General features: G+C 40.3%; 3 protein-coding genes across 4 annotated transcripts in view; all 3 read right to left on the reverse strand.

Moving 5' to 3' along the window:
• Nucleotides 1–21072, reverse strand: part of epyc (epiphycan) — a 25113-nt gene extending 4041 nt beyond the window's left edge. The window contains exons 1-8 of the mRNA XM_034163437.1: nucleotides 20830–21072; nucleotides 15479–15677; nucleotides 3289–3457; nucleotides 2549–2926; nucleotides 1979–2245; nucleotides 1537–1674; nucleotides 1211–1369; nucleotides 901–1103 (exon numbers count right to left, since the gene is read on the reverse strand). Coding sequence (XP_034019328.1) covers nucleotides 901–1103; nucleotides 1211–1369; nucleotides 1537–1674; nucleotides 1979–2245; nucleotides 2549–2926; nucleotides 3289–3457; nucleotides 15479–15677; nucleotides 20830–20915 — 1599 coding nt within the window. The 5' untranslated portion in view covers nucleotides 20916–21072. The remainder of the gene's footprint in view (nucleotides 1–900; nucleotides 1104–1210; nucleotides 1370–1536; nucleotides 1675–1978; nucleotides 2246–2548; nucleotides 2927–3288; nucleotides 3458–15478; nucleotides 15678–20829) is intronic.
• Nucleotides 21073–27104: 6032 nt separating this feature from the next.
• Nucleotides 27105–32812, reverse strand: kera (keratocan). 2 transcript variants are annotated; one of them, XM_034163459.1, is made up of 3 exons: nucleotides 32590–32812; nucleotides 29076–29950; nucleotides 27105–27446 (listed from the first exon to the last, which is right to left on the reverse strand). In XM_034163459.1, the coding sequence occupies exons 2-3, from the start codon at nucleotides 29935–29937 to the stop codon at nucleotides 27277–27279; spliced, it is 1032 nt and encodes a 343-aa protein (XP_034019350.1). In that variant the 5' UTR covers nucleotides 29938–29950; nucleotides 32590–32812; the 3' UTR covers nucleotides 27105–27276. The 2 variants fall into 2 exon arrangements, with proteins under 2 accessions (XP_034019350.1, XP_034019351.1); XM_034163460.1 differs by lacking the exon at nucleotides 32590–32812 and adding an exon at nucleotides 30662–30697.
• Nucleotides 32813–44161: 11349 nt separating this feature from the next.
• Nucleotides 44162–50707, reverse strand: lum (lumican). Its single transcript, XM_034163427.1, has 3 exons — nucleotides 50505–50707; nucleotides 48252–49130; nucleotides 44162–45458 (listed from the first exon to the last, which is right to left on the reverse strand). Exons 2-3 carry the CDS (start codon nucleotides 49123–49125, stop codon nucleotides 45304–45306), a joined length of 1029 nt encoding a protein of 342 aa, XP_034019318.1. The 5' UTR covers nucleotides 49126–49130; nucleotides 50505–50707; the 3' UTR covers nucleotides 44162–45303.
• Between the last annotated feature and the right edge of the window lie 21382 nt (nucleotides 50708–72089).

The following is a 72089-nucleotide window of genomic DNA, read 5'->3' on the forward strand; positions in this document are numbered from 1 at the left end:
CCCGACAACATCCCCAGTCAGGGTCAACAGCTCCCCACCCGCACCATAAACAGTGCTGGTGGAGAGCTGCTTCCGCCTCCTGAGGCGCTGGACGGTTTGCCAGAATCTCTTCGAGGCCGACCGATAGTCCTCCTCCATAGCCTTCCCAAACTCCTCCCAGACCCGAGTTTTTGCCTCTGCGACTGCACAGGCTGCGGCACGCTTGGCCTGCCGGTACCTGTCAGCTGCCTCTGGGGTCCCACCTACCAACAAAGATAAGTAGGACTCCTTCTTCAGCTTTTTGGCATCCCTTACTTCCGGTGTCCACCACCGGGTTCGGGGATTGCCACCGCGACAGGCACCAGAGACCTTGCGACCACAGCTACGAGCGGTCGCATCGACAATGGAGGTGGAGAACATGGTCCACTCGGACTCCATGTCTTCAACCTCCCCCGGGATCTGGGAGAAGCTCTCCCGGAGGTGGGAGTTGAAGACCTCGCTGACAGAGGGTTCCGCTAGTCGTTCTCAGCAGACCCTCACTATACGTTTGGGCCTGCCAGGTCTGACCGGCTTCCTCCCCTCCCAGCGGATCCAACTCACCACCAGGTGGTGATCGGTCGACAGCTCTGCCCCTCTCTTCACTTGAGTGTCCGAGACACGTGGCAGAAGGTCAGATGATACGACTACAAAGTCGACTACTGTAGTAGTAGTCGACTTTGTAGTAGTAGTCGACTTTGTAGTCGAGGCTTGATTCCCAACTATTTATATACGATTAAAGGTATAAAAAGTGAATTTATCCTTTCAGGGCTACCGTATGCTTTTTTGCTCATCATGTCGTCTTTTATGACGCCAGCATGTTCGATTTTATGAAATGTCTTTAAATCCAGTATTGTTAAGCATCAGAACATAGAGAGCACTTACTTTGAATGCCTCTTTGTGAATTCCCCTGGAACCAATGTTGTTGTGGCTGGCATCAATCAGGGTCATAGTCTCGGGGAGAGCAGGCAGCTGTGAGATGTGATTTTCACGGATCACGAGCTCCTCCAGCTCAGGCAGGGCCAAAAATGATTTTTCGTCAATGTATGCTATCTGGTTGGCTGTCAAGTCAATCCTCTTCAGCTTGTCTAGAAAGAGGAAAGGAAAGACTCAGGTGCCAGCTTCAGTGCTCACTGACAGCTCACTCCAACTTCAGTTGAAATAAACCCGGAAGTCATTCAAACTGCAAACATACTCAAGGAGGCGAAGTCGGACTTGTTGATCTTTGTGATTTTGTTGTACCGGGCGTAGAAGTGAGTGGTGTCTTTGGGAAGAGGTGGAACACTATCCAACTTCAAGTCATCGCAGTAAACCGAACCAACCAGGCAGGTGCACAACAAACAAGTGGGCATACCTAGATCATATGGATAGAAGATCAATCATCAAGTGGTTCTAATGCACACAGGGAATCAGTGCCCTATTAAATTTATGCATGCTGTCTCTTTGTAGTTCCACATTCCTTAAAAGGAACCAAACATTTCTTGGGCTTCTGTTTCAGTACATCTTTAGTTCAGTACTGACCTCGCCTGTCAACCTCAGGTTCATCAGGCTTGTCAGGCTCATCGGGTTCTTCAGGCTCTGGCACTTCAGAGCTCACTGACCCTTCTGTACCACCAGCACCCTCTTCAGGAGCTTGTATAGTCGGAAGCAGCTCCTCCTCTTGTTAGAGACAACATTAGGTGTTAAAGAAACAGGTTAGACAAGCGTTGGACGTAGTCTGGCAACCAGTTGCACAGTTTGCCTCAGTGGTAAGTTACATGTATTAGCAATGTTAATCAGGTATTTAATGTGGTATTTTTATTGATCAGTCAAGGTTAAATGAAAATGGATTGTTGATTTGAATTTGAATAAATGAAAGCCTTTCTGAGTTAAGTATTGACTTTGTGGCCATTATTTCTTTGGTTTGTGAGGTATGTACTTTAGTTTTGAACAAACCTCATACAAGTCCAACTTAGATACTGACCTTCATCAGCGTCAGGGAGCAGAGTAACACCAGGGAGCTTGATGTCTCCAGAGACTGAGGTCTCAATCTCTCCAGAGACCTCCACCTCTTTAGAGACTTCCAAGTCTCCAGAGATGCCCAAGTCCCCAGAGATCCCCAAGTCTCCAGAGATCCCCAAGTCCCCAGAGGCTCCAAGATCCCCTGAGATTCCTGAAGTTCCACTGTACTCCCCAGAAGCACCTGATACCTCATGTGGGATAGACTCAGGAATGAGGGTCAGCTCCTCCTCTTGTTAGAGCCAAGGGGTGCAATTAGGAGACATGAGGTTAGAAAGGTGGGGTGGACAGTTAAGTAACCTATTACCCAATCAATCTCACTCATTTCGAATGACAGAAGATTAGCAAGGCAATGATTTTGAGTAGCAGAAATATAAATTACAAGAAAGCATTAACATTTAACTACATTTAAGAACAACACAGTTAAATGTCATTTATAACATACAGGATAAAGTCATGAAGAGGTTATTTACAAAAAAGAAACACTGAAAGTCACAGAGTTAACAACCTGCACCTGCTGTTTAAAAGTACTAACCTTCAGGTAACAATGTTATCCCTGAGATCTCTGAGTCACCGGAGTCCCCAGAGCTTCCTGAGATAAGGAGATCTCCAGAGAATCCAGAATCAGATGGATCCCCGGAGCTCGTGGGGTGCTCAACAGGAATCCCAGAGCCTCCAGAGAAAAGATCCCCAGAAGCTCCAGAACCTGCAGATCCCACAACATCCCCAGATCCCAAGAGATCCCCAGAGCTGAGGAGGTCCCCTGAACCTCCAGAAGCACTGGTGACCATTAGCTTTCCTGAGGCTCCAGATTCAGAAGCCCCAGAAGCTCCTGAGGCTCCAGACCACACTGAGCCTCCAAAATCCCCGGAGACATGAAGAATGTCAGTGGGCGTCAGACGAAGCTCCTCCTCTTGTTAGAGACGAGATTAGGCATTAATGAAAAGACAGATTGGACTGACAATGATCATGAATCAGGTTCACAGTGACAGACAGCTTGGACAAAGAGCAGGAGACAAATGGACACAGTGATTGGACAGAACACATTTAACCATTTCCAGCTAGTTAAATGGAAAACATGCACGGGATACACAAAATTACAGAAGATGCAGAAGATAAGGGATTAGTGCGACTTTTTGTGTCTCCTGATGTGGTTCATTATGGGCAGTGCTGCTTTTGCCAAATTCCACAAGGACTAGCAACGTGCGCTCTCAAACCGAGAGTGTTTGATGTTTGCGAGTGTGCAGACAAGAATGTATGTGCTTTTTTTCAGACCTTTCTGTGTATCTGGACCCATGAGCAGCCCAGATCCCCCTGAACCCTGAGGGATGAGCTGCGGTTTTAGGGGCAACTCCTCCTCGTCCTCCTCCCCTGCTTCTTCCTCCAGCGAGGCCTTTGGTACGGGGTAGTGATAGTCCGCCGGAGCCAGTGTTCCAATCTCTATCTGAGGGGAAGATGGCAGCAGTGAGACAGCACCATACGAGAGAGTTTGACGCACATAACAGCAGCTGTAAATCTTGCGGAGATCCACTTTCACAATTTCTAAACACAAAGGAAACCCTGTCATTAGAAGATGCTGTACTGCACTTGAATAATTATGGAGGAGTGTCCCTTTTGCACCAATGATTAGCAGCAGCTGGTCCATTCTTTCACATATTTTCAATTCATAATTACATTTTAGCCTGTTGTTAATGTATCCAGGGATTAGAGAGAAATAAGCAACCAGTCAGAGCTGGAAGGTTGGTTTATCTTAGAAGCTGGACATTCCAAATGCTGGAAATATGCAGAATAATATGTTTTCCTTAGTAAGTTGTCGAGGTTTTACCTATCTGTATGTTAAAAGATGAGGGAATAGTGATTGGTTCAGGTGTAATTCCACCAAACTGCTATATAGTGGTGCAAGCTACTGGGTCAGATGGACATACTGATCAATAAGCACACGTTTAGTGAGCCGTCAATGTCTTAATAAAACTTGTAGGAGGCAGTCGCTGCATTCACCACTCAATGGAACCACCTTGCATCCAAGGTTGCAACCAACTGTCCATCACAATTCCTGAAAGTAGCCATCTAGTTGTTGCATACATGGGTGCCCTGTTAGCCTTTTCCAGGTACTGTGGCCTTCAAATCTCAGGCAGCTGTTCTGGATCAGGCCCAGAGACATGGCCAAAACTTTGTAACTGATGGTCTAGAAACAATGCAGGTCTCCTTAAGCAAATGTTTGTTTGATATAAAGTCATTCCAGTGGTACCCAAGGATCCTACAAGATTACCATACATCCAGTCATCTGCTTAGGTCGTCGCATCCAAGTCTCACAACCATACAGTAAGACAGGATGCACGAAAAATCATAAAGATTTGGACCTTTGCTTTCCTGCAAAGGTATCAGAATCACCCAACACATTTGTCTAGTGATGCTTAGGGTGAGTGGCCGGCGATCACCTTAGTATTTCTTCTGTTTTTCTTGTTGCTTAATGTTGACAAATTATACTGTATTTGTTGTCTTTCTGCCGCCTGATTCTGTTTTTTCTCTCTGTTTGAGGTGTGGCTCCATCCAGAGATGGGAGTGGGTGTCTGTCAACAACAGAATACAGATAACTCCAATTTGTGCTCCTTGTTACTATACAAAGCCAAACAATGGTGCACCCCCCCCCCCCAAAAAAAAAAAATCCAAATATGTTCTACTTCTGAAAACAGTACTACCTATACTACCCCCTGTACTATTCTATACTACCACAAGGGTAGCATACAATAAAAAGTATGTAAACAACATTTGTGCACACTCTCTACACATTTGACCCAGTTTAAGTTTAATTTATTCCACATGCTGCCATTATTTGGAACAATGTGATGAGACATACAAAAGTGTGTGAGTTAAGATGTTTGATATCATTGCTCTGCAAGCAACCCATAAAATCACATGTAAGTTATATATTACTGGGCCTCAACAATCATTGGAACCTTCTTTTTGAATTTTCAGATTAGACCGTAGAAATACTCCACGGTGGGGCAGCACGGTGGCTTAGTGGTTAGCACTGTTGCCTCACAGCGAGAAGGTCATGGGTTCAATTCCCGTGGCCTTTCTGTGTGGAGTTTGCATGTTCTCCCAGTGTTTGCGTGGGTTTCCTCCGGGTGCTCCGGTTTCCTCCCACATCCAAAGACATGCGGGTTAGGTGGATTGGAATCTTTAAATTGTCCGTAGGTGTGTGTGTGGGTGTGTTTGTGTTTGTTTGTCTGTTTGTGGCCCTGCGACAGACTGGTGTCCTGTCCTGGGTGTACCCCGCCTCGCGCTCTATGGCTGCTGGGATAGGCTCCAGCACCCCGCGACCCTTAAATGGACTAAGCGGTAGAAGATGAATGAATGAAAATACTCCACGGCGACCGCTGAGGTGAAGCTCGACACAGTCGTTTTAACATATTTCCATCACCAGATGGCAGCAAAGTCTCCAGTATGTGGAACAAAAAAGGTAGAACCAAAACTAGACCATATGGGGTGAATTCAAGATCTGGTTCTGTTTGTGCATCAATCAACTTCAAGCAAAAACATTGTCGTGGTGCAACAGTTTGTGTTCAGTCGGTCTTCAGTACTGCAGCAGTTCTGCCCTCGTGGAGGTTCCTGTTGGTCCCTGTGAGTGTTGGACAGGTACCATTGAGTAAAGCTCAAACTGGAATGGGACAATTGCCGAATGGAACATTCACACATCCTGTTTGTAAAAAATAGTCCCAAATAGTTTTGGTGCAGTCAGGGTAGAAAACGGTGTTACAGGTAGACAGGAAATCCACAGAGGACGGTTGTGGTGTCGAGACGTAAACTAATGACCTCAGTGACATTAGTAATACGCCTTCAAACCATCGTTTTCTTTGAGGCAATCACAAAGACTAAACAAACTTGAAATGCAAAAATAGAAAAAGCTTTCCAGGTTATTTCCCGTTTATGTTAAAAGCTTCAATTCTACTCTCTGGTATTATTGTTGCAAAAACAGTAAGTGAAGTTGCAATTTGATGGATTTATGCACTTCTAGCACTCTCCAGATGAGGGCGATGAGCCTCCACATACGGTCACAGGTAGTACCTGACAGCTCTCACCCTGGCTCAGGCCTCTGCAAAACGGAATGGTCCTTGTGGAACCAAGACACACACGGTAAAAGCTTGAATTCACATTTTAGCCTCTTCTTCGACAATGAAGCACGTAATGACACGTGCATTGGCTGTAAGTTACAAAAATTAATACAAGAAATGATGCAATGAAGAGGAACTGAGCGTACTGGGCCAAAATGACTCTGCAGGGGCTTTAAATGTGACATCCAAAAGTCTGTTTTTAGTATTATTATTATTACAGCTACATCACTGTGTGGTAATGGTTGGCTCTGTGTCTATGCGAACAACATCCCTCCAATCAGTTTATTTCTACAGCATCCCAACAAAAGTCAGGCCAAGGCACTACACAAATGTGAGGTCTAACCTTACTCACCACCTGAGCAACCACAATGGCAACATGGGAAGGAAAAATAACCTTAGCGGTTTTTTGATTGTAGGAAGAAGCCTCAAGCAGACCAAACTCAGAGTGGTGACCATCTGCTGTGGCCATACTACCAATAATAAAATACAACAAAGAATTGTCAAACATGTAAGACAGAGAAGATACAACTAAGCATCTAGTTACTCAAACTATAGAGTTTATATGAACCAATTGTCCAAACAATCAAGCAGTAAAGATCAAGGACTCATGGGCACAAATCCATCAAAGAGTTTTGATCCAATTTGAACCAATCTTGATGGAATGGCAGAAGGTCAGCCAATGAAAATGTGATATAATTTTTGAGAAAAAAATCAATTAAAGCTCAAGGTCATAGAGTGAGGTCAAAATCCTGGCCTAATGCTGTTATATGAAGGGTGATTGAGAAGTTTTGATCCAAAAAAGTATGGTGTGGTTCTCAATCTTTTGCATTCTGAAAAACTAACATTTCTCAACATTGCACCCAGTGAGTCAAAACATCACACATTCGAGAAATGTCAGTTTGTTTGTCTGCGTGCAACGACATTCCCACATGAAACAAACCCACGCACAGGCGTCTCTAGATCGTCGACCCTGGGTGTACTGTCCAGAACTCAATCAAGATACTAGTTTCCTTGCCACCAAGGGATTGCTATGACAATCACGATGAGGTGTTGGCTACTTTGGGTGTCCCTTCCTTTTATTATTATGATGATGTATTTGCGTGATCCTGCTAATAGACAAGATCCTCCAAAGAGCCCCCAGTCAACCCAGTACAGACAGAAGGGACGTCTGTGATGTCTTGTAGATGTCTGTGAGTTGCATGATGGGAATGTAAGTCTGGTTTGTCTCTTTGAATCATTGTGATGACACTGAGCGCAACATCTTTAATTTGGGTTCTTCTTTATGATGCTTAGCGAGAACATTTGGGTTGTTTGGGATTTGATAGGAGAGTTCAACATCAAACTTTCAAGGGTTCCTGTGTGGGCCATACACCACCCCACAAACAGATAAATAATAACACATACTTGCTAGAGGTAACTAGAGTAGAATACCCTAATGAAGGAATGATAAACTGCTGTCACGTGGGCTGAGTATCGCCTACAAGGCAGAGTCTTGTGGTTCTGACTCTGCTGCTGGGCTATGTGTGCGTGTCCATTATTGATATTGTTTCATTGTGTTGCTGTGGGATTTTGATTTCTGTGGTCTTCACTGAAGTAAAAGTCTCCTGAAGTCAGACTAAACAAAAAAGGAAACCATTGTTTTTGCTGCCTTGTTAAAAATGTTGAGTTTGCAAATCCTCCTCTTTCTTCCCGTAGATGGAAATACACACATATGCTCCTGGTTACCGAGAAGTATCACGTAGCAGTGATACATATCAACTGTGAAATCATTCCTTCAGTTTGTGTTTGTACCACAAATCCAAGATTTTTTTTTTTGTGGCCGGACTAAACCAACTTTGTCACTTTGGTTCCCATTCAAGTGTGTCTGTTGGCTGCTTTTTAATTCCATGGTGCTGCACGTCCACGTGGTTAATGGTCAACGTAAAAGAGATGATTAAGGACAATCAAAACACATAGGGGCTCTGCTGTATGACAGTCTTCTCCCGCAAGAAAATGACACAATTCAACAAGAAATATGTCAATGCCTTCTGATGATGGGCTTCTCCTACGTAGGACTGCCCCTAGTGATGAAATATAAAGATGCGCCAACACCTGGGCAACAAGGGGTGGACATCTGTGCTCCAAAAGAGTGCAGTAAGGGGGAAAAAAACCCACAAAAACAACACAGTAGTAAAAACATGCTGTTCAGGTCACGGTCAACCATAACTCCATGCAAATTGTTCCCTAGTAAGATCGAAGTGGATCCAACTGGTGCATCACACGTCAGAATCTCTTGGAAACACTCATAAGTAGACATGGGAATTCTGTTCGCATATGCATCCAATAAGGTCAAACAATTCCCAGATTTATCAACAATAAACATTATTGCACGTTTGTAGTAACTTCATTAACCTCCGTTGTATATTTGTCAGTGTATGTTTCAACGGAACAGATCCAGATCCTGACATAACGGATTGGAAAGAGAAGACAATGCGACAGCGAAGCTAATGTGAGGTCACATTGGCTCCGTCGCTCCTTTGTGGCTGGTTTTAATAAAAAGAAGTCGTCTTTAAAGAGAGTGGCCCCTGTGGTGAACCAGTCGATGTAACATGTGAATATTGCATCGTATAAATAGCGAACAAGTGACGCACGGTATTTTCCGACTATAAATAGCATCAGTCTACAAGTCGGTTCTGTCAAAAAACACCGGAGTATAAGTCACATTTATTTCTGAAACACATATTTCACAAGAATTCAAGGAAAAACAATCTGAAAAGACTATTCAGTCACACACTAACCTACATAACGTAGGTTAAATATCTTTGATATTGTGTTTTTTGTTTCCACTGTAATGAAAACAGAGTACCATGATTTTTGTGTATTGTTACACCCCTGTTTTTTGAGATATAAGTCTCAGTGGAGTATACTCGTAAGTTGGAGGAACTGCCAAACTAGTAAAAAAAATGCAACTTATTGTGTGGAAAATAAGGTACTTCTGTGTTTGCCATAGGTGTTAGTAACACATAAAAGCATGCACATCATTAAAGTCTCTAAATGTTGTGCATGCCAACAAGGGTTTGACCGTGACCTACTTTTTACTAGGCAACAAGAGTCACAGAGGTCACAAGTATTACAGAGCGCTCACTGATCAGTTATTGTGCTGACAAGGAATATGACGAATGAATGGTTGGACCCAATGTCCACCTTGTGGAGGGAACGAAAGATTTTTGTTGGTCTATGGTGCCATCCCTTTCTGCTGCCTCATGATAGCAATGCACCAGCACTGTGCCTGAAAACACCACATTTAAAGTCCAACACACACCCAGGCACATAGGTGAGCAGAAGTACACTCGGTACTTACACAACATGCCCGATGTATGTGAAAATGGCAACTATGGTTATTGGAAAGAAGCAATAACAGATATTCCTTCTGCATCTTTCGTCTATTAGACTAGTGTCTCTTGACGGGCCCAGCGACATGGCTCTGAAGCATAAACTGATGTGGTTATTAATATGTTCTTGCATTCTATGATTAGTTACTCCCTATACTGCTGGCAATATGGGAAGTTTATGTAGTAATTTGCGAGCCGTGAACATGCCATATAACAGTACCCTAAAGCAGATGCTTGGAGTCTGCGGAACCATGGGCAATGATATTGTTTACCTTGAGGCAAGAGTGAGTGACACCAGAAGCATGATCACTGACAAACAGAGAACTTTTCTAAACAAACTGACGTCTCAAAATCAACCGCATTTTAACCAGGTTCTTGAACTAGCCACATATACCAAAAGCCATATGGGAAAAAGAATGCGCCAGATTATCCAGATGACATCTTCCCAATTTACTGCTTTTATTGAGAACCTTCATCAAACTGTGTTCACCTCAAGCAGCAGTAGATATATAATGTACCAAACAATGAACCCGACCTTAATGCTGAACTCACTCCTCACTATGAGCCACCCTGAGGTACAGAAGCACGACTGTATTGCCACCACTCACCTCCGACTCGGAGCGCACTATCGCCGAATAGAGAAGGGATGGTGGTCACATATTCCACGTTAAAACTGGCTGTGCCAGTGTAACCAGGCAAGCTCGAGTGTCCCTTTACAGAACCACTCCGAAATATTCATTTCGGTACTGAACATTCAAGTCAAAACAATCTTGTGGCTTTTTAAAATGAAAATCTTTATTCATGGACTGATATTACTAGATATTGCGCATCTGTCTTAAATCGATATAGGACATTATAACCTCATTTTTTACTCCTTGCCCAGTTTTACCTTGTATATTTTTTTAATATATGTTTTTAGAAAATGTCAGTAAAGTACTACTACTAGGGACGATTTACCTTGCACCACATCGGCCATAAACTGGCGAGACCTAATCAAAACCTGACGCAATGTTATATAAACTAGCATATTTGTTGTGAGAGTGTAGTGACACGGACCCACAACAGGGGGCGCAAATGAACGGTCAATAGATGAGCCAAAAAGTAACAATTTAATGTTGTGAAATGTGCACAACGAATATACAGACAATCTCAGAATATGATTACAGTCAAATTACAAAGGTGACGTGTGGGCAGGCTCGAGGATAGAAGACGTCTGTCCTGAGAAGAGCCGGAACCACACGATTTCTGCCACCACCGAACCTGGTGAATACTGGAGCCGCCAAGTCCCGAATTCCCAGGTGATCACCGTCTCCGACTGTCGGATCTGGTACTGCTGGCGAGAACAAAGACAGTCAAGTGTGGGTGTGTGTACACCCAGTAACAACAACGGTGGGAATGCCACCTCCACCTCTCACTCAGTATGTGACGAGTACCGCAGTGATTCCTCAGGGGAAAAGAGTGCCGTCCTGCACTCACTCAGCTTCCACAGAAAGAAGAACCGGTACTCCTGCAAACACTCACAATATACAGATATATTGTAACACAAAACGGCTGAAGATATTACCTTCAATGAAGTACGATATCTCGGCGATGAGGTGGAGATGACGTCTGGGTTTTATGGAGTGAGGTGATGAAGAATGAGTGACAGCTGTCAGGAAGTAATGAGTAACAGCTGTCACTCCCGGCTGTGTCCGTGGCGGCAGCGCCCTCTCGTGCCTGAAGCCCGCACTTCAGGCAGGGCGCCCTCTGGTGGTGGGCCAGCAGTACCTCCTCTTCTGGCGGCCCACACAACAATATTAGAAAAAAATACACCTAGCTGGTGGTATTCTTTAGATGTTTTATACAGATATAACATACTGATGATTACAAAGTTTGTGGACTCCCACTGTTGACTGTCATTCAATCATTCATTTGCAATTTAAATTTGAAAGAAAAAACAAAAGAACTTCCTACAAACAAAGCAACAATGTTTAATGTGGAGACTCACAAAAAAAGCCAATTCATGCTTTAAAGAAATGTTAGGATTGGAGCATTTTGAGATTTCAAATGTGATTTTTCCATTAATAACAGCAGGTAGAACAGTAGGTTCAGGAGTTGGGCTACCAATAGTACCTGGGTTCGATTCCCAGTCGTGCTACCCATGTGTGTTCCTTGGACAAGAAACTTCTTTTGCAGTCTGATCCCACTCAACTGAATTGTACCTGCCTTGGCTGAAGGAAGTAACCTGTGTTGGACTGACGTCCAGCCCGACAAAGACCTCAAGGCCTGTGTAGGACTAAAACATTCAACTCTGAATGGCTCCCAAAATTCTCAGCGGATTGGTGAAAATGTTATTTTGTTCATACTCTGTATGTGAATTCTGGCTCACAGCTTGAAACAGATAATCCAAGTTATTTCTGAAGATGTAATTTGACTCGTGGGGAAGCTAAGATGATAATTAATGCGTTTGCAAAGCAGCAGAACGAAGATTTGCTTGGATAACACTGCAGATGAGCCTTTGCTCCTCCCAGAAGAGACAAACCCTGAAGGAGAAAGAGAAGAAATTCCGAAAGAGAGCTGGATGTGGAAAGTTAAGACGCAGCATTCCCGAGGCATGGATCTCATCACCACTTCAGTTCCTCGTGTCCAGTTTTTGTCTGCTAGTGTGTGTCAAAGTCCATTTAGTCCACACTGTCTTAAGCCATGAGCATATTTAAGGCGTATCAGCTAAATTCCACATATTAATCACTAAGCAAAAGATTCCAGTAAAACATCTCTTGTTGTTCCAGCAAAACCCCGTGTAATGTGCTGTGTCACATTGTTAACCAGCCCGACATGCAACTCGTCGTCTCAAACACACTGTGCACACAAGACTTTCATTAGTTTGATTGTTTGCAGCTCTACTCAGATAATTTGGCGCTGTAGTTTAGTTTTAAGATATCTACTCATATCTGAAATGGATTGTGAGAAAAAGGCAACAACGGCAGGAACGTGAGCCGAGTCAGCATCAGGATCAGTTTCATTTGTTGAGACTCGGGTGGTCCTATGTCCACTTTTTGTTGTTTGGGTGGTCACATATCCACCAGCCATATATTCAGCATGGAATGATTGTGATATATGAAAAGTAGACATTATGTTTTATAGTATTCATTCAGAGATCTTAGTATCAAAATATAGTGAGAGAACGTCTTCATTCTGAAAACAATTATACAGTGTTAAAGGTTCTTATGTCCAATCTGTTCCCTAATTTTTTTTTCCACTTTATCTTAGTTGTCTTTAGAATCACCAAGTTCCATCTCCATCATAATTCTTTTAAAAAATAAAGGTGTCCAAAATGTGTTTAACGCAGCTCAAGCTCAGGTAGGCTCGCTCTGTGGTCGGCATGAAGCTGGACTTTCTGGTGACGGTGGCAGAGAAGAGGACACTGGACAAACTGATGGACATTATGGACGATGCCAGTCACCCTCTGCACACCGTCATCAGCAACCAGAGGAGCCTCTTCAGCCACAGACTGCTCCTTCCCAAGTGCAGGACCAACAGACTGAAAAACTCCTTTGTCCCTCAGGTCATCAGACTGAACAACTCCTCACTCAGAGGGAGGAGGAGTAACAGGAAGACAGGGGATGGGAAGGAGAGGAACAGTTGTAGCCAGTTGCGGTATTTCTAGTATTTACGTTTGCTAATTTTTTTTACTTTCACTTTTGATACTCTGGGTGCTTCTTACCCTGTGTGCTGCTATAAAATGCTGCTGGAACCTCAATTTTCTTGAGGGTGTCTTCCCAAGGAATTAATAAAAGTATATCTAATCAAATAACTGCCATATCTGAAACATTTTATTTCAAATTCACCATTCTGCAAACAGTGTTGGTTTTGTACAAACAAGACATTTTTAAAAATAACAAAGTCACGGGTTGGTCTATCTAATACTTGAAACACCGGCTGTACTAAAATGCTTATCCAGCACAAGATCCAAAAAATACAAAAGGAATCAATTTATAATGAAAACAGTGTGAATAAAAAAAACATACAACCCTCTGAGACATCAGGTTTCTGTGTGTATATGTGAAATCGGTAATACATACATTTATGTTTGGACTGGCAACATAGAACTACTGTATATCATTTTATAATGTACTGACATGACTAACTCTACTTTTGGCAACAGTGAACATAGAACTGATTAATTCTCAGACAACAATTTAACTGTCTGGCTTGAAAATCCATTGTAGCCAATTTGTCTCAGGCGGTCAATGCTTTCAAAGAATTTCTGTGCTCCAGAGAAATACAAATCAGAGCAGAATTTTTGCGTAAAGATTTCCTTTGCAATGTGCCTTGTAGATTTTCCACATCACATTCAGCTTGGACTGATTTATGGCCACTCATGGAATTCATTTTTCACGGTTTTCTACCTCAAGGCTGTCTTGCAGGGTAGATTTGAGTAGAATGAAAAGAACCCAACCCCTGAAAAGTGCAGAGATGTTCTACTTTCATCCAGTTTTACACCACAGCAGGTCATTAACTTATTAACCAACATAACATGGAGGCATTTACAAGCATCAGCTGGAAACAATAGTTTGACTGGGAAGAAAAACTGCCAAATCTGAGAAATCGAAGGGTGCTTTCGACAACTAGTTGTATCATTACATCTGCACACGGCAGCACCTGTGGGTGTAGTATGTTGGACCCTGTGTGTCTTTTCATCTGCCCTACCTTGCATGAGCAAAATAAGTCAGTTTTGATACAAGTTGGACTCTGAGGGTCAGCCAAGGGCAAAGTGAACCAATTATGAGAAAAAAAACTGTTTAAACTTTGTGTACGTGAGTAATACTTATAAATAATTGAGTGGATTTGTAGAAAGCCTGTTCTATTCATTATTAAAATTAGAGATACACCTATAGCCACTATTAAACACCAACATACTGTAAATTTCTATATAATCTCTATGTTGGTCACATGACAGTTGATCTTGGGTGACTTTAATAGGAGAAACTCAAGGTCATAACTGTTTAAGTCATATCATATAAGGCCAATATGGACTGAACATGGTGGAAGAGTTGCGTGTTAGTCAAGGATAAGCTGGATCAAATATCAAGGCCACACAGAGGTAAGTAAGTAGCACCTTTCAAGATAAAATCTCTTTAGAGTGACAAAAAAACAAAACAACAAACAAACAAACACAGAAATTAAAACAGCAATAACAAACAAACAAAAGTAGTTAAAAGCAAGTAATCTTAGGTGCTGGTGTTGCATTCTCTGAATGCCTCTTCTTGTTAATTATTTATATTGAAGCTTACTTGGGAGTAATCGCAGTGTTACAAATTTGAGTTGTCACCAAGAACAGCAGAAGAGTTTAACTCCGAGACACACTGATTCCACCAGACTGGTTACAACAATATGAGATGATGCTCTGGACTGGTCAAGAGTGCAAAAATAGAATTTAACTGAATTTAATTGGGGAGGAAGAGGCTCTAAAATGACCCAAGGTTTTGACTATTTGCATTTGTCACCACCAACAAAAATACTGGTTACGAGATGTTGAGAACATTCATTTAATTTAAATTATAGCGCCAAATCACAGCAATGCTGCCACAAGGTTTAACCTTACTAACACCTAGATCAAGCACACAGGCAATAGTGGTAAGGAAAAACTCCCTCTGATAATTCTGAGGAAGAAACCTCAAGCAGTCCAGACTCAAAGGGGTGACCCCCTGCTTAGATCAAACAAGCTGCATTCCCATATCTTCATGCTGTGGCTAATCAGAGCTCTAGGCCTCACCCTTAATCTTTAAATATTGTTACCAAGATGCTTCTCCTTATCCCACAAGAGCATCATGGGTAGCCTATGAACCGTTTATTGACTCTCAAAACAAATTTTGGATCCGGCTACATGTTCACTGACAGAATCGCTGCTAATTCCCTCGAACCTCAGATACTGCATTACTGGAAAGAGAAATCAGCTTACACAATGAAAGATACCAAATGATGGCGACTTTGTCTTACCTGAGGGTGGTCAATTGTCAGCCCATGTTCATAGTCATAGATATCCTGGTTCTCCAAATTGAAATTGTCTAGATCCTCATCGTAATTGGGGCTGTCGTATGTGTCCAATTCCGTTTGTCGGGAAAATCTGGGGTTGCACACCACCGCCTCGAGGACGTAGAGTCCCAACAGGAGCTGCACAAACATCCTCATATTCCACCTTAAGGCAAACAAAGAAATGCATCAGTAAAAGAGGAAACCATCTGTGCGATTATCCCAAAATAAATGGAAAAATAAAACCCCTACGGTTTGCAAAGCACTAGAAAACATTTACTGTGACAGATAAGATTAAAAACTCAGGAAGCAATGCATTATTTGCCTTCCAAGCAGTCAGATTTTTACACAAAGGGGGTTTTTAAGAAACTGTAAGTGAAGCAGAATTGTTTGACAATTTCAACAAATCAGAATTTGAAATTAAATTCCTACGCTTGCGCTTTCAGCAGGCAAACCCTTACAGACGGCTTTGTTGCACAATTTGTCTTTGCCAAGCCAATTTGTCAAGCTTAAAATGCAAATTTACAGTTTCTCACATAATGAGCTCCAAATGGTAAATGGACAGCATTTATATAGCGCTTTTCCATCTGCATCAGACGCTCAAAGCGCTTTACAATTATGCCTCACATTCACCCCGATGTCAGGGTGCTGCCATACAAGGCGTTCACTACACACCGGGAGCAATAGGGGATTAAAGACCTTGCCCAAGGGCCCTTAGTGATTTTCCAGTCAGGTGGGGATTTGAACCCAGGATCTTCTGGTCTCAAGCTCAACACCTTAACCACTAGACCATCACCTCCCCTCCCTCCAAGAAAAGCATTTGTTAGCATTGAGGGCATGTCAGATGGTGGATTCAGTAAAACGTGATATCTGCACCACATCACGGCATTGACATTGGTTCACGTGACGAAGGTCAGTGAATTCATTACTGAGCTGCAGACAGCCTGGGGGATGAAAACATGAAGGCAGCTTGCCTCAGTCTTCCTCAGATCAGACATCTTGGCTCAAATCAGCGCTCGCCTGCAGGTCAAAGATCATAAGTCAGAATTGTTCTGATAAGGAACATGGGAATGCCTTCAAGAAATCTGTTTTTGGAATACACGCCGCAAATAAGAGTGCAGACGAGACGGTCCTTTTCTGCTTTTCTGCTTGGAGCTAAAACTATTTCTAATGCTTTCTACTGCCTTGACCTACATAGCTACTGTTATTAATCATGCCCATTTCATTAGCAGCTCAGACACAATAAGCTCAGCCAGGATAAGTTCAGAACTCTGAATCTGACATAGAAAATGATACTAACCCTCAAGAGACTGAGTGGGGTCATTTACGACCCCGGGCATATATGTCCAGTTCAAATGGGATAAAGGTTTCCTCCAATGAATTTGTCAATCTGTTTGTCCTGCATGTTCCCATAGAGTTTTGCAAGGACTGGTCAATCCGTGTAGAAACTATAATCCAAACTTGTGCAGGGTCACTTATGACCTGAGAGAGATCTATGAGATTTTCGACATTATAGCTTCAGATGGTATAATAATTTGCCAACTCTAATCCTTATATTTTACTGTTTTGCAGGGAAGCCAACAGACCTAGAACAGTAAGAGTTTCAGCTGCACAAACATTGAGACTGATTCTTGATTCCCAGAGTGAGGATGAAAATAGCTCCATTGATGGAGATGAGTCAGCATCAGGCAGTGAAGATCGTACCTCTGAGATGTCAGACCACTGCGAGATAGAATCGTTATGGAATAATGCGATGCTATACCTATCTTACCACATTGTAACAAATATTGTACTCAATGAAACTTTATTTTTTATCATGTATTGTTTTCATTTGATGCAAAGAAATAAAGGTAACATGCATTTTATATGATGTAAAAAGACAAGGTTTTTTGCCTACTTTTTGGTAAAATAAATGTCAAATTCCATACCTTTCTAGATTATAGACAACTATATTAGAGACCCTAAAACAATCATCTATATAGATGTATTCCAATATAAACTCAATGGGGTCATAAATGACCCCACTTGGTATTAGCAGCTAAAATAGCTTGGTCATTTGAGGGTTAAGATTAACATTATGCTAATAGCTGACGCCAATGTTTTTAAGGCCAGTGGTTTTGTGTATGTATGTGTGCATAGGGTAGCATAAATCTTTTCACAATTCAACCTCAATAAGTCCAGTTTCTATCCAGCTACATGCTAACTAGGCAAGCTAGATAGCTTGGTCAGCTATGCTAGCTTGCTCCATTGGAAGCTTAGCTTATGATCCCATTTTTACTTCTCTGTTACAGTAGAATATTGTTTTTCTTTAAATTCTTAATAGAAGAAGAATTCCAAACAGCTAATCTAACAAAAATAATGATAATTTTCCTGTTCTCTCTCCCTTCCCAAAAGTACATGTGGTCTTTGGACCATGGAATAAAATAAAATCTAGATTTTGTTGTCATTAATGGATAACATATTATAGTTGTATTTGTGTTTTCTCTAGAAGGTTTAGGCTCTGGGCTTTGTAAAGCACCTTGAGATGATTTCAGCTGTTTTGGTGCTGTAGAACTGAAATTAAATTGAGTATAAGTTGTGAGGAAAACCAGTAAATTGGGTAAAAAAAACAAACAAACTTTTTATTTTATATATTTTTTATATAATTTTGTATTATATATATATATATATATATATATATATATATATATATATATATATATATATATATATATATATATATATATATATACTTGTGTTTAATGCTGAATTAAGAAAATTATCATATTTGACCCCACATGCAAAATGCGTACAATCGTACAATCTCGAAATTGAGGACCTCGGAGGCACAGGATGTTTGTTTTATTCCAGTTATCTGCCATATAAATGTGGGGAACCAAGGACTCTGGCAACATGGGACCCTGGGAACATGGCCAGCTAGAACGGAGGAACATTAGATCCTGGGAGTGTAGAACCCTTTATCATGTTCCTGTCATGTGCTACACAAATCTGTGGAACATAGTACTCTGGGACCATGGGACCATGGAAATAAAGGTATGAACCTGTTCAGGTCCTAGCTGAACAATGTGAAATAAGAAATTAAGCACCAAAAAGAAACTGTTTTTCAAGAGTTTCTACTTCAGTACACTCAAAAAAAAAAAAAAAAGAACCTGACTCTTTGGATTGGATTTCTATCTAATAAATGTATGTAGTCCCAACTAAATTCAATTATCTTGCATGGATGTGCTTTTTTTTGAGTTGGGCCTATATATATTAATTAGATGTAAATCCATCCAAAGTTCATCCAATGAGTTGTTTTTTTGACATGATATTTAACAGGATACACAGGGGTGGTGGCCAAGGGGTGAGTGCGCTTTCAGTGCAGAAGGTTCCTGGTTCAAACCCCACCCCTGCTACATTTCTCCATGTAATGTTGAGTTGCATCAGGAAAGGCATCAGGCGCAAAACTTGTGCCAATTCGACATGCAGAGCCGCCTCTGATCTGCTGTGGCGATTGAGTGAAAAACAAAGAAGCAGGTCTTACTTTATCTAACGTGCCGTTTTTGACACTTTACATTCAGCTCATAGGTCCGTAGTGTTCAGACAGCTTTGATTGGGCATTGATGCTAATTCATGTGTCAAACCTCACGAAAAAACGAAGTTGATGTCAACCATTTGCACGCAACAAGAATTTCACTTCCTTGGTTTTATCAGTAGGACATACACTCAGTAAATGACATTGAAACTAAATGGAAATTGCGGCAAAATTTTATAATGGCAAGCGAAGAGGCATTTTATCAGACCCGAGACATTCGTCAAGGCCCTGAAATAACAGAAGAGTTTTGGGAGTCCTTTAGGCCGGGTCAGAGAAATGGAGCGCAAGGGAAGGAAAGAAGAGCAAAGCAGTGAGATAGAGAGAGATGCAGACAAGATGTTGGCCCTCAGGGTTAGATGGAGAGAGCGAGGAAAGGACCGAGTGTGTGTGTGTGACAGAGAGAACGAGAGAGAGAGAGAGAGAGAGAGAGAGAGAGAGAGAGAGAGAGAGAGAGAGAGAGAGAGAGAGAGAGAGAGAGAGAGAGAGCCAATTCGACCCCTCGCCCTTTACAGAGGTCCTTTATGAGACCTGCTCGCTGCCTGTCTCAGCACTCAAACTCCAAATTCCATCGAGGTTTGTGGACAGTGAGCTACAGCTGCAAGGAAAAGCTTCATTCAGCAGTGAGGCGGCGCACACACACGCCTGTGCACACACACACTTGGAAAGACTGTCAGAGGCTAAACACACATATCTTTCAGAGAGAGAAAACTGAGAAACCTCAGCTGCTATTTTTGGGATGAGGACAGGTATATATATTAACACACACACACACACACACACACACACACACACACACACACACACACACACACACACACACACACACACACACACACACACACACACACACACACACACACACACCAGGTTGATTGAGTTAATATATGATAACATTACAGGTATAGATTATGTATGCAAATCAGTTACATTTGGACGTGACTACTATGTTTTAATTAATCTTGATTGAGAAAGGTAGCTGGGTTTGCATCCACGCTGAAATAGACGATGCTTCCATCATGAAGCTAAGATCTCCGTCATGGCTACGCTGAAAGGTGGACTGTACTAAAGACAGAGGTGTGCTTTTATACAGGCCATCATAGGGCACAGTGTGGCAAATCTGCATGTGTTTATGAGCCTAGTCTCCATACTACCTACGTGTTATGCTTGGCTCCGTGTTGGGCATTCCTGATAGCCACCGATTCTCCCATCAAAAACCACAAGTAAACTTGACAGGCTTCCCGATTTGCTGCGAGCTTGTTGCCCTGGCAAAATTCAAAGCAATATGTCCCCGCGCGCTTAGTTCTGATATCGTGTATCTGAATTGGAAATGGAATCTGACTTGCAGGTATAGCGGGAAATCAGGATGTAATATGTTACAAGCAGCAGCAAGAAGGCACAAAAATAATTTTGCACAGAACCTTCAGAAGGCACAAGGCCTTGAAAAAGGTCAAAACTCCTTTGGCTTAAAAATGGATCTGAAAAGAGATCACATTGGTTGCTACTATTCCAAAAAAACCTGCTGGAATCAAATGTATCAAAACCTCTACAGTTCATTGAGCAAAGGTCCACAAGGACATTCCACATTTCAGCACGTGCAGAAACCCTTCAGTGAAAAATGGAAGTAATTAGCCAATCTACTCTTGGTGCAAAAACCCTGCACCTGCTTGCTTTTTAATCTGCTCGCCTAATCCTCTGCGCCCAAGAGCCACCGATCCAGCATGAAGATAGCACCAAGAATGCTTACCTGTGTCTCCTGCTTTCCCGAATGGTCCCTTCAGCAGTGGTGGAGATGCTGAGGGTTCCGGGACTTGGCCAATGGTGAGAGGTCATGCAGGGTGCCTTGCAGAAGGGAGGGTGTGTGTGTGTGTGCGTGCGTATGTGTAAGTCCGTGTGCTCTGGCAGACTTGAGTGCCCTGACGCTCCTGTGTGAAGGTCGGCACTGAGACCGATTGGACTAGAGCAGGTTGCTTTTGGTCACTTACAGTGCACCCACCCCACACTACACTCCCACGTGCACAATCACTGTGCACGCAGAGGGCCCCCAATGGTGACATGCCTTTTAATCCCTGACAAGAGTATCCTTTATTTTTCAAAGAATGTGACTCAAATCGGACGAAATATTCATCTGCCTTTTCCTGAGGTGAAGCTCTTGCATGTGTTACTTTCATGTCTGGGGGGGGGGGGGTGTCCAAGTGGCCCCTGTACACAATGGGACCTCTGTGACGAACCCTTGTTAGTGTGGTGCTGAGAGGAAGACCTCTACCCTCCCTTTGCTCAAAGGAACATTCTCTTTGTCCCATCGCTAGTTAGAATTCTCTCTTATTCTGAAATCAGGATGTGGTTGTGGAATCCAAATTGTTACAAAAAAACAAAAAAAAAACAAAAAAAAAACTGAAACCGAAACTTTTTTAACTAGTAGGAAGATGATCTAATCTGGATTCAGAGTGCAATGTTCCAAGATATACAGTAGGTGTAACTAGGGGTCTGGATTTGGAGTTTGTTGGCAGAATTTAGACTTTTTGAAACATCAACCAAATGAACCAATTTGAAACACAAAAAATAACAAATTCAACAATTGTTTTAGAATACAATTGAGTTTAATTAATGCAATTATTTTAGAAAATTGTTTCAAAATGAACTTGAACAATTCTGTTTTAAAATAAATGATTCAATTCAATTGATTCAATTCAATTTTTTGAAATGCTAGAAACAATAAAAGAAGAACTAACTCAGAAATTTTTCAGTTTTGATATGTTCACAACAATAAATGAAACCGTTGTTTCAGAAAATGAGTGGTGAGGTTTGTTAAAAGCTCAAAATACTAAATGAAACAACTGCCTCAAAAAATGACTCCCTGTTTTGAAATGCTCGAAGTACTATACTGGTGATATATCTACTTGGTAGTGGGGACTCTGAGGTTCAGAAAAAGACAAAACAAAATTCAGAATTTGAAATGAAAAATTCTATTTCAAAACAATTCAGAAATCTTTTTTAATGCTCAAAACAAGATGGCGCAGTAGCTTCAGAATGCTGTGGATTATTCTCATCATTATGATGGTAACATCCAATAGATTGGGGATTTCCTTTAAAGCTTAAAAAAAAAAAACCTACCAGTTTGGAAAACAACACACTGTCTGGAAATGCTTCAAAAATTGAATGCACCAGTTGCTTCAGAAAATGGTTCCATTTCAAGACACTAAATTAAATGCCTGCCTCCGGAACCGATTCATTGTTTGAATACACTTGAAACACTAAATGACCCAATTATTTCAAAATACGTGCATTGAAACAATATCATCATAAAGAAAATGACTGTATTTACAAATCCCCAAATCACCAAGTTAAACAGCTATATTAGAAAATAGTCAGTTGTATTGAAATACTTGAACCATTAAATGAACCAGTTGTTTTAAAAAGGTTCTCTATTTTGAAACACTTAAAACAGTGAATTAAGCAACTGCTTTGGAAAACGAATAATTGTCTTCAAGCATCTGAAACACAAAATGAACCAAGAAAAAATGTTTCATTGTTTCAAAAATTCATAAGGTCATTGTGGCAAAAGCCTAGTGAATGATTGGGACCTCCCCTCCCCAAATAAATTCCTGGGTATGCAACTGTTCCAAGGCGAGTCATGCTTTTGAGGTTCAGTTCTTGTGGATTCAACGATAACTCTCTCGGACACCACGGAACGTGAAGACACGCCCTTTTTTGTATCATTGAAACAACTGGTCTAACCTGTTTACTGGCTAGAATTTGGTCTCAAACTGACGCCCACTGCCCTGCTCCATCTCTGAAACTCTAGAGTTGTGATGAATGAGGGATAAAGGAAATCTTTCTACACCTGCCATAAATCTGGATTTATATATTCAGGTTTTCCTCTGACAAAAACTGTGAAAGGACAAAGGACTGAACTTTGCCCAAAGACGCCAGCCAGAATGATTATCTGCAGTATATGAATGGACAGAAGAGTCCATTGTAAGGAGCCTGAGAAGTAATTGTACAGTGAGATGGAAATTTTAATCCAACAGACACAAGAGTAATCTGGAGCCTTTGGGGTCATCAGGTATTTTTGGCAGGAACAAATATGTACAAGAGTCACTAAACTGCTCAGACATCCTACAATTTCCAAAAATAAAGACTCTGCCACTTTGGCAAGAAATGCCAGATCAAACCTAAATAGACTCATACACAATAGAGAGCATACATGTACAGATAGGACCATGTATAGTAAAACACTGATGAATCTTTTATTGTTTTCACTGTCGATCTTAACATATTGGAGTTAAATTCCCTTCATGAATATGAGATGAAAGATATTCAGTTTACTGCAAGAAAGTAGTTGTGGCAAACCCTTGGTGGCAAGGAAGATTGTCTCTTGATCTTGGGGTTGGACACCCAAAGAAATCAGTAAAATATTGACTTTTAAAGTAGCTGAGAAGCTGATATCAGAGAATTTGGATATTTATGAAAATTACACAAAACAACGAATTTAATAGTTGTTGATTAATCATTGCAACTCTCTTGTGAATAACACTCTGAGAGCATTATAATGTTAAACTGTTGTTTAACCCATTCAAGACGTCTTTCTTTTTTGACTTGCTGTTCTGTTAAATAATTGACTTTGGACTAACAATTTCATGTATTCTCCACTTAGGCACAATGTCCCAGATTAGTGACTTAATATATTGTATTTTGTGTATTCTAAAATTTTGGTGAGGATACAATACCTTTTTTCCTACCAATAAACCAACTTTAAATGTTTTACACATTTTAATAGCTCGTCTGATTATCGATCAACCATCAGGAGGCGTGCTTTTGAACTGGTTGATTGATTCAAGTTGTACATTATACCAAATATGTATTTCGATGATCATTTCATTTGAACAAATTGTCTAATAGATTACAATTTGTTCATGTAAATGGGGAATCTTCTTCACAGACTAAAGTTAATTATGGAGTTCCACAAGGTTCTGTGCTAGGACCAATTTTATTCACTTTATATATGCTTCCCTTAGGCAGTATTATTAGACGGTATTGCTTAAATTTTCATTGTTACGCAGATGATACCCAGCTTTATCTATCCATGAAGCCAGAGGACACACACCAATTAGCTAAACTGCAGGATTGTCTTACAGACATAAATACATGGATGACCTCTAATTTCCTGCTTTTAAACTCAGATAAAACTAAAGTTATTGTACTTGGCCCCACAAATCTTAGAAACATGGTGTCTAACCAGATCCTTACTCTGGATGGCATTACCCTGACCTCTAGTAATACTGTGAGAAATCTTGGAGTCATTTTTGATCAGGATATGTCATTCAAAGCGCATATTAAACAAATATGTAGGACTGCTTTTTTGCATTTACGCAATATCTCTAAAATCAGAAAGGTCTTGTCTCAGAGTGATGCTGAAAAACTAATTCATGCATTTATTTCCTCTAGGCTGGACTATTGTAATTCATTATTATCAGGTTGTCCTAAAAGTTCCCTAAAAAGCCTTCAGTTAATTCAAAATGCTGCAGCTAGAGTGCTGACGGGGACTAGAAGGAGAGAGCATATCTCACCCATATTGGCCTCTCTTCATTGGCTTCCTGTTAATTCTAGAATAGAATTTAAAATTCTTCTTCTTACTTATAAGGTTTTGAATAATCAGGTCCCATCTTATCTTAGGGACCTCGTAGTACCATATCACCCCAATAGAGCGCTTCGCTCTCAGACTGCAGGCTTACTTGTAGTTCCTAGGGTTTGTAAGAGTAGAATGGGAGGCAGAGCCTTCAGCTTTCAGGCTCCTCTCCTGTGGAACCAGCTCCCAATTCAGATCAGGGAGACAGACACCCTCTCTACTTTTAAGATTAGGCTTAAAACTTTCCTTTTTGCTAAAGCTTATAGTTAGGGCTGGATCAGGTGACCCTGAACCATCCCTTAGTTATGCTGCTATAGACGTAGACTGCTGGGGGGTTCCCATGATGCACTGTTTCGTTCTCTTTTTGCTCTGTATGCACCACTCTGCATTTAATCATTAGTGATCGATCTCTGCTCCCCTCCACAGCATGTCTTTTTCCTGGTTCTCTCCCTCAGCCCCAACCAGTCCCAGCAGAAGACTGCCCCTCCCTGAGCCTGGTTCTGCTGGAGGTTTCTTCCTGTTAAAAGGGAGTTTTTCCTTCCCACTGTAGCCAAGTGCTTGCTCACAGGGGGTCGTTTTGACCGTTGGGGTTTTACATCATTATTGTATGGCCTTGCCTTACAATATAAAGCGCCTTGGGGCAACTGTTTGTTGTGATTTGGCGCTATATAAAAAAAAAATTGATTGATTGATTGATTTCTACGTGAGGTTTGCATGACAATCTGTGTGTATCACAAACGTGTATTTTTTAAATTGCCTGTGTTCAAACCGTTATTCCATGTCCACAAATAATTATGTCTATGTGCCGCATTACTTCATATTCAGTTTATTTAGTGTTAGAAATCATATCAAATTTTTCAAGTTTTTGTTCAAATTGGCAACATAGTGCAGCAGATAAATGAATATTTACTGAGGGATCCTTCAAATGGTGATGCAAGCACCAAATTTGGCACATGTATTCCTTAGACATTACTCTTTTAAAAATGCAGAGTGGCCACATGAGCTTTCAATAGGCAGCCAAGAAGGGGACAATTGAAGAATTACACAGGGGTCAAAATAAAAAAATGCTCCAATCACATTAAAAGGTATTCCATATTATTTGTCTGATCATAAAGATTCTAAAAAGGTATAGTTTGGACTATCTGTGAATGAATGTTATGGAGTTATGGGGTAAAAACAGCAAAAACACTGAGAAAGGTCAATTTCAGTTTGTACAGGGGTCAAAAGTTAAAGTTGCTCCAGTTTTGGTAAAAAGTGGTGCAAATTACTGGTTGAGCTAATAGGATTAATAAATGGAATAGTTTTGACTGTGTTGCGTGCTTGGTTTGCAAAGTGAAGGATAAACAATGTCGGCATCCACTGGATTCTATGACATGTGACATATGCTACTCTGTAACATGATAACTAAGCATGATACATGATGCAAACTATTCCTTTTTAAAACCATATTCACTCAACTAATAATTTGCATCACCTTTTACAAAAATTTGAGCAACTTTAAGTTTTGACCCCTGTACAAATTGAAATTGACCTTCATCACCATTCTTGCTGTTTTTACCTCATAACTTCATAAAATTAATTCACAGATAGTCCAAACTATACCTTTTTGGAATCTTTATGATCAGACAAATAATATGGAATATCTTTCAATATGACTGGAGCATTTTTAAATTTTGACCCCTGTGTAATTCTTCAATTGACCCCTTCTTGGCCGCCTATTGAAAGCTCATGTGGCCACTCTGCATTTTTAAAAGAGTAATGTCGAAGGAGTATGTGTGCCAAATTTGGTGCTTGCATCACCATCTGAAGCATTTTTTCAGTTATCCGCTGCACTAACAGTTAAAAGGTTCATGAACCATAAAAATGACAAACTGGGGATTGTTATTATTAGAGAAACAATGATCACATTTTGGCCATACAAAACAAACAATACCGTACATGAATATTCTCTGGACTTTCATCTTACATTTTCCAAATGTTAGATAAAAATAAATTACAGAAATATGAATATTTGTTGAACAATATGATTGTTGTTTTTTATTTTATTCTAAAACTTCAAACAAGATCATACAACAAAAACACAAGAGCACTGTTTTGGCTTAAAAGCTGCAAATATTAGAGAAAGCAAATAATTTGCCTACAGTAACAGAAAAATATACATAAAAATGGATGTTTTGAAGCATTTCTTCCTCATCAAAAAAGAATCTGGCTGAGGAATTCTTACGGTTCTCTGTATGCCAAAGGTATAAATTATTGTTTTTCACAATTTCACATTTAAGGCACAGTTAGCGGTTGACAGAGTACTGCCAGATTTGACATATCTAATGTAACAGTTCCTTACGGATTTGGTATTTAAATAGACTGAAAGGAGAAAAAAAAAAATCCTCATTCTTTAATTTAAACCAACAAAATTATTGATCCAGATTAGTGTCAAATGTATGAGTTTAACAAATATGCTTTAGAAAAATTACAGTCACAAATGATGACATATGGCTCCAAATCTCAGGAGCATCTACATTAACAAGTATTTGGTTGCTGGGACTTGACCAGAAGCAAATTTCCCATTCAGATGACAATGGATGTTAGCTGACGGAAGCAGAGGATGACATCCCTGGGAATTGGTGGCTTAATCTCATTGCCATCCAGTCGGAGGTAGCGCAGCCGAGGAACATTTTCGGCCTCTGTGTCATCCATAGTCTCAAGGGAAACAGGGCAGACATTGGGACCACTGACACCTATAAATATACAAAAGGAATTAACAGTGAAATAGTCAAAATAATAATAATAGTCAACACATACAGTAGTGTTCAGAATAAAAGTAGTGCTATGTGACTAAAAAGATTAATCCAGGTTTTGAGTATATTTCTTATTGTTACATGGGAAACAAGGTACCAGTAGATTCAGTAGATTCTCACAAATCCAACAAGACCAAGCATTCATGATATGCACACTCTTAAGGCTATGAAATTGGGCTATTAGTAAAAAAGTAGAAAAGGGGGTGTTCACAATAATAGTAGCATCTGCTGTTGAAACTACAAACTCAAAACTACTGTATTATGTTCAAACTGCTTTTTTAGCAATCCTGTGAATCACTAAACAAGTATTTAGTTGTATAACCACAGTTTTTCATGATTTCTTCACATCTGCAAGGCATTAATTTTGTTGGTTTGGAAACAAGATTTTGCTGGTTTACTAGTGTGCTTGGGGTCATTGTCTTGTTGAAACACCCATTTCAAGGGCATGTCCTCTTCAGCATAAGGCAACATGACCTCTTCAAGTATTTTGACATATCCAAACTGATCCATGATACCTGGTATGCGATATATAGGCCCAACACCATAGTAGGAGAAACATGCCCATATCATGATGCTTGCACCACCATGCTTCACTGTCTTCACTGTGAACTGTGGCTTGAATTCAGAGTTTGGGGTCGTCTCACAAACTGTCTGCGGCCCTTGGACCCAAAAAGAACAATTTTACTCTCATCGATCCACAAAATATTCCTCCATTTCTCTTTAGGCCAGTTGATTTGTTCTTTGGCAAATTGTAACCTCTTCTGCACATGTCTTTTATTAAACAGAGGGACTCTGCGGGTGAATTCTTGCAAATAAATTAGCTTCACACAGGTGTCTTCTAACTGTCACAGCACTTACAGGTAACTCCAGACTGTCTTTGATCATCCTGGAGCTGATCAATGGGTGAGCCTTTGCCATTCTGTTATTCTTCTATCCATTTTGATGGTTGTTTTCCATTTTCTTCCACGCATCTATGTTTTTTTTGTCCATTTTAAAGCATTGGAGATCATTGTAGATGAACAGCCTATAATTTTTTTGTACCTGTGTATAAGTTTCCCCCTCTCCAATCAACTTTTTAATCAAAGTACGCTGTTCTTCTGAACAATGTCTTGAATGTCCCATTTTCCTCAGGCTTTCAAAGAGAAAAGCATGTTCAACAGGTGCTGGCTTCATCCTTAAATAGGGGACACCTGATTCACACCTGTTTGTTCCACAAAATTGATGAACTCACTGACTGAATGCCACATTACTGTTACTGTGAACACCCCCTTTTCTACTTTTTTTTACTAATAGCCCAATTTCATAGCCTTAAGAGTGTGCATATCATGAATGCTTGGTCTTGTTGGATTTGTGAGAATCTACTGAATCTACTGGTACCTTGTTTCCCATGTAACAATAAGAAAGATACTCAAAACCTGGATTAATCTTTTTAGTCACGTAGCACTACATCAAAAATTTTGTATTTTTTAAGTATAAATGGTATTGGAGATTTGATTGTTAATGTCCAACTATTACAACAAAACTCACTACAAAATTCAGACAAGTATTACAAATGTTTTAGGGACATACTTTTGATCTTGTTGTGGTCAAGGTAAAGGTGTTCAAGGCCTGAGTGAATGAGGGGCAGTTCGGTCAGCTGGTTGTGGGACAGCTGCAAGTCCAAAATGCTGGAGACGTTGAACACGTCCCTGGGAACTCCGCTGCTGTCAAGCTTGTTGTGATTGAGCCTGACGAATGCAACTTTGGGCAAACTTTTGAAGTAGTCAGCGGGGATTTTGTCAATGTTATTGCCATCTAGAAACAGTTGGGTTGTGGTGTCTGGTAGGCCAACAGGCATGCTACTCAGCTGGTTCTTTGCCAGATTGATCTGAACCAGGTTGTTAAGTCCTTTCAGGCTCACCTCAGTTACAGCATCATCCATCAATTTGTTCCCCTGAAGGTCCAGGAGGTTAAGCTGGTCTAGACCATTGAAGATGCCAGCGGGGATCTTGGAGATACGGTTGCGAGAAAGTCGTAAATGTTCCAGATTGGTTGGTAGGGGAGATGGCACAGAGGACAAGAGGTTGTCATCCATATAGAGATGTGCGAGGTAGGGCATTCCCTTCAGGGCTTCTTCTTCCACACCCTCACTTGTGATTCTGTTCTGATTCAGGTTCAGCCAGCGGAGTTGTTTGGCGTCACGCAGGGCATCTGCTGACAGCACTTCAATTAAGTTATTCTGCAGGTAGAGGTACCATGTATATGGGGGGATTTTAGGAATGCTCTTTAGGGATTTGTTGTCACAGTAAACGGCACGAGGGAAGCTGGGTGAGCAACGGCACTGTTTCGGGCAGGCTTGGATTTGGGCTACAAATTCCTCATAAGGCATGTCCTGGCTGAGAATGGGTCCAACCAGACACAAGATGCAAAAAATGCTCAGAAGAAGTGCCATTTTACCGCTTAACCTATGTAAAGGAGACAAAACAATTATCAGTAAGCATATATGGAATGGACTGCACACATACATCTACAACGGTATGTTCCACATATAGAAACCCTTGAGTCAAGGTCACTCGAACAGGGCTTTTTAATGAACAAAGGTATTAGGACCATGAAAACCTACAGATTGACCTTTTCCACTCTCAGCTTATTGTTGGCCACTCCACCTGCAGCATTTGTTTTTTTCAAATTCCAAAGTTCAGCAGTGTTGGAGATGCTAAGAGCTATACCTGTAAACCTTTGTAATCACATTTCCCAAATGGACTATGTCTCAATAATCATTGATAGGGCTCAGGGCTGAAAACTGTAGCAGAAAACATCCCAATGTCATCTACATCGAAATTCAGTTTTGCCATCTTCTGCTCCTCAGCTTCCATCTGGGGCTAGTTAAAATTCTTGATGCACTCCACATTTGCCTGCAGTCCATTTCAAGATGGTTGAGCTTTTCCATGGATGAGTGCATTTAAAAAAAACCCAAAATCCACACACCTGTTTTGAGAGATGTGCCCCTGTCTTACCACCATACTGAGGTCAAAACCCTGTTTTACTTTGTACCATGAGGCATGGCAAAGAAGATAACAGAATGATCCACATTTTAGCTAAGAGAAAACCCTCTCATGCTATGAAAAGACAACCAGCAATATCCTTGACAGCAAGAACCATGGAGAGAATTTTACCTTAATCTGACTGTGCAGCTTCTTGCCTATGCCCTCACACAGGAATGCATCAAGTGATGCGTCTGTACTTTGGACTTTGCCTCTATTTGTACCTTCATTCATTGTGTGCCAACCTGTCACACCAATGACACCAAAGCTTATCTTGGCCAATGAGGTATTCCCCGGATCAAAGGTCATAATCTCATGATGGTGGATACTGTTAAGCCTTCTCATCACTTGAGACGTGACCCACTTCGAAACAGATTAAAGCAAATTGTTATTTTTGTCTGCCAACCTCCATGTGTACAAGCCTTCCTATGGCTGCTTGGGTGACCTTGATTTAACTCAAATCCCTCAGAGTTGCTCTCCGACCTTCATGCTTATTTTCTGCTGCTGTCACATGTGCTGCGAACAGGATTAATTAATAAATTATGAAATCATGCTGCTTTTCTTACAGAGCAAGATGATCACACTTATGAGCCTTGTCTGCTGGGGGTTTCTTCCTCCAATAATAACTAAAAAAGACACCAGAGGGAGTTTCTTCTCATCACTGTTACCAGCGTGCATACCCCAGATGGTGGATAAGGGTACACCTTATCCTCGTGAAGCACCTTGGGGTGACTTATGTTCTGATTTGGGAAGCTGTTGAAAATATTTTCAGCACCTTATTGAAAATATTCTTATGGCAAGATTATTTCAAAGTAAAAGGCTAAAGATGTACTGCTAGAATATCCAGGACACAAAGATGATGCACAACTACTTAAGTACAATACAGCGTCTGCAAACATAGGAGCTGAAGGTGTTGCAGGAGGGAGGTCAGGCTTAATCTCAGGGGATTTTACTACAGACTGGGCAGGCAAATTGTCTGTAGACGCAAGCTGGCATTGCGATTGATGACCTTCCAACATGCCAACATGATAATCCCAGCTGACTCATGTGGGATAGGAGAGACGCTTATCCAATATCAGCCACGAAAGCCTGTTAGAGCTCTTCCTGGGTCTGCCAAGGTACGTTTGAGTACCGTAATCCTGCATCATCAGTTGAATATCACACGTTAGTTCCAAACATATTTATAGTCCCTGAACCCCAAAAATCAGTTAGCATCAAGATGAAGGGATACACATTTAAATGATGCACAATGCTTTCATAATAAGTTTAGGCATTTCCAAAACACTGCCGTGTGATCTAGGATAGATTTTTATTATTATGCATTAGAAACATTATTTTGTATATAATGCATGAAACATATGACTGATATTACACTAGGTTCTGGGTTTATTTGAAACCTACAATAAATTAAAATAATCAGTCATATTGTAAGTCTTTTTGCAATGTGGCAGATACATCTGCTCCATTATAGGCATCAGTATGTCTGTATTGTTTGAATTATGTGCACAATTAATGCTTTTGAAGAGCTGAGATGAAGATTTATAATCAAATATACAAACCAGGCTGTCTCAGCTCTTTGCAACATGGTACATGTGTGACTGAAAACAAATGCTGGCTCGTATCCGCCTGCAGACTAAGAGGAAACACATGCAGGTGAATGTAATAATACTAATTTCCTGCCTAAGGCTTTCTATTGAGCCGGTCATGCTAATTGCACAATAGTCCAAATTTGCATTGGACAGGTCCCAGGATTGGTTCCAGTTAACGGCTTTGTCAAAATCCAGTTCATGACTATGAAAGATTTGGATGCGTTAGCATGGATTACTGCATCCGGCACGGAGACTGTTGTTTATGGGTAATTATTCTGTGGCAGAAATACGTTCAACAGCTAAATGTAACTTACAAGAACTGTTTGTCTGAGGGACAAAACAGAAGCCCACAGTGTGCAAAAAGTTCAACCCAGTAGCCTTAAAAGTGTCTTTTACCTTTGTCAAGCCACATCTTTTCACTCCCCCTCTCTAAAAAAAAAAGACATAACAAAAGGACTAGATCAAATTTACCTGTGTGTTCCAGTGTGCCGCCAGATGAGTGTAGGCTTTTCTGCACTTCTCGTTCTTAATGACCGTCAGTCTCAGCAGGTTCCTTTGTTACAATTTCTGCAAATTGCAGTCTTGTAAGACTTGGACTGTCATTGATGCACTTCCCAAAAGGCTGCACCTTGGACATGCAGTGGTTGAAGCAAGGGGACGGAGCATGTGGGAGGACGACTGTGAGTGAGTTGGGATGTCCTTTTTCTCTTTGGGTTGTCAACTTTTCTACCAACCCAGCAATTTTTCCTCTTGTTTTGTTGAAGTCACCAGTATGACAGTGAAAGCTAGACGATATCTAACATGACCATTTGGTTTGCAATGGAGAATATGCTGCTGCCCTTGAATATGGTGGATGGGTACACATCCATTTTGTGGCTCATTTATGCTCACAGAAGTCAATGTGTGTGTTTACTAGATATCAGGTCAAGTAATGTTGGAGAGAAGCCCAAGGGGATGTATTCAACTACTTGCAGAAAAATTCCTACAACTCCTTCACAAGCAAGGAAGTTATATGTCCAAAATGGTAGAAACTATCATGGCCATATAATTTTATGTAATTTTGCCTGATGTAAGCCTGCATTATTCTTAAAGCATCAATCCATCTATTTTCTAAACCCACTTATTCCAATTAAGGGTCATAGGGTGGAGTGGATCCTATCCCAACAGACATTCAGGGAGAGCCTTGCACACCGTGGACAAGCTGGCAGTCTATTTCAGGAGCTGTTCCTACAACAGATCTACAGAAGTATTGGATTGAAAGACCCTACACCCCTTGAAAGCAAGAAGAGAAACGGTGTAGACGAGACTAAGCATGTCCAAAAATTGGGGTGTGTGCCATCATGTTACACAACCATGTGAGTTTATGAAATTTTGCCTTACAGAATCCTGCACAGACTAAATAATACATACACTCCATTCACATAATTATTTACTTGCTATTGGCTAGTTGTCATGCTAGCTATTATGTCCAACTTACAACAATAGTCCTCATACTAGCTAATGGTGGAAGCTATTAGAGAAGCTACAATAATACACAATAAATCTGATTTTATAATATTCTGCCCTACCAAAGCTTAAAATGTTTAAAAAATAAACTAACACACATATCAGCCTGTTTTAAGACATACTGGGTAACACAAATATGCTCCCTTCACATAATTATTTACTTGCTATTGGCTAATTGTCATGCTAGCAAGCTAGCTGTTATGTGCTACTTACTACAACAGTCCTCATACTAGCTAATGGTGGAAGCTATTAGAGAAGCTACAATAATACACAATGAATCTGATTTTATAATATTCTGCCCCACCAAAGCTTAAAATGTTTTAAAAATAAACTAACACACATATCGGCCTGTTGTAAGACATATTGGGTAGCGCAAATACGCTCCCTTCACATAATTATTTACTTACTATTAGCTAGTTGTCATGCTAGCTAGCTAGCTAGCTATTATGTCCTACTTACTACAATAGTCCTCATACTAGCTAATGGTGGAAGCTATTAAGCTATTATAATAATAAACAATGAATCTGATTTTATAATACTCTGCCCCACCAAAGCTTAAAATATTTTAAAAAATAAACTAACACACATATCAGTAAGACATATTGGACAGCGCAAACACGCTCTTTTCACAAAACTGCTAACTTACGTTTTGCTAGCAAGGAGCACGCTCTCTAGCTAGTTATGCCACACTCAAGTCTCCATGGAAAATAAACTATTTTGGTTTTTTGTCACTACTAAGACAACCCAATCCATCTTTGGAATGGTGACCAGAAGATGGTAAAAGAAAGATGGGAAGACCGACGACTACCTGGAGAAGAACGATAATTAAGGACTTGGAGAAGATGGGCCTCAGCTGGAGTGAAATCTGAAGAGATGCTGTAGCTGCCCAATGTTCTAGTAGGAGCTGGAGGAACTAAGTATAAGTAAGTAAGCAAGTCTTACACTGGATAGTACAAATGTACTCATGTAATTTTGAACTTATTATTGGCTAGCAGGGAGTTCGCTCTCTAGCTAGTTATTATGCAAAAATTCTGTCACATCAGAAATACTTTAAAAAGAGTTACAAAATAATTTCTAATCAGGTGCAAGGCGAGATAGCACTCTTTGTCCACACATTATTCACTTGCAGTTGGGTCTGCACGTTAGCGTATCTGTCCCTTTCTTTACAACACTTCCATGTTAGCATATAGCTGTGACTGTTAAAGTAGCTAGCAATGGGCAGCGCAATCTCATTTGAACCCTGTGTGATATCGCGGGGTTTGACCACTTATGGGGACAGCCACTCCCGTTGGGCAATATATACACAGCATAACTTCACATGGAAAAATGGTGTACTGTTTTGTTTTCGGCTGCAATCACCGAAGCAGTCGCAAAAAGTGCAGTTTTTTTCAGTTCCCAGTGGAGAAGGGAAGACGAGGCCAATGGGAGCGGTCGTAACGCTAAGTGTTAGCCTACACAGCTAACCAGAGTAGCTATGTTCTCTCGCCTGCACAACCGCCTCGACACATTTGAGCTCTGGGTCATAAACAAACCGCAACACATGCCCACTTTTGTCACTTTTTCTTTGTATTTCCAATCTGTTTGCGTGTAATTTGCCCAAAATCTCAGAAAGTGCCGTGTTTTCGTCCCCGGAAGTAGGGAAATTATGTCATATGCATCATATTTTTTTCCCCTTTAACGTCCGCCTTCAAACGAGACTATGCTACTGTAAAAACAGGAACCCTGTTGTTTTCATTCAGTGGTATGACAATACCAGATCATACAAATGTACTTTATATATACTATATTTGACTGGTGCACAGAAAGACAGGATTAATAAAACAAAATATATCATAATGTTCAGGAAATATGAACCAAGGGGTAGCGCTGTACTGCTGCTGCTGCTGCTGAGTCAGCGCCTAAAAGAAGACAAAAGGTTCCTCGTCTGACTCAGAAAGATCCCACTGTAAGGGTGCAGAAAGTGAACAGGACCTTGTTATCAATATTCCTTTTTGTTTTGGGATGTTTGCTCAGCTGTGTGCAGAAAGACAAGATGAAACATCTGGAGTCGATGTCAAGGTCTTACATTTTCTGCGACATGAATGAAAAAAGACAAGCTGCAAGTAGTGCAGCAGATAAATTCATTTTTTCAGTGAAATACTTCACTTATACAAAGAAACATGAAATTTTCTACACATCTTCTTCATAGGTTAAGTCATCATTTTTTTCAGCTGCAAACCCACAAGCCACATAAATGAGCTCATATTTTTTTTTATTGATCTTCATTTGCTTATACTTAAAGAATACACTTAAAATAGCACAAAGTGAAAGAAAATATATAAAAATATATTTTTCTTCCAAAAGGTGCACTAAATCAAATCATTGTCCAGCAAGACTGCCACTCATACAGTGCATATTTAGCAGCTTGTAAATGCAAAATTGAGTCAGTGTCACAATGATGCACATCTGGATCAGTTCTATTTTTCCTAGATATCTATAGTCCATCTTTTCATTCATGAATTCTGAAAATATTTCATGACAGGCAGAGATTGCATCTATAGGTATCTCACAACTCTTGCATTCAAAATAATTTAGGATATGTCAACGCCGTAACGGAACTAAAATTCCAGCCTCATAATTTGGAGTTTTCAATGCATTGTTGTGATTTGCTTCTATCTTCTTTATTACCATCATACGTTTGTGCATCATATATAGCAATACAAATCCTAGAACCAAGTTCTCTTACCAGACAAACAAAAAATATATTTTTCTATCACAAAAGGGATTTTAGAGATTTTTCTCATAGCAAAAGGGTCCCTTGATGGTTATTTTGTTAAATATAATTCATCATAATGAAAAATATATTACTTCTGACTTATGAAATTAACTGTTCTGCAAAGTGGAACAGGAATGGAACACTTGAATGTGTATTTTTTTTTTATATGTATACCCCAAAAATGACGGAAATCGGTACAACAGGCGGCCATCTTGAAAAAATGGTGGCCATATTGAAATGTTGCGTGGCTATCCAAACTTTTCAAAAGAGTTGGTCCTAGTGAGCAAGTGTGCCATATTTTATGTTTCTTTGTATAACTGAAGTATTTTTCTCCTTATCTGCTGCACTAAAGACAGAGAGAGAGCGAAAAAATTAAACAATAGAGGAAAGGAGATTGAAATAATGCAAGATTAATTTTGGAGAGAAAAGTTCAACACTGAGATGGGAGTGAGGATGGATGGATGGATGGAGAACAGCTGGAGAAGGTCTGGACTGAAGCAGCTGGGACTCAGCAGCTGATTATACTTTCACTTGACGCTTCAGGCTGGAGGATGTGAGCCTGGAGGCTTCATAAAAAGGACTTTATTGTCTAGACGCGGCTCGCAGGAGCTCCGGCCTGGATTTAAATAAGGCCAAGTCAGGAGGAAGAGGAGGAAATGGTCCCAGATAGAATGTCAGTACAAACAAGCATGTAAAATCATGTGAAATGTGAAAAAAAGCTGCTAAGGTAAACATGTCACATGTTGTAAGGATAGAAATAAGTATACCTTATGGAATAAAACAGAACTTTAAAGGACCTAAGCAGAGCTTTTTTTTTTTTTTAAGCTCCCCTACTAACGAGACTACAACTGATGTTCATTTACGTAAGTGGGTCAAAGTTATATAAATGATCTTCACAGACAGTTTTTATTAGAAATGCCAAGCAGGAATAAAAAAGGGAGCATATGCAAGCCATTAAAATAACAGCGATATTAAAGCCACATATCATCACTAACCTGCTGTCTTTAAATAGGTGTTTGCTCAAAGATGTAATCTTGACTAATAGTCCAATAAGACGCTGCTGGTTCCAGCACATATGGTAGACATCAGCCAGGACTGGTCCTGCTGTCAATGATGCTTCTTAAAAAAGAAGTGACAAGTCGATACTAAGTGTTGATACTAAGCTCCAATGTCATACAGGTCCTTTAATTTTGAGTATTTGCCGATAAAGAGTCTAATACTGACGTTTCTCAGCTATTCCTCGACTTTGGTAAACGTGTATGCATGTATCCTGTTAAATGACTAAGTCTATTCCCTCCCGTTTGATGACGATAACTTCAAAACAGTAAGTGAAGTTATTGAGTAAGTCTTCAAGGTAAAATGGGGCATAATGAGGAATTTTTATTCACCAGATCAATGCACAAAAAGTTTGTTTTGCTGAGATAATATCTGCCACCTGTTGGGCACATCTGACCACAGGGAATAATCTTATTACATATGCATGATGGAAATTAGGAGCAGGTGTGGTGGGAGGTACATGTAGCGTGAAAAACACTTAGCCTAGCTCTGGTGGTCACCAAGGATAAATCTTATACAGGCCTGTAAAACTAGTGCTTGTAAGTACAAATTTTAAAATATTATAAATGACAAATGGCGCTCACTTGCTTTTGCCTGCAGACATGTGCAAAGGAGCTGATCCCCTAACTGATTGGATGCTGATACATTTGCGGATTGGTATCAGACCTGAACCCAAAACTTACTCCTGGCTTACAACTTTGCAATTAGGAACTTTGGGGTACCCAAGTTGATCCTGTTCTGCAATTTTAGCCTGTTCTCAACTCACATCTTCCTGTCTGGTAGGGTGATTGAACCTATGACCCTGTGGTCATGAGGCTACTTCAGTTTCTCGCAACAATTAATTGGACTGCCCGTGTTTGGCTCTGTAAGGGAAATTAAGGTCATCAAGGCTACTCCATATGTCATAAAACAAACAAACAAAAAAAAAGTTGTGTAAATCACTGGTTCACGTCCAGTATGTTTGTTTCAATCCAGTCTGTCCAAGAACAGTTGAGCCTATATGCACCAGCAAGGATTTCTTGGTGTTTAATTTAAATCTCAACTTCTTTTAAATTTTTTTTAAAGGTGTTAAGATTGGGCACGTCCCATTGGGAGGAGGCCCCGGGGAAGACCCAGGACATGCTGGAGGGACTACATCTCTCGTGTGGCTTGGGAACGCCTTGGGGTTCCCCCGGAGGAGCTGGGGGAGGTGTGTGTGGATCGGGAGGTCTGGGCGGCTTTGCTTGAGCTGCTGCCCCCGCGACCCGACTCCAGATAAAGCGGAAGAAAATGGAAAAAATGGATGGTGTTAAGATTGAAAAATGTGGTTCTCTGAAACTTGCTTAGCTCTAGCAATCTGCTGGAATTTACTCCAGTCCTCCTCATGTACTAATATACTGGCATAAATGATAAACTGATTTAAGATAGGACCTCAAATAAAGCGGTTCCATATGTCGTGCAACTGCATATCAGATGGCATGCTTTGAAAAGATGATTTAAACAACTTAAATTCAACAACTTCATTTTTGTTGTTGTTGTTGTTGCTTTGTTTCCATCTACTGCAAAATGAAAATTGCATTGCTTTGGCCTAACTGCACTAAGCACCTGGGGGCCAAATACCAGAACAAAAGAAGGCTTTAATTCCAATCTGATTGTTGGTGTGCACCATGGTGCCAAAGCTGCTTTCAAAATATTTTCTCTCTTAATAATCTCAAGCTCAGAAGTCTTAAGTACCATTTGTGGCAAACAACTTGTACAGAATCTGCTTTTGCATAGACAAAAATGAATTTGACTATAGGAATGTCCTGTTTTGCAGAAATTTAAATGTGTACATGTTGCAGAAGAGAGTATATTCATGCAGCATTTGTGGTTTCTGTCTGCAACAGCTGGAAGGCCGTATTTACACAGAGCATATTTCTCGATTTGAAACAAAACCTTGCAACCCCTGCATCCCTCCAGGACCAGCATTTTTTTTCCCCCAACTTCATAATTGCACAGAAATGTAGTCAAGGAGAACGGATCGCTTTTCAGTAGGATGTTAAATTATGACTTATGCACATAAAGTGAAATTGGGTTAAGTGGAGGGCAGAGAGAAACCACGCAGATGATCTCTGGCTGCAGCCTGGTCAGCGTGTTGTCGGGTGAGATGTGACCCAGGTGGAGGTGTTGGCTGCCTTCTAACTGGAGGATTACTGGTTTAATTCTTGTTTGCTGTCGTCTGCAGTGAAGCATCCTTGAGCAAGACATTTAAACCCACACAGCTCCTAATATAACGTGCAGGACGGCATCTTATTATGGATGCAACGAATGCATTTACCATCTGAGCACGATTCAGCTTGTTGCTAAAGAACTATAAAGAATTACTAATGTTAAAGAAAGTTGCATGTTCATTCATTCATTCATTCAGCTATGCTGTTTTAACTACTATAGTGAAATCCTCTTAATCATTGTTATGATTGTAATTTTTTATCATGCATGTGATTATTCCCTGCAACAACTTCAACGTGTCTGGCAGTTGTCTGACAAGTATATGATATATTAAATAAGCAAAACAAACTTGCTTTTTCTATTGATCTGGTGCATCAAATTTCACCTAATTTTAATTAGTTTATCTTTGTTATATGCCCTCTCAATTTGAAGACTTACAAGATTGTGGCACATTCTGGTTTTGACTAAAAAACAAACAAACAAAAAATCTGGAGGGGATGGATTCATCCATCTATTCATTCACTCACTACATTTTACAGGGTACATCGCTTAGGGCCCCTTCACACATAGTGCGAATTTGGTCGATTTGCACATAAAGTGCACAAGAAGCAGGAATCGTATGCAAAACATGTAAAATCGTAGCTGCTTTTAACACCTCGTACACCTGTTGCTACAATTGTTTGCGCACGCCAGCGGCTGTAAGACAGAGTGTGCAATGTGAGAGCCCATCGAACCCTCTCGCGGCAGGTGTAGGCCAAATTCCAGGTGACACACTCGAACATCTAACACCGCTCTCTTGGCACTTAGAAAATGTGTGGCCATTTGCACTATCATCACAAAAACAGTCTGCAGACAGTCACTGTCGAGGTGGATGTGAAATTTGTCTAAGTTCCCCAAGACTGTGAAGTTGCCAAGCACACGTGGCGTGCCAGAGTGTTGGATACCCCCACTACATGTGTGCATGTGGTTCGCCCCCCCCCACAGACGAGGCATCTCTCATTTGATCACAGAGTGACATCTTGGTCTGTGTGCTGACAGGACAAGGGGCGTGGCTGGCTGCCCACAGCTGTTGAAACATCTCCGGTCCTGGACATCACAGCTGCAGCACACGTCCCGTGTTTTGACGGACATGCGCGTGTGTGTGCTTGTGTGGAAATACATAAAAACATATATCGCTTTTGCGATGGGAGGAGAAATGGACCATCAATCCATTTCAACATGCAGCAGGCGATCTGAATGTCACGACTGACAGGACAAGCCAACAGTATGACAAATACTCCACTTTCAGTCATGTATCAGCAGAAATACACCGTACCAAATGCTGTTTGGTTAGTTATCACAGAGCTTTTTTCTTTTTTAGAAAATACGTTTATCTACTTGTTGATTTTAGCCATTTCACACTCCTATTACAAGACAGTGATTGTAGTGCAGTGGTAAAGTTTCTGTCTGGTAATGAGAGCATATGGGTTTGAATCCTGTGGGATTTTTTATTTTTATTTAACCAGGGTTACTTAACTGCGACCTTCTGTATTGTGTCTCCTTTTATGTATGGTTTATATCAACCCAGTGATAATTACTAATTATACAGCTGGTTTTTATTTTATTTTCCTCCATGTCAGTGGCGTGATGTGGTGCAGCTCGTGTACCATGGAACACAGTGCGAGCAGCTGCAGCAGCTCGCACTGTGTTCCTGCTCGAAAGACACCGTCGCATGCACAAACCATCGCACCAGCATCGTGTACGCCTGCCCGTCAGCGCGATGTTTTGTGGTGCGCTCATATGAGCTCTACTGCCATGAGTTGCCCTGAGTTGTACGTATTTGCTCTATGTGTGAAGGGGCCCTTAGCTTTTGTCAAATCCTAGGAATGAACTTTTTGTAGATGAATGCAACCCGATCTCATGCCAAGTTCCTGATGTGCCATAAAAACTGATTTAATGTATTTGTTTGTGATACCATCAGGAAATGGCAGACTTTCGTGATGGAATCATGAAACATTTCATGACGGTCTTGTGAAAATTAAAAAAACAAACAAACAAAAAAAAAACAAAAACCGTGAGACTGGACTGGATTAAGATTAGTAGGGATAGGTTTAGATTTGAAGATTGCACAGAAGTGACAGTAATGCAGTCTCACACTATAATAAATGAGCAATTATGAAATTTAGGATATACATTGATTGTACAAACATTTAGGTATATTTATTGAGCTTTAAAAATAATAATTTGTAATTTTTGACATTGACAAAGTACTTTAATGGAAAACAATTCTCATATTTCACTCATGTTGTAACATTTTAATTGAGATTTTCTGAACACACTGATGAGGGAAAAATAACAGCTACATGGGATGTGCAGCCAGTACACTGTGATCTGGTCCCAAGCCCGAATATTTGTGTCAGGAGGGGCATCCGACGTAAAACAAGCCAAAATATATATGCAGAGTACAAACCAAATTTCCATGACCGCTACTGGTGCCGTTGTCTAACAGGGTGCTGGTGGAAATTGGGCTACTGCTGGGTGAAGAAGAAGAAGAAGAGGAGGAGAACGTGTCCAGAGACAGAGGGAGAAGAGGAAAACTAGAATGGTGGAAGTGAGAGTCGGAACTTTGAATGTTGGCAGTAAAGGGAGAGAGCTGGCTAGACATACTGTGTGTGTGCAAGACATCGGGTAGAAGGGGGGGTGGTCAAGTTGTTGTATCATGGTGTGGATGGGAAGAGAAATGGTGTTGTGGTTATTTTAAAAGAACAGTATGTTAAGAACTTAAAAGTGTGTTGGAGGTTAAGCGACTGTCTGACAGGGTGATGAGTATAAAGTTGAAAACTGAAGGGGTGATGATGAAAATCATCTGCATATGCCCCACAGGTAGGTTCTGAGATGAAGGAGAAAGAAGATTTCTGAAGTGAGTTAAATGAGGTGGTGGAGAGTGAACCCAAACATGAAAGAGTGGTGATAGGAGCGGACTTCAATGGGCATGTTGGAGAAGGGAACAGAGGTGATGAGGAAGTAATGGGTAGATATGGTATCAAGGACAGGAATGTGTAAGGGCAGATGGTAGTTGATTTTGCAAAAAGAATGGAAATGGCTGTGGTGAATACCCACTTTGGGAAAAGGGAGGAGCACAGTGTTACCTATAAGAGTGGAGGAAGGTGGACTACATTCTTTGTAGGAGATGCAAGGTCAAAGAAATTGGAGATCGTACATCAGATGGTGGTTTGTAGGATGACTTCAGAGGTAAAGAAGAGGAAGGAGGAAGACTGTTGTGTGAAATTCAGTGAACAGGTGAGACGGGCACTGGATAGAATGGAAGCAATTGTGGACAACTGTTAAAGTACTGCAGATGTGGTGAGGGAGACAGCTAGGAAGGTACTGGGTGTGACATCTGAACAGTGGAAGGAAGACAAGGAGACTTGGTGGTGGAATGAAGATGTTCAGGAAAGCATAACAAGAAACGGGTTGGCAGGGGCCTGTAACTCCACCCACTCCCTCTGTTGTCTACATACACACCCTCATGTTTACTTGCATACTGTGCTGTGATTGGCCTGTTTAAATTTGTGAGGCAACAAAGTGAACTCGTGTGAGCCCCATAACCTGCACAGAAATCCGCCAGTATAAAGTGAAAATGAACACATTTGAGTGTTGAGGATCTTTAACAAATAATAGAATTACTATTTGAAAACAGCAACCATCTATTAAGTATGCTTGATTACGATTTTGATTAAGAAAATAATTTAAGTGTAACAGGATGTTCCCATTCCTGCCATTCACTGAATCAAATAAGACACGTGCATTACCAATGACATACATTCTAGAAATAAACTGCCAGCGGCTTTAAAAAGTTGATGTCATACAAATATGTTTGGAATAGTTTATTCAACTGTATTTTGTTTCCTCACAATCAATTCAGGAGTCTCTGAATCAAAGGCCACAAAAGAAAAAAAAAAAAAACGAAAAGGAAAATAACGTTAAAATGAAAAAGGATCTAACAAAATGTAATACAGTTCAAATCAACATGACCCTATATGGAAATAAATCTGTGCTATCAGGTTTTAAATTTGAATTTCTAAGGTTGAATTTGTTTATCATCAAAATATTCAGCCTCAAAAACTAAACCTAAAAAAAAAAAAAAAAAAAAATCAACCTCAAAAGATTCAACCTAAAAAAAAATTCAACCTCAAAAAGTAGAAAAGCAAGGAGAAGCAATCGATCCCTGTCTCAATCATCCAACGTCACATTTATTTCCATAAACATTGGATGATTAATTTTTTGAGGCTGAAAATTTTGGGTGGGGGGGTGTTGAATTTTTTTAGGTTTAATTTTTTTTTAGGTTGAAGTTTTTGAGACTGAATATTTTGATGCTAAACAAATTCAGCCTTAGAAATTCAACTTCATACTCTGATTTTGATGCTAAAAACATTCAACCTTAAAAATTCAAATTCAAACTCTGATGGCACAGATTTACTTCCATAACCGTGCTGCTACACCCACTTAGTTGTTATTAAAAGGCATCAATCAAACATATTGCAAACAACGACGTCACGATCAGAGCATCATAACTGCAAAAGCTGTAGTTTATTAACAAAGAATGGTACCATTGGGCGCATGCGGGCAATGCAAACGTATACAAATCAGCAATGTGGACGATGGCGGATAGCTAGCTACGTAAAGTTACAGAAACAATCCCACTTGTGATTTCTGGAAAAAAAAATCCTGTCGTCTTAATTTTAGTTTCAAGTAAAATACCAGTTTAACACTAAGGGGGTGTGTAAAGATACAAGTGCTACGTCAGTTTGAAGATTTTACTTTGGGATGAGATGAGATATTATAAAATACAAAGCCACCTACTGATGTGGATCATCAAAATGTCTTCTAGTTACTCAAAATGTTCACATATTTTTGACTAATTCTATATGCATACAATTCTTCCACTGATAATTTGATGTATAAAGTAGTAATTACTATTGTACAAGTTGTCCATTAAAAAACAAAAAACAAAACACAATAGCCATTATACAATAATATCCGAGTACAGAGTCCTTACTTGCACAGCAATGGATTCATTCATGTACCCACTTTACAAAAACATGCTAAACACTGGAACATACAAGACAACAAATATATGACACTTCAAGTGACGTGCACAGCGCTTTGTCTTTTTTTCTGTTTTTTTTTTGCTAACACTTCAAATTACATGTCAGTTTGAAATGTGTAAAGTGTGTTTAGTTTTTCAATAAATTTAATTTCATATAATGTTAACTAATAATTTTGTTTCCCCTCAACTTAAGTGTGTTTTCCAAAAGTAAGAAATATCATTCATGTAGTTATCTACAAATATAAAGAACCTAACATTTGCAACACTAAGACGAAAACTGATGACGCTATATAAGATATGTCAAAAGTATCTGCAAAACTCCGTCATACCATCCATCACGTATCCATACATTAGGAAACCGCAATTTTGTACACTTTTGTATTTGTTCAAACTATGTTTTAAATGGTAAAAATGCCGTTGCAATACCCCAGATTTGCAAACTACACAGCATATCATAAAGCACAAAGACATGCAAGTACCAAGAAAAGAGGGATATTGTGACATTTAAATCCACGGACGATTGGGCTGAGCTGGGTCATGTCCTGTAAGAGGTGACGGAGTCGCGGAAAGGTTTTAAATCGAAGGGAAGGCCTCATTCGAACATGATATCCAAAGCTTGGCGCAGACACTCAGAGTATTCAGGAGGCATGTCGCTGTGCGTGATGTTGTTGGCATCCAGACGCAGATGCTTCAGACGGGAGAAGTACATGGGAGTTACATACTTGCAGAAACTTGACAGGTCAAACTCTGAAAATATAAGAAAAAAACACAACAAACAGAAAAAAGTTAAACTGGTTTAAGAAAGCAGATACGCTGCATTTGTTTTTGACAATTATATATCTGTGACAATTATAATTTTTTTTTTCACGGAGCACTCGTCTATCCACTATGCTGCACACAAATAAAGAATGAAAAAGAACTCAGCAACGTCACAAATGTAGGTAGTTTCACTGGGAAAGAAAAAAAAATCCAGAAAGATAAAAATATGTCATTTTGGCCAGTTTGACATTTCCAAACTGTAAAATTACAAGGCAGGATATTGCTGACTGCATTTTGCATTTTCTGTTCAAATATACTAGGAAAACATTTCACGCAGAAGAACAGTTTTTCTATTCTGTACACGGTAAACTTTGCAGAGTGATATAAATGCTGCAGTGAGCGCTCAGAGCCCATTCCATAGTGTTAAGTCAGTTCTATTAAGGTATTAGTGATAAGTCAACTCTGTCACTGTTAAGTTGGGTCTATCATGGCATTAGCTCGGCTCTGTCTGGGTGCTATGTTGGGCCCGTCATGGTGTTATGTTGGGCCCGTCATGGTGTTAAGGGTCATGGTGTTAAGGTGGACCCGTCATGATGTTAAGTTGGGTCCGTCATGGCATTAGCTCGGCTCTATCTGGGTATTAAGTTGGGCCCGTCATGGTGTTAAGTTGGGCCTGTTATGGTGTTAAGTTGGGCCTGTCATGGTGTTAAGGGTCATGGTGTTAAGGTGGGCCCGTCATGATGCTGAGTCCATCATGGCATTAGCTCGGCTCTATCTGGGTATTAAGTTGGGCCCATCACGGTGTTAAGTTGGGCCCGTCATGGTGTTATGTTGGGCCCATCATGGTGTTAAGGTGGGCCCATCATGGGGTTAAGGGTCATGGAGTTAAGGTGGGCCCGTCATGATGTTAAGTTGGGTCCGTCATGGCATTAGCTCGGCTCTATCTGGGTATTAAGTTGGGCCCATCACGGTGTTAAGTTGGGCCCGTCATGGTGTTCTGTTGGGCCCATCATGGTGTTAAGGTGGGCCCATCATGGGGTTAAGGGTCATGGTGTTAAGGTGGGCCCGTCATGATGTTAAGTTGGGTCCGTCATGGCATTAGCTCGGCTCTATGTGGGCATTAAGTTGGGCCCATCATGGTGTTAAGGTGGGCCCATCATGGGGTTAAGGGTCATGGTGTTAAGGTGGGCCCGTCATGATGTTAAGTTGGGTCCGTCATGGCATTAGCTCAGCTCTATGTGGGCATTAAGTTGGGCCCATCACGGTGTTAAGTTGGGCCCGTCATGGTGTTAAGCGTCACTGGTGTTAAGGTGGGCCCGTCATGATGTTAAGTTGGGTCTGTCATGGCATTAGCTCGGCTCTATCCGGGTATTAAGTTGGGCCCATCATGGTGTTATGTTGGGCCCGTCATGGCTTTAAGTTGGGCCCGTCATGGTGTTAAGTTGGGCCCGTTATGGTGTTAAGTTGGGCCCGTCATGGCGTAAGCTCAGCTCTGTCTTAGTGTTAAGTCAGCTCGGTCATAATCTTAAGTCGAGTCTACCTTGGTGTAACGTTGGGTTTATCGTGGTGTTAAATCAGCGTTGTTGTGTATTAAATTAAGTTGATCAACTCTGAGACTTCATTTATACTATGATAGAGTTTAATTATATTTTTTGGAGTGGGGCTATATGTACTTACTGCAGAGTCCTTTTAACTCTGCAAAACTGAATGCATAGTCAAAACAAGTTAGTTGAAAAAGTTATGTGGAATGCAATGAGATAAATGACTAACAGCAGAAAGATTACTAGATGGATTTTCTAATATTTAGTTCATACTATCAACTGATAGTGTGGTGGCCAAGTGGTTGGTGCACTTGCTTTAAAAGAGAATCTTCTCGGTTCAGGACTACCTGTGCCCATTCGCCATGTAATATGGGGTTGCATCAGGAAGGACATCTGGCAAAAAATGTGTGCCAAATCAATATGCAGGTTCATAATTAATCTTCTGTGGTGACCCCAAGCAAAGGGGAGCAGCTGAACCTTAGTGAACTCTGTCAGCTGAGGGAGGAGGATGAAGGCTGTGTGATTACTCAGTCTGTGTATAATTCATCTAAAAAAATGTAAGAGCTGATGGCTGAAACTGTATCCCGCTGACTATGTTCTGAGGATTTCCATAGGGTTTAAGTTTATGCCGACGACATTTTCTATATGAGAGTGTTTTTTCTCCACATTGCGTAAGTCCTCTATGGAGATTCTTATTTTAAATGAAACAAACAAATTTCAGTGCATACATTGTCGTGGAGGTCACGTATTTATGACATTAAATCACACTGGTGTCAAAGTTTTTCCTTCTTTCAAAAGATGGCAAGGAATTGGCATTTTGGCACCCTTATATGGATTTGGGCTATTATGTTGCTTGCTTTCATGTAGCTGTTTACAGCAACAAGGCATCCGGCAGTCAGAATATAGTAATACTGTCAATGCCAGAGTGTTGGTATCCTAATGGGTACCTGCCCATGTGCAGATACTTCTAGACTGTGCAGACTTTCTAGTGTTGTGTGTTTGCTTCTCCTTCCACACACAAAAATATGTGTGTCTTAATGTTTTTGGTCTTTTTTTTTTCCAAGAATGAGCAGACTTGAGTCATGAATGAAATTTGATGGAAATGTTATTGGGCCCTACATTTAGCAAAATCATCAGCATTTATGGAAATGCCAACACTGGTCCTTTATACGAGATGAATGTTGCTGTTAAAGATTCTTAACATGCCAGTAAGTAAATGTTTGGTGCCAGAGGTACTCACTGTTGATCTCGTTTGCCTGGAGGTAGAACTGCTCCAGCTGCTCATTGACCTCAGGGATGGACTGCAGTTTGTTGAATGACAGGTCCAGTTCCACCAGTGATGTCACATTAAAGACTCCAGGAGGGATTCCTCCATCCGCCAGCTTGTTATGGGAGAGCCTCAGGTACTGCAGTGATGGCAGCTTGTTCAGGTATCCTGCTCCGATACTATCAATATCGTTATAATCGGCATAGAGGATTTCCAGTGAACTGGGGACTCCAGCTGGCAGTTTCTTCAGCTTATTGTGGCTCACGTCGAGAGACAGCAGTTTCTTCGGTCCTTTGAATGCCCCAGCGATGCCATCGGAAGTTAGCTGATTGAACTGAAGGTTGATGTAAGTCAAATTCTCTTTGTCATTCAAGAGACCAGAAGGAAACTTGGACAGCTTGTTGTACATCATCTTCAGCTCATCAAGAGACTTTGAGGGAGGAATGACTGGTTCAGTGAGATTGTTGTGGCTGAAAAAAAGTTTCTCCAAGGCAGTAAGTTTGTCGATGGTACCCTTTGCTATCTTAGCATTGGTTATCTGGTTGTTATCAAGTACAAGCCAGCGAAGTTCAGCAGTAACATTGTCAAACACTCCGGCCTTGATCTCTTCAATCTGGTTGTTCTGGAGGTATAGGTACTTGATCCCTGATGGAACGACAGGGACAAACTTGAGTTTGCGGCTGTCACAATACATGGCAGTGGGGAATTGGATGGGGCAGTCACACTCTTGATTACAATTTGGACCAGAGGGCCCTAGCATGGGCGCAGGCGGGTAGTCATAGTCATAATACTGGCACAGGGCCAGGCTGACCAACATGGCCAACAGGGGTGCACGGAGAGGAAACATAGTTTCTGGAGATACAACAAACAGAAGGGGAAGGGGAGAGAAGACATAAGAATCACAGTGAATAAGAGCAACAACAAACCAAACGTACATGTAGGTTACATAATTCCATTAGACACGCTTGTGTCAATTCATTGACGCTTGGACTTCAGTCATGTGCCATGAAGGTCCAACTCCAAGGGTACAAACCTTTCATTACAACCACAGACTACAACAGCTGATTTCATCGATTAGCTCCTCCCCTTTGCTCAAAGTGGTGTCAATCAGTGAAATCAGGTGGAAGTGTTTCAGTTTCAGACCATCGTGACACCTGGTTGGAAATCACCGATTTACAGGAAATGGCTATAAAGTTAGATTTAAAGGAAAAGGCACTATTGTTTGAGGGATGTACTTTTTAATAGAACATCGAGAGTTGTGCTAAGGGTTAATTCCCAGCGTTAGCTAAGGAGCCACACTAAAGCTTGAATTACATAGACAGGAGTTTCAGAGGTGGCGGGAGTTTGGCCGCCTTAGTACTTGACACTAGTCGTGGGTGCAAACACATAACTGTAAATGGAAAACTCTGGATGGACATGATTGGATGTTGGGAGTCAGATGACCTTGCAGCTGTGTGAATGCAATTACGGGTGAGCCGACGGACTCGGACGGCAGAAAATCAGTTTTTTTTGGAAAAAAGCAACCTGTGATGCCAAAAGGATGTCAACCCGCCCCGTCTGCCACTCCCTTAGGAAAGTGCATGCACAGTATTATATAATCAGTCAAGAGTTCACATCAAACAACTGGAGACCACAATTCCCATATTCAGTTATGTGTAAAGCCACATCATTGCTGCTGCAAACCAGATCCCAAACTGCATTGTTCTGAGCGCAACTCCATCCATCAGCTTGGTGCATTTCCAGATAAGCGCTAATGCGGTGCAGATGTTGAGAATATGAGGTGTGTACGTACGTATTTTATATGTAGAGAAACTAAGGATCAGCCTTTGTTAGGATTAAAAAAATCAAACAAAAGCCACTAAAACCAGACGTTTGTGCAGAGTATTCACAGTAAGATTGGACCATTTTAATTGCAGAGTTGCCACAAATCCAGACAGACAATAAATCCAGCTGCCAAAAATCGCCTCCCAAATCATAAATCTACTGGAAATGCTCATAACTGACATATTCAAGATGCTGCTGCCTTTTTTTTTTCAATGCAAAGTAAGTGCAAATTAACTGACTTTTAGCTCCTCCAGTATCAGTTTTTCTTCCTTCCACTGTTGCAGATTTGCTACTACCCAAAAGCATTATAGATACAACTGATAATCGCAGCCGGAAATCAGAAATAAAACGCAATAATCAAAACAGGAAATCACAAATCTATTCCTTCTTGCGTGAGCTTACCTGCGCTTCGCTCTCTTCGTGTGCGTGGGGCGGAGGGCCGGCAGAAACAAGGCTGGTGGCGTTCAAAAACTGAAAGTCTCTGGAGGCAAATACAGAGGGAGAGAAGGAGAGAGGGGGAGGAGAGAGAGCAGGGTGGATGGAGAGACAGAGGGAGAACAAGGACGAGGGGTGGGAGGCTTCTTCAGCCAACTGGTCTCAGGTCGTCTTATTAATTGAAGATGTCATCAGAGTGAAGCTTTTGGAAGCAGCATCCACAAACTGTGAGCGGTTACTAAAGGAGAGCAGGTGCAGCAGGGCACTCTGGGATATCGTCAAATACTGAGAATAAACACCTTCTCGTCTTATTCAACCAATTTCTCCCAGTGCATCAAAACAAATAGCCCAAAGAGCGAGCAAAAAGCCCAGTTGGAGTCGGGTAGACTGGGTTAAAAAAAAAAAGGAGGTTGGAGACGCCATGTGTGGAAAAATGTGAAACAATGTCTGGCAGACAAATAAACTCGGGCTGCCCCTCTCCAGCTGCAAATATGACTTTGGAAAATCTGACAAAAAGGCTACGAGACAGCCAGAGGAAAGTTGCATAACGCTCGAGGCGTTTCTTCGCCATTGCTGACCAAAGAGGCCGACACTGTGAGGCGGGAGGGGGGAAAGGTCGGTTACAGCAGGACCAATCGATACCATATGTCTTCTTTTAAGTTATTCTGCATGTTTTTACTCCCCTCGACCACATTCTGCTCCACATACCTCACAAATCCACAGCAACTCTTCGTATGGCTCCCAAAATTAAAGAAAAAAAAATTCTACAACAGGTTTTGGGGGTCGTGGTGGTAGGAACTAGCAACATGTTTCTGCCATTTGCTGGTGGACGTCCATCATGTTGTCAGGGCATGGCAGACGTCTGGACGTCTGGATTTAATTGGTCGCAGTCTGGTCTGTTACTCTGTTCACATACCATTCTCTCAGATGCATTTCTCATGTGGAAAGCTTTCCTACCTCAAGATATCCCATTTCCAAATATCTTTTTTCAAAAGGGGTAATTTGGCACCATTTATTTTCTTTCTGCATTTGAGTCATCGTTTTCTCAACACGTCTACTCACATTAAAGGGGACATATTATGCAAAATCAGTTTTCAGTCTACCATTTAAATGTTTGGTAGAATTGGGGTTTTATGATAAACATGCTTTGAATGTCAACAGTTCTTTGTCTGTGCACAGAAAATCACAGGCTCTAAGCAAAATTTTGTTCTGAAATGTCTTGTTTTAGACTTCCGTGACATATGTTACAGAAGCACTAGCAAAACGTTGCATTGCTCCAGGTGCCTTGTTGTTAAATCTGAGCTTTTAATTTTTTTTTAAGTTTTAAAGTGGTCATGCTATGTAGTGGAACAGATACGTGGCTGAATAGTGACTTTGACGATAAAAGCATACCCAAAAAATAATTTTTGGCTACAGGGGCATTGCAGAGGCCTCCATTTTCCAAGATGGCTGCCACGGGTTGTTGTTGTTGTTTTATCAGTTGCTCAGGCTCTAGACCATCGAGGCTCTTGATTTTGATGGCTAATCCTACATATTCAAGGACGAGGAATTCAGTAATACTATTTACAACATGCTAGCACCTACATAACAACATATGGCTAGCATTCAGGTAATTAAATAATTATAAAACCTTTAAAATATGTAATATTGGTGATATTATACATGTTTTCGAACTGTAGCCTATAGCCAAAAAATATCTGTTTGGTATGCTCCAACTGTGTGCCAGATTTCCTGCTTTTATCATCAACGTCTCGATTCCCTCAAATATTGTGCATATCTGTTCCACTAATGCCTAAGTAGCTTTTTTTTTTGTACCCTGTAAGACTAAGCATTCATAGTGCCAAATCACCAAAAAAAAAATTTGCTCGTACATAAGTATTCACAGCCTTTGCCATGAAGCTCAAACTTGAGATCAGGTGCTTGAGATGTTTTGACAGCAGGGGTCACCAACCCTGTTCCTGGAAGGCACCTGTCTTGCATGTTTTCCACATCTACCTACTCAAGTCACACCTGATTTTTCAGAAGCAGTGTTTTCCAGCTCTTGATTGACTGAGCACACCTGATAGAGTTAATTGCCTGGGAGTGGAACTGGGAGAGTTAGAAAATATGCAGGGCAGGTGCCCTCCAGGAACAGGGTTGGTGACCCCTGCTCTACAGTTTAATTGGAGTCCACCTGGGGTAAATTCAGTTGATTGGACATGAGCTGGAAGGGCACACACCTGTCTACATATAAGGTCCCACAGTTGACAGTCAGAGCACAAACCAAGCATGAAGTCAAAGCAATTGTCTGTAGACCTCTGAGACAGGATTGTCTTGAGGTACAAATCTGGGCAAGGGAACAGAAACATTTCTGCTGCTTTGAAGGTCCCAATGAGCACAGTATCATCTGTAAATGGAAGAAGTTCAGATCCACCAGGACTTCCTAGAGCTGGCCACCCATCTAAACTGAGTGATCGGCGGAGAAGGGCCTCAGTCAGGGAGGTTACCAAGAACCTGATGGTCATTCTGTCAGAGCGCCAGCATTCCTCTGTGGAGAGACGACAACCTTCCAGAAGGACAATCATCTGCAGCAATCCACCAATCAGGTCTGTATGGTAGAGTGGCCAGACTGAAGCCACCTTAGTAAAAAGCACATGACAGCCCACCTGGAGTTTGACAAAAGGCACCTGAAGGACTCTCAGACCAGGAGAAACAAAATCCTCTGGTCTGATGAGACAAAGATTTAACTCTTTGGTGTGAATGTCAGGGGTTATGTTTGGAGGAAACCAGGCACCATCCCTACAGTGAAGCATGGTGGTGGCAGCATCATGCTGTGAGGATGTTTTTTAGCAGCAGCAACTGGGAGACTAGTCAGGATTGAGGGAAAGATGAATGCAGCAATGTACAGAGACATCCTGGATGAAAACCTGCTCCAGAGCGCTCTTGACCTCAGACTGGGGCGTCGGTTCATCTTTCAGCAGGACAGTGACCCTAAACCCACAGCCAAGATATCAAAGGAGTGGCTTCAGGACAACTCTGTGAATGTCCTTGAGTGGCCCAGCCAGAGCCCAGACCTGAATCTGATTGAACATCTCTGGAGAGATCTGAAGATGGCTGTGCACCAGCACTCCCCATCCAACCTGATGGAGCTTGAGAGATGCTGCAAAGAGGAATGGACAAAACTGCCCAAAGATAGGTGCACCAAGCTTGTGGCATCATATTCAAGAAGACTTGAGGCTAAGGTGCATCAAAAAAATATTGAGGAAAGAGTGTGAATACTTATGTAAGAGTGATTTCTTAGGTTTCTGTTTTTAAGAAATTTGCAAAAAAACAAACAAACAAACAAACAAAAGAACTTTTCATGTTGTCATTATGGGGTGTTGTGAGTAGAATTTTGAGGGGAAAAAATGAATTTACTCCATTTTGGAATAAGGCTGTAACAGAAAATACGGAAAAAGTGAAGCACTGTGAATACTTTCCAAATGCACTGTATAATTATTCAGCTGTTCTCATTAAGGCTTCCTACAGCAGATTATCTGTCTCCATCTCACAATGTCTTCCGCATCATCCTCTGCAGCTTCAATCATGCTCCTTTTCATTTATCCACATGTACTCTGCCTTGCTCAGATTGCCTTTCATTCCCCTTCTTTCCAGAGCATACATCTATTTCTCAAGGGTTGCCTCAACCTTCTCCCTACAGATCACAGTGTCTTCTTCAAACATTATAGCCCATACAGACTACTGTTTGACCTCGTTTGTTAATCTGTTAATCTCCACTCTAACAAAGGGTTTATCCGATGTAATATGATCTTCACTTTGAATTCATCCATCGTTCCTCCTGCATTTCTATCACTATCACATTGTCCTCATATTTACATACACTCATCATGGGCATGAATGTCATGGTATTTTTGGGCTTTAAATGATGTCCTTGAACTGTTTCATCTGTTAGTCTTATGTTATTGATCGTCTAATGTATTCCACTTTGGGAACCACATGTTCAACACAAAGAACCTTTCATGGGTCTAACTGGGATGGCATCAGTGCCATCACTTTGTAAATAGAACATGCTCATATCTTTATGAGTGTAATGGACCTAAAACATACATGTCAACCTATACAGATTGTCCGTAAATTATACAGATTTTTCCGAGTTTCAGAGTCATACGGACGTACAAAATAAAGTCTTACGGATATTCAGGGTTTTCTGTTGTAAATTTTTTTTTAGTGTTGTTTTTATTAACTCCGCGGACTTTCGGCCAGCCATCCACCATCTTTGTACTCCTCATAGAAGCTGTGTGATGACGTGTGCAATGTGAGCATCCAAACAGAATTAGTTCATCGTCACATGGTTTTCCAATATCCAATCGTAGGGCAGAGCAGTCTCAGATGGTAGGGCCAAAGATTGTTAGGAGTAGTGATCTGTTACTCTGTGAGTTCTTGTTTCTGTAAAAATAGAACAGCTGTGTGACACTATATTCACGGGAAATATATTGAATTTGTACAAAATACCTACAGTGTACTTGTAGACATTTATTTTATTGACAGCAAGCAATTTTACTGTGGAGCAAGTGGATTTAACTGTGGAGGACCTCCACCATAAAAGAGCCCATGGAGATCCCTGGTGTTAGTTATTAATATATGGACAAAACCCCAGTTATGTGATACCGCTATGCAGTTGTGTGTACTGCAATAAAACTGATTTTGGTGCGATTTAGGAGGTTATAAGGATTTTGTGTTGATTTTATGGATTTTATCACTTGGTTATACAGGTGGACCCTCAAAGGGGTTGACATGTATGTTAAAAGCTCTATTAAAAATAATGGAGCGCCTCATTGATTATGGGATACTGAGGGACCAGAACTACAGAATCATCCATATTCTATGAAAAGCAGATCATTTGGGTCAAACTTGGAAATGGGTCCTGCCTTGCCAAGTTGTTGTGACGTATTCAGTCTAAAATGCAGACGCTGGAGAATGAAGCTTTTGGTTCATTACAGTTAATGAGACACATCTGGTGTCACTTTGAATCCTTCCTTTCCCCCTCCGCCGTTGAGCGGACCGTCTGTTCAGGCGGGTCTCCACAAGCTGGTTCATCATTGGCCACTGAGTTTTCTGGTCATGTGGACTGTGAAGAGATTTAATAGGATTTGTGTGGACTAAATATCAAAAATTAAATAGGACCCTGTAATACTTGCCGTGCTCTACACGTCAGAACACAACAGATGGACAAACCTCAAATATAGAGTTTTGTTTTTCATTTATTTCTTTGTATTTTGCCTCAAAACTATTTATTTCATTGCGTTGGTGTGGTTTTACCTCTGTTATTGGTAATGTCTAACACCAGACGTAAACTGTTCCAGACTGGAGGATGGAAAACATTTAGTTTTGTCCCTCTGCTTCTTCTCTTAAAATGTGTTGAGCTCTGCGTCTCTGTCCTTTCAACTGGACCAGATGGCAGACTTTGGCTGAAACCTTGAAGCGGTTTGCCTAATAGTTTTATTTGCACGTAACTATCACACCCTAAAGATTTTTATTTTTTGTATTTCTTCATTTTAATTTCAGACATGGCTCTAATATTTGGTTAAGTATCATTAGTTTAGCACCAACATTTTTCCAGAAGGTTCAGGTGTGTATTTATCTTCAAGGGCATTTATATGATTATTGCTGATCAGATATAATGTATTTGTTGTATTTCGATGCCTAATTCTGTTTTTTTTTCTCTCTGTTTGAGGTGTGGCTCCATCCAGAGATGGGTGTGGTGTCTACTTCTGCAACCCTCCCGTCCTGTGTACTAGCAAAATTTCCTGTGTATTCGTTTTGTAAATTGTGTTAGTAGCATGGCCCAAGCAGATCAGGTCACCCCTTTGAATCTGGTCTGCCTGAGGTTTCTTCCTCAAATTATCAGAGGGAGTTTTCCTTACGACTGTCACCTGTGTGTTTGCTCTGGGGGTTGGTAAGATTAGACCTTACTTGTGTGAAGCACCTTGAGGCAGTTTTGTTGTGATTTGGCACTATATAAATGAAAATAAATTGAAATTATTGTCTCACAGAAAAACAAACCTATGCAGTGTAGCATGAGACTGATAATCCTGCTGGTGCCAGCATCCTAGTCTGCTGCTCTCTGCACATTTCTGCCGCTTTCAGTCTTCAGATCTACAAAACAAAACCCTGAGCAGCCACTTTCGACTGCAAGCCTTAGATAAAATATTTTATTTCACATTCCCAACATAAAGTGATCATTTGAGTACAGACAAGTAGCCAGAAATCTTTTTGTTTTCCCTCAGGGGTTCCTGCTGTTCATTCAAACCACACTTTTAGTGTTTCGTGATAGTGAATCAATGTCTAAAGCAGTTATTTTGAATTTTTTTTCAGACATGCAGAACCAATTTCAAAAGCTTCACTTAATGTTTCGAACATGGCAAAACAATGAAACACTTTCAAAAGTAATTGGTTCATTGAATGTTTCGAGCATGGTGAAACAATGAAAAATTTCTGAAGCAATTGCTTCATTTCTTATTTCAAACATTTTGAAACGGAAAGTATTCACAGAACTTCACTTAGCCTTATTCCAAAATGGGGTAAATTCATTTTCCCCCCTCAAAATTCTACTCACAACACCCCATAATGACAACATGAAAAAAGATTTTTTTTTCAATGGGTGCAAATTTATTAAAAAAAAAAGAAACAACATGTACATAAGTATTCACACCCTTTGCTCAATGAATGAATGAATGAATGAATGAAAACTGTTTATTTCGAACATTTGATACAACAACAATTACAAGATAGATCAGTGAAGACAACAACAAAAAAGTTCCTACTGTGTACCCAACATGTCCGAAAAGGGGTAGGGTGAAGCATCAGCTTATTTTTCCCTACCCCTTCTTCCCCACAACCAGTGATACCCTTTGCCACATATACACATAGATTCCTACACACCTAAACCAATATCAATATATACGAGTATATACACATACCCTACACATACCTACTGTACTTACATACAAAATACTATATATTTACAAGCCGAAGCAAAAAACAAAAACACCCTAACCCTCATTTCCCTTCCTCCTCCCTATACCTAGAAAAAAACATATTTTTGAACTGGTTCATGCTTGGACATTGCTTGAGCCCCACTCCCAATCTGTTCCACATCCTCACCCCACAGACAGAAATACAGAAACCTTTTAATGTTGTTCGTGCCCACTGATGCTTTAAATTACATTTCCCCCTCAGACTGCAATCCCCTGATCTGTTAAAAAACATATTTTTAATATTTGCTGGAAGTAAATTGTTTATTGCTTTATACACGATTTGTACTGTTTGAAAATGAACCAAGTCTGTGAATTTTAAGAATTTGGATTGTAAAAATAGTGGATTTGTATGATCTCTATAGCCAGTATTATGAATAATTCTTATAGCTCTTTTCTGCATTACTGATAGTGATTGTGTTGTACCTTTATAAGTATTACCCCATACCTCTGCACAGTACTGTAAATATGGTAAAACCAGTGAGCAGTAAAGAATGCGGAGTGAGTTGTGGTCCAGAATATGTTTCGCTCTGTTTAGAACTGAAATGCTTCTTGACAGTTTACTTTTGATATGTTTTATATGAGTCTTCCAGTTTATCTTATCATCTATTATCACCCCCAGAAACTTATTTTCATGTACCCTTTCAATATCTACCCCCTCGACTTGTAGTTGAACCTGTATGTCTGTATTACAATAGCCAAATAACATGTATTTTGTTTTACTTAAGTTTAATGATAATTTGTTTCTGTCAAACCATATTTTCAATTTTCCCATTTCTATACTGATCCTCCTCAGTAACTCCTGCAAATCCCCCCCTGAACAAAAAATGCTTGTGTCATCTGCAAATAATACTAATTTTAATATTTTGGAAACATTGACAATATCATTTATATAAATTAGAACAGTTTTGGACCCAATACTGACCCCTGTGGGACGCCACAAGCATTGTCCAAGCATGATGATGTATATTCCCCCAACTTCACAAACTGTTTTCTGTTACTTAAGTAGCTTCTCACCCAGTGCAACACCAACCCCCTAATCCCATACTGTTCAAGTTTATTGATTAATATGTCATGATTGATTGTATCAAAAGCCTTTTTAAGGTCTATAAATATTCCAACTGAATGTAATTTGTGGTCTATGGCGTTTGTAATCTCAACTGATTCTATTAATGCAAGTGATGTTGAACTATGTGCTCTGAATCCATATTGACTATCAGTAAGTAATTTATGTTTATTTATGAATTTGTCTAATCTATTATTGAATAACTTACTTTGTTGATGAATGTTTGGCAGCAATTACAGCCTCAATTCTTCTTGAATATGATGCCAAAAGCTTGGTGCACCTATCTTTGGGCAGTTTGGCCCATTCCTCTTTGCAGCACCTCTCAAGCTCCATCAGGTTGGATGGGGAGCGTAGGTGCACAACCATTTTCAGATCTCTCCAGAGATGTTCAATCAGATTCAGGTCTGGGCTCTGGCTGGACCACTCAAGGACATTCACAGAGCTGTCCTGAAGCCACTCCTTTGATGTCTTGGCTGTGTGCTTCGGGTCATTGTCCTGCTGAAAGATGAACCGTCACCCCAGTCTGAGGTCGAGAGTGCTCTGGAGCAGGTTTTCATCCAGGATGTCGCTGTACATTGCTGCATTCATCTTTCCCTCAATCCTGACTAGTCTCCCAGTTCCTGTCACTGAGAAACATCCCGACAGCATGATGCTGCCACCACCATGCTTCACTGTAGGGATGGTGCCTGGTTTACTTCAAACATGATGCCTGGCATTCACACCAAAGCGTTCAAACTGTGTCAATCAGGCCAGAGAATTTTGTTTCTCCTGGTCTGAGAGTCCTTCAGGTGCCTTTTGGCAAACTCCAGGTGGGATGTCATGTGCCTTTTACTAAGGAGTGGCTTCTGTCTGGCCACTCTACCATACATGTCTGATTGGTGGATTGCTGTAGAGATGGTTGTCCTTCTGGAAGGTTCGCCTCTCTCCACAGAGGAATGCTGGAGCTCTGACAGAGTGACCATCGGCTTCTTGGTCACCTCCCTGACTAAGGCCCTTCTCCCCCGATTGCTCAGTTTAGACGGGCGGCCAGCTCTAGGAAGAGTCCTGGTGGATCTAAACTTCTTCCATTTATGGATGATGGAGGTCACTGTGCTCACTGGGACCTTCAAAGAAGCAGAAATGCTTCTATACCCTTCCCCAGATTTGTACCTCGAGACAATCCTGTCTCTGAGGTTTACAGATAATTCCTTTGACTTATTGCTTGGTTTGTGCTCTGACTGTCAACTGTGAGACCTTATATGTAGACGGGTATGTGTCTTTCCACATCATGTCCAATCAACTGAATTTACCCCAGGTGGACTCCAGTTAAACTGTAGAAAGGTTCAAGGATGATCAGTGGAAACAGGATGCACCTGAGACTTTGAGTTTCATGGCAAAGGCTGTGGATACTTATGTACATGTGATTTCGTAATTTTGTATTTTTTAATAAATTTACAAAAATCTAAAAAAAAAAAAGACTTTTTCACATTGTCATGGGGTGTTGTGTGCAGAATTTTGAGGAAAAATAATAATTTCATCCATTCTGGAATGATGCTGTAGCATAATGTGGAAAAAGTGACGCACTGTGAATACTTTCCGGATACCGTATGTGTGACACAATTGTATCATTTACTGTTTTGATGTTTGCTGAAAATATTTACTTGTATATTGGTTCATTTAGTCTTTCAATCCTTTTCAAATAGTGAATCAACTTCTGAAACAATTGCTTAATTTAATATTTTGAATCATTCATTTTCGGAATTATTTATTACTTCATGCATTACAAAACAATGAATCATTTCCTGAAGCAATGTTTTATTGGGTGTTTTTGTTTTTTGGGGCATTTTGAGATATTTAATCTTTTTTTACATTAATATTTTTAATCATTGGAAGCAGTGAATCCATTTTGTAGGCAATTGCTTCATTTTTTGTTTTGAGCATTTTGTGGCTGAATAATTTTCTGATGACTGTTTCATTTAGTGTTTCAAACATTTTGAAACTGAATTATTTATTGAAGCCATTTTTTAATTTATTTATTTATTTATTTTTTAGCATTTTGAGTCAATGCATCATCCCAATTATTTTGTATTTTAAGCATTCTGAAACATTGAATCATTTTTGAAGCCATTTTTTTTAAAAATTTTGTTTCTCTTTTTAGAGAAACAAACTAACTGGAGCTAACTGGAGCCCGGACGTCCTGTTTTTGAGGTTTTTCAATATTTTTATATCATTTCATAAACCATCTGTTTTGTTTTTGTTTTTTGTTTTTTTCTGTGACATCCTCCATTGATTTGGGCAGCACGGTGGATTAGTGGTTAGCACTGTTGCCTCACAACAAGAAGGTCATGGGTTCGATTCCCATCTGTGGCCTTTCTGTGTGGAGTTTGCATGTTACATGACGCAGGTTAGGTGAATTGGAAACTTTATAATTTCCTAGGTCTCCCTTACAAAAGAGGTCTTGATCTCAGTGGGACTAACCTGGTTGAATAAATAAAATAAAGAACTGACAGTTAAACTTCTCACCTGGAGGGTTTTCTTGATCTGGCTTACTGCCGAGAATGGGTATTTTTTTTATCAGCACAATCTTCTGTTTCAGCCACACTTATTATCAATGGCATTCTGGGCATTTTCTGCTAATTAGCAGACCAGTATATATATTTTTTGTTTGTTTTTTTAAACAATGTACTGAATAGTCATGTTAGCTAGCTCTCTGATGGGTTCAGGGTTTTTTTCCTCAGCATAATGAAGAATAACCTTTATTCGCTAAGTATCTTCAAAGAATACAAGGAATTTGACTCCGGTTTGAACTGTACTCTCTCTGTACTAGCATGTATAAATATACACTAAACACTAAATAATTCACAAGAAAAATGTGTAAAGGAGAAACAGACAAAGATTGAAGTTGTACATGAGGTATATGAATTACTGAGTTTGATGGCAGGTTAAATTGTTCATCAGCGTGATGGCCTGTGGAAAGAAACTGTTCCTTGGTCTGGTTTTGCTTTACTGGTGGCAAGAACTCTTTGGACTTCATAGTGACCTTTAAGAGGTAGCCTCCAAATGTAATACTTTAAAAATCAACATTTGACCTTTTATCAGTCTCTCTTTTTTTTTTGAGGGAAAATGAAATGCCCATGAAAGCTTTCCAGGAATTCAGATTTTCAGATGCATGCTGCCATTGGTGATATGTTGACCACTCAGCACATTTGTCTACTAAAAGTAAGTCCCTTCAGGTGCTCCTTTGTTTTCACATCTGCATGTTGATTTGGCATATGTTTTGTGCAAGATGCCCTTCCTGATGCAATTCCACATTACATGGAGAAATGTGGCAAGGGTGGGGCAGGGGCCACCACCTCCTATGGCGCAGCCTCTGTCGCTTGTAGGTAACGTGACCATAGGTTTATGTTAATGCTTCTAATGGTTAGCATGACAGCATATGCTAATGCTAACCGCTAAGGGCTCACTGCATCTGCTAAAGCTATTGTACATTTGCACTTTGTTATTACTTTTTTAAAATATGGCTTGTCAGTCATCAAAGGCACCACGTCAGCATAACAGCGCCTGGTATGAGTAGTGGTTTGTAGGAAGAAAGATGTGAGTGTGATGTTGATTCTGAGACTCATTGCTGTTGGTACGTTTCCCCGGTAGGGTGATATTCATCTGGAAATTCATTGAAATGTCCATCTCTCGTGAAATAATGAGGCATTACTGCATGCCTGTCCAGTCCATTTACTTTTGGTAGCCACACAAGCCCCTCAGATTTTGCCACTCCTCCATGGATGTGTTGATAGAGCTCAGGTTACTTTGGCTAAATGCACATCAAAAGACAGACAATGCACATGCTTGTATGTGAGCAAACATTCACACACACAGAAACCAAAGGAAGTTTTTTTGCACGTGCATCAACAGGCTCGGAACAGACAACGGGCCGAAAGCATTACGGCAAAGAGCGTATGGTCCAAGACAGACGGCTCAGATTTCACCACATTTATGCATGTGATGTGCACAAGACCAAAAAGAATGTGTGATGACGTGCGCAATGTGAGCATCCAAACAGAATTAGTTCATCGTCACATGGTTTTCCAATATCCAATCGTAGGGCAGAGCAGTCTCAGATGGTAGGGCCAAAGATTGTTAGGAGTAGTGATCTGTTACTCTGTGAGTTCTTGTTTCTGTAAAAATAGAACAGCTGTGTGACACTATATTCACGGGAAATATATTGAATTTGTACAAAATACCTACAGTGTACTTGTAGACATTTATTTTATTGACAGCAAGCAATTTTACTGTGGAGCAAGTGGATTTAACTGTGGAGGACCTCCACCATAAAAGAGCCCATGGAGATCCCTGGTGTTAGTTATTAATATATGGACAAAACCCCAGTTATGTGATACCGCTATGCAGTTGTGTGTACTGCAATAAAACTGATTTTGGTGCGATTTAGGAGGTTATAAGGATTTTGTGTTGATTTTATGGATTTTATCACTTGGTTATACAGGTGGACCCTCAAAGGGGTTGACATGTATGTTAAAAGCTCTATTAAAAATAATGGAGCGCCTCATTGATTATGGGATACTGAGGGACCAGAACTACAGAATCATCCATATTCTATGAAAAGCAGATCATTTGGGTCAAACTTGGAAATGGGTCCTGCCTTGCCAAGTTGTTGTGACGTATTCAGTCTAAAATGCAGACGCTGGAGAATGAAGCTTTTGGTTCATTACAGTTAATGAGACACATCTGGTGTCACTTTGAATCCTTCCTTTCCCCCTCCGCCGTTGAGCAGACCGTCTGTTCAGGCGGGTCTCCACAAGCTGGTTCATCATTGGCCACTGAGTTTTCTGGTCATGTGGACTGTGAAGAGATTTAATAGGATTTGTGTGGACTAAATATCAAAAATTAAATAGGACCCTGTAATACTTGCCGTGCTCTACACGTCAGAACACAACAGATGGACAAACCTCAATATAGAGTTTTGTTTTTCATTTATTTCTTTGTATTTTGCCTCAAAACTATTTATTTCATTGCGTTGGTGTGGTTTTACCTCTGTTATTGGTAATGTCTAACACCAGACGTAAACTGTTCCAGACTGGAGGATGGAAAACATTTAGTTTTGTCCCTCTGCTTCTTCTCTTAAAATGTGTTGAGCTCTGCGTCTCTGTCCTTTCAACTGGACCAGATGGCAGACTTTGGCTGAAACCTTGAAGCGGTTTGCCTAATAGTTTTATTTGCACGTAACTATCACACCCTAAAGATTTTTATTTTTTGTATTTCTTCATTTTAATTTCAGACATGGCTCTAATATTTGGTTAAGTATCATTAGTTTAGCACCAACATTTTTCCAGAAGGTTCAGGTGTGTATTTATCTTCAAGGGCATTTATATGATTATTGCTGATCAGATATAATGTATTTGTTGTATTTCGTTGCCTAATTCTGTTTTTTTTTCTCTCTGTTTGAGGTGTGGCTCCATCCAGAGATGGGTGTGGTGTCTACTTCTGCAACCCTCCCGTCCTGTGTACTAGCAAAATTTCCTGTGTATTCGTTTTGTAAATTGTGTTAGTAGCATGGCCCAAGCAGATCAGGTCACCCCTTTGAATCTGGTCTGCCTGAGGTTTCTTCCTCAAATTATCAGAGGGAGTTTTCCTTACGACTGTCACCTGTGTGTTTGCTCTGGGGGTTGGTAAGATTAGACCTTACTTGTGTGAAGCACCTTGAGGCAGTTTTGTTGTGATTTGGCACTATATAAATGAAAATAAATTGAAATTATTGTCTCACAGAAAAACAAACCTATGCAGTGTAGCATGAGACTGAATAATCCTGCTGGTGCCAGCATCCTAGTCTGCTGCTCTCTGCACATTTCTGCCGCTTTCAGTCTTCAGATCTACAAAACAAAACCCTGAGCAGCCACTTTCGACTGCAAGCCTTAGATAAAATATTTTATTTCACATTCCCAACATAAAGTGATCATTTGAGTACAGACAAGTAGCCAGAAATCTTTTTGTTTTCCCTCAGGGGTTCCTGCTGTTCATTCAAACCACACTTTTAGTGTTTCGTGATAGTGAATCAATGTCTAAAGCAGTTATTTTGAATTTTTTTTTCAGACATGCAGAACCAATTTCAAAAGCTTCACTTAATGTTTCGAACATGGCAAAACAATGAAACACTTTCAAAAGTAATTGGTTCATTGAATGTTTCGAGCATGGTGAAACAATGAAAAATTTCTGAAGCAATTGCTTCATTTCTTATTTCAAACATTTTGAAACGGAAAGTATTCACAGAACTTCACTTAGCCTTATTCCAAAATGGGGTAAATTCATTTTCCCCCCTCAAAATTCTACTCACAACACCCCATAATGACAACATGAAAAAAGATTTTTTTTTCAATGGGTGCAAATTTATTAAAAAAAAAGAAACAACATGTACATAAGTATTCACACCCTTTGCTCAATGAATGAATGAATGAATGAATGAAAACTGTTTATTTCGAACATTTGATACAACAACAATTACAAGATAGATCAGTGAAGACAACAACAAAAAAGTTCCTACTGTGTACCCAACATGTCCGAAAAGGGGTAGGGTGAAGCATCAGCTTATTTTTCCCTACCCCTTCTTCCCCACAACCAGTGATACCCTTTGCCACATATACACATAGATTCCTACACACCTAAACCAATATCAATATATACGAGTATATACACATACCCTACACATACCTACTGTACTTACATACAAAATACTATATATTTACAAGCCGAAGCAAAAAACAAAAACACCCTAACCCTCATTTCCCTTCCTCCTCCCTATACCTAGAAAAAAACATATTTTTGAACTGGTTCATGCTTGGACATTGCTTGAGCCCCACTCCCAATCTGTTCCACATCCTCACCCCACAGACAGAAATACAGAAACCTTTTAATGTTGTTCGTGCCCACTGATGCTTTAAATTACATTTCCCCCTCAGACTGCAATCCCCTGATCTGTTAAAAAACATATTTTTAATATTTGCTGGAAGTAAATTGTTTATTGCTTTATACACGATTTGTACTGTTTGAAAATGAACCAAGTCTGTGAATTTTAAGAATTTGGATTGTAAAAATAGTGGATTTGTATGATCTCTATAGCCAGTATTATGAATAATTCTTATAGCTCTTTTCTGCATTACTGATAGTGATTGTGTTGTACCTTTATAAGTATTACCCCATACCTCTGCACAGTACTGTAAATATGGTAAAACCAGTGAGCAGTAAAGAATGCGGAGTGAGTTGTGGTCCAGAATATGTTTCGCTCTGTTTAGAACTGAAATGCTTCTTGACAGTTTACTTTTGATATGTTTTATATGAGTCTTCCAGTTTATCTTATCATCTATTATCACCCCCAGAAACTTATTTTCATGTACCCTTTCAATATCTACCCCCTCGACTTGTAGTTGAACCTGTATGTCTGTATTACAATAGCCAAATAACATGTATTTTGTTTTACTTAAGTTTAATGATAATTTGTTTCTGTCAAACCATATTTTCAATTTTCCCATTTCTATACTGATCCTCCTCAGTAACTCCTGCAAATCCCCCCCTGAACAAAAAATGCTTGTGTCATCTGCAAATAATACTAATTTTAATATTTGGGAAACATTGACAATATCATTTATATAAATTAGAACAGTTTTGGACCCAATACTGACCCCTGTGGGACGCCACAAGCATTGTCCAAGCATGATGATGTATATTCCCCCAACTTCACAAACTGTTTTCTGTTACTTAAGTAGCTTCTCACCCAGTGCAACACCAACCCCCTAATCCCATACTGTTCAAGTTTATTGATTAATATGTCATGATTGATTGTATCAAAAGCCTTTTTAAGGTCTATAAATATTCCAACTGAATGTAATTTGTGGTCTATGGCGTTTGTAATCTCAACTGATTCTATTAATGCAAGTGATGTTGAACTATGTGCTCTGAATCCATATTGACTATCAGTAAGTAATTTATGTTTATTTATGAATTTGTCTAATCTATTATTGAATAACTTACTTTGTTGATGAATGTTTGGCAGCAATTACAGCCTCAATTCTTCTTGAATATGATGCCAAAAGCTTGGTGCACCTATCTTTGGGCAGTTTGGCCCATTCCTCTTTGCAGCACCTCTCAAGCTCCATCAGGTTGGATGGGGAGCGTAGGTGCACAACCATTTTCAGATCTCTCCAGAGATGTTCAATCAGATTCAGGTCTGGGCTCTGGCTGGACCACTCAAGGACATTCACAGAGCTGTCCTGAAGCCACTCCTTTGATGTCTTGGCTGTGTGCTTCGGGATCATTGTCCTGCTGAAAGATGAACCGTCACCCCAGTCTGAGGTCGAGAGTGCTCTGGAGCAGGTTTTCATCCAGGATGTCGCTGTACATTGCTGCATTCATCTTTCCCTCAATCCTGACTAGTCTCCCAGTTCCTGTCACTGAGAAACATCCCGACAGCATGATGCTGCCACCACCATGCTTCACTGTAGGGATGGTGCCTGGTTTACTTCAAACATGATGCCTGGCATTCACACCAAAGCGTTCAAACTGTGTCAATCAGGCCAGAGAATTTTGTTTCTCCTGGTCTGAGAGTCCTTCAGGTGCCTTTTGGCAAACTCCAGGTGGGATGTCATGTGCCTTTTACTAAGGAGTGGCTTCTGTCTGGCCACTCTACCATACATGTCTGATTGGTGGATTGCTGTAGAGATGGTTGTCCTTCTGGAAGGTTCGCCTCTCTCCACAGAGGAATGCTGGAGCTCTGACAGAGTGACCATCGGCTTCTTGGTCACCTCCCTGACTAAGGCCCTTCTCCCCCGATTGCTCAGTTTAGACGGGCGGCCAGCTCTAGGAAGAGTCCTGGTGGATCTAAACTTCTTCCATTTATGGATGATGGAGGTCACTGTGCTCACTGGGACCTTCAAAGAAGCAGAAATGCTTCTATACCCTTCCCCAGATTTGTACCTCGAGACAATCCTGTCTCTGAGGTTTACAGATAATTCCTTTGACTTATTGCTTGGTTTGTGCTCTGACTGTCAACTGTGAGACCTTATATGTAGACGGGTATGTGTCTTTCCACATCATGTCCAATCAACTGAATTTACCCCAGGTGGACTCCAGTTAAACTGTAGAAAGGTTCAAGGATGATCAGTGGAAACAGGATGCACCTGAGACTTTGAGTTTCATGGCAAAGGCTGTGGATACTTATGTACATGTGATTTCGTAATTTTGTATTTTTTAATAAATTTACAAAAATCTAAAAAAAAAAAGACTTTTTCACATTGTCATGGGGTGTTGTGTGCAGAATTTTGAGGAAAAATAATAATTTCATCCATTCTGGAATGATGCTGTAGCATAATGTGGAAAAAGTGACGCACTGTGAATACTTTCCGGATACCGTATGTGTGACACAATTGTATCATTTACTGTTTTGATGTTTGCTGAAAATATTTACTTGTATATTGGTTCATTTAGTCTTTCAATCCTTTTCAAATAGTGAATCAACTTCTGAAACAATTGCTTAATTTAATATTTTGAATCATTCATTTTCGGAATTATTTATTACTTCATGCATTACAAAACAATGAATCATTTCCTGAAGCAATGTTTTATTGGGTGTTTTTGTTTTTTGGGGCATTTTGAGATATTTAATCTTTTTTTACATTAATATTTTTAATCATTGGAAGCAGTGAATCCATTTTGTAGGCAATTGCTTCATTTTTTGTTTTGAGCATTTTGTGGCTGAATAATTTTCTGATGACTGTTTCATTTAGTGTTTCAAACATTTTGAAACTGAATTATTTATTGAAGCCATTTTTTAATTTATGTATTTATTTATTTTTTAGCATTTTGAGTCAATGCATCATCCCAATTATTTTGTATTTTAAGCATTCTGAAACATTGAATCATTTTTGAAGCCATTTTTTTTAAAAATTTTGTTTCTCTTTTTAGCATTTTGAAACACTATGTGTTCTATGTTCTATGTGTTCACTCTGTTTGTCTCCTTCCTGCACCACCTTCATCCATTCATTTAATGAATTCAATGAGGGGATATTAGACCACATGGTGTTTAACGTGATGCTTGACAGACGGAGGCCAAGAGGGAGTAAAACATTTCTGTTGGCCAGATAAAGAACACCCTCCAGGAAATATGTAGGTGTTTTTGTATCAATATCAAAATTGAAAGACTTCAGCAGATTACAATTGAAAACCAGACAGGCCAGATGAGATCTGAATTTGGCTGAAAGGTGTTGGAAATATAATTTTCTTGTTATATTTACAGAGGTGAGGTGATGGACAGCTGTGGCATGGTGAAAGCCACATGTGCACCTCCAGGCAGTAATTATCAATCAATCAATCAACTTTTTTCTTATATAGCGCCAAATCACAACAAACAGTTGCCCCAAGGCGCTCCACATTGCAAGGCAAGGCCATACAATAATTATGAAAAACCCCAACGGTCAAAACGACCCCCTATGAGCAAGCACTTGGCCACAGTGGGAAGGAAAAACTCCCTTTTAACAGGAAGAAACCTCCAGCAGAACCAGGCTCAGGGAGGGGCAGTCTTCTGCTGAGACTGGTTGGGGCTGAGGGAAAGAACCAGGAAAAAGAGATCGATCACTAATGATTAAATGCAGAGTGATGCATACGGAGCAAAAAGAGAAAGAAACAGTGCATCATGGGAACCCCCCCACAGTCTACGTCTAAAGCAACATAACCAAGGGATGGTCCAGGGTCACCTGATCCAGCCCTAACTATAAGCCTTAGCGAAAAGGAAAGTTTTAAGCCTAATCTTAAAAGTAGAGAGGGTATCTGTCTCCCTGATCTGAATTGGGAGCTGGTTCCACAGGAGAGGAGCCTGAAAGCTGAAGGCTCTGCCTCCCATTCTACTCTTACAAACCCTAGGAACTACAAGTAAGCCCGCAGTCTGAGAGCAAAGCGCTCTAATGGGGTAATATGGTACTACGAGGTCCCTAAGATAAGATGGGACCTGATTATTCAAAACCTTATAAGTAAGAAGAAGAATTTTAAATTCTATTCTAGCATTAACAGGAAGCCAATGAAGGGAGGCCAACACGGGTGAGATATGCTCTCTCCTGCTAGTCCCCGTCAGTACTCTAGCTGCAGCATTCTGAACCAACTGAAGGCTTTTTAGGGAACTTTTAGGACAACCTGATAATAATGAATTACAATAGTCCAGCCTAGAGGAAATAAATGCATGAATTAGTTTTTCAGCATCACTCTGAGACAAGACCTTTCTGATTTTAGAGATATTGCGTAAATGCAAAAAGGCAGTCCTACATATTTGTTTAATATGCACTTTGAATGACATATCCTGATCAAAAATAACTCCAAGATTTCTCACAGTATTACTAGAGATCAGGGAAATGCCATCCAGAGTAACGATCTGGTTAGACACCATGCTTCTAAGATTTGTGGGGCCAAGTACAATAACTTCAGTTTTATCTGAGTTTAAAAGCAGGAAATTAGAGGTCATCCATGTCTTTATGTCTGTAAGACAATCCTGCAGTTTAGCTAATTGGTGTGTATCCTCTGGCTTCATGGATAGATAAAGCTGGGTATCATCTGCGTAACAATGAAAATTTAAGCAATACCGTCTAATAATACTGCCCAAGGGAAGCATGTATAAAGTGAATAAAATTGGTCCTAGCACAGAACCTTGTGGAACTCCATAATTAACTTTAGTCTGTAAATTACAGTTTTATTCAATAAAATATGTTTTATTCAGGCTTATGGGGAGTTGGCAGTGTTTCAGACAGGACGGGATTTTAAAATCAACACAGATGAAGCACAAGCACGAGTCCGCTCTTCTTTTATTGGCTAACTGGAGCCCGGACGTCCTGTTTTTGAGGTTTTTCAATGTTTTTATATCATTTCATAAACCATCTGTTTTGTTTTTGTTTTTTGTTTTTTTCTGTGACATCCTCCATTGATTTGGGCAGCACGGTGGATTAGTGGTTAGCACTGTTGCCTCACAACAAGAAGGTCATGGGTTCCATTCCCATCTGTGGCCTTTCTGTGTGGAGTTTGCATGTTACATGACGCAGGTTAGGTGAATTGGAAACTTTATAATTTCCTAGGTCTCCCTTACAAAAGAGGTCTTGATCTCAGTGGGACTAACCTGGTTGAATAAATAAAATAAAGAACTGACAGTTAAACTTCTCACCTGGAGGGTGTTCTTGATCTGGCTTACTGCCGAGAATGGGTATTTTTTTTATCAGCACAATCTTCTGTTTCAGCCACACTTATTATCAATGGCATTCTGGGCATTTTCTGCTAATTAGCAGACCAGTATATATATTTTTTGTTTGTTTTTTTAAACAATGTACTGAATAGTCATGTTAGCTAGCTCTCTGATGGGTTCAGGGTTTTTTTCCTCAGCATAATGAAGAATAACCTTTATTCGCTAAGTATCTTCAAAGAATACAAGGAATTTGACTCCGGTTTGAACTGTACTCTCTCTGTACTGGCATGTATAAATATACACTAAACACTAAATAATTCACAAGAAAAATGTGTAAAGGAGAAACAGACAAAGATTGAAGTTGTACATGAGGTATATGAATTACTGAGTTTGATGGCAGGTTAAATTGTTCATCAGCGTGATGGCCTGTGGAAAGAAACTGTTCCTTGGTCTGGTTTTGCTTTACTGGTGGCAAGAACTCTTTGGACTTCATAGTGACCTTTAAGAGGTAGCCTCCAAATGTAATACTTTAAAAATCAACATTTGACCTTTTATCAGTCTCTCTTTTTTTTTTTTGAGGGAAAATGAAATGCCCATGAAAGCTTTCCAGGAATTCAGATTTTCAGATGCATGCTGCCATTGGTGATATGTTGACCACTCAGCACATTTGTCTACTAAAAGTAAGTCCCTTCAGGTGCTCCTTTGTTTTCACATCTGCATGTTGATTTGGCATATGTTTTGTGCAAGATGCCCTTCCTGATGCAATTCCACATTACATGGAGAAATGTGGCAAGGGTGGGGCAGGGGCCACCACCTCCTATGGCGCAGCCTCTGTCGCTTGTAGGTAACGTGACCATAGGTTTATGTTAATGCTTCTAATGGTTAGCATGACAGCATATGCTAATGCTAACCGCTAAGGGCTCACTGCATCTGCTAAAGCTATTGTACATTTGCACTTTGTTATTACTTTTTTAAAATATGGCTTGTCAGTCATCAAAGGCACCACATCAGCATAACAGCGCCTGGTATGAGTAGTGGTTTGTAGGAAGAAAGATGTGAGTGTGATGTTGATTCTGAGACTCATTGCTGTTGGTACGTTTCCCCGGTAGGGTGATATTCATCTGGAAATTCATTGAAATGTCCATCTCTCGTGAAATAATGAGGCATTACTGCATGCCTGTCCAGTCCAGTTACTTTTGGTAGCCACACAAGCCCCTCAGATTTTGCCACTCCTCCATGGATGTGTTGATAGAGCTCAGGTTACTTTGGCTAAATGC

This window comes from Thalassophryne amazonica, chromosome 22 (assembly GCF_902500255.1).
Source record: "Thalassophryne amazonica chromosome 22, fThaAma1.1, whole genome shotgun sequence".
Taxonomy (NCBI): Eukaryota; Metazoa; Chordata; class Actinopteri; order Batrachoidiformes; family Batrachoididae; genus Thalassophryne; species Thalassophryne amazonica.

What these genes read in the sequence shown, in the direction of transcription:
- kera (XM_034163459.1), bottom strand. Translation starts at nt 29,937, where the DNA reads ATGGCACTTCTTCTGAGCATTTTTTGCATCTTGTGTCTGGTTGGACCC. An exon ending in TGACCACAACAAGATCAAAA is followed by an intron (nt 27,447 to 29,075) that starts GTATGTCCCTAA and finishes GTATATTTATAG; the next exon opens with GTGTCAGTGGTCCCAATGTC.
- lum (XM_034163427.1), bottom strand. Translation starts at nt 49,125, where the DNA reads ATGTTTCCTCTCCGTGCACCCCTGTTGGCCATGTTGGTCAGCCTGGCC. An exon ending in CCAGGCAAACGAGATCAACA is followed by an intron (nt 45,459 to 48,251) that starts GTGAGTACCTCT and finishes TTATATTTTCAG; the next exon opens with AGTTTGACCTGTCAAGTTTC.